General features: G+C 35.9%; 2 protein-coding genes and 1 pseudogene across 5 annotated transcripts; 1 reads left to right on the plus strand and 2 right to left on the minus strand.

Annotated features, from left to right (window-relative positions):
* The first annotated feature begins 13,450 nt into the window (after positions 1-13,450).
* On the plus strand, positions 13,451-16,621 carry LOC132061375 (histone H3.3-like; annotated as a pseudogene).
* A 4,948-nt stretch (positions 16,622-21,569) lies between these two features.
* LOC132059781 (pyruvate dehydrogenase E1 component subunit alpha, mitochondrial-like) lies at positions 21,570-32,200 on the minus strand. The gene is made up of 9 exons (XM_059452562.1): positions 31,753-32,200; positions 29,825-30,202; positions 29,159-29,238; positions 28,401-28,478; positions 24,590-24,685; positions 24,429-24,500; positions 24,277-24,330; positions 24,105-24,170; positions 21,570-21,870 (listed from the first exon to the last, which is right to left on the minus strand). Exons 1-9 carry the CDS (start codon positions 32,051-32,053, stop codon positions 21,826-21,828), a joined length of 1,170 nt encoding a protein of 389 aa, XP_059308545.1. The 5' UTR covers positions 32,054-32,200; the 3' UTR covers positions 21,570-21,825.
* Positions 32,201-36,898: 4,698 nt separating this feature from the next.
* LOC132059782 (protein COFACTOR ASSEMBLY OF COMPLEX C SUBUNIT B CCB4, chloroplastic) lies at positions 36,899-44,664 on the minus strand. 4 transcript variants are annotated; one of them, XR_009415734.1, is made up of 10 exons: positions 44,469-44,663; positions 44,202-44,374; positions 40,884-40,983; positions 40,689-40,762; positions 39,381-39,556; positions 39,123-39,193; positions 38,869-38,952; positions 37,954-38,108; positions 37,845-37,856; positions 36,899-37,762 (listed from the first exon to the last, which is right to left on the minus strand). XR_009415734.1 is itself a non-coding variant. In XM_059452563.1 (8 exons), exons 1-8 carry the CDS (start codon positions 44,601-44,603, stop codon positions 38,052-38,054), a joined length of 870 nt encoding a protein of 289 aa, XP_059308546.1. In that variant the 5' UTR covers positions 44,604-44,663; the 3' UTR covers positions 37,953-38,051. The 4 variants fall into 4 exon arrangements, 2 of the variants coding, with proteins under 2 accessions (XP_059308546.1, XP_059308547.1); XR_009415733.1 differs by having other exon boundaries at positions 36,899-37,856; XM_059452563.1 differs by lacking the exons at positions 36,899-37,762; positions 37,845-37,856 and having other exon boundaries at positions 37,953-38,108.
* Between the last annotated feature and the right edge of the window lie 27,425 nt (positions 44,665-72,089).

Here is a 72,089-nt window from a genome sequence, read left to right on the forward strand (position 1 = left end):
ATCAACTACTGAAAGAGACAGAACTTACTAATAGAAATAGACCTTGGTATATATAAACAATTGCACCAATATAAGTTTGTACAAAAGTAGTGCATCACATTCATGATGATTCAACATTCAAGTGCAGTAGCATAATGTCAGAAAACAAGCATCTAAACCACAGCTACTTTAGTTTGTTTATCAACTACAAAAACTGCCAACTACATTAACTTGTTCTAGCAACTACCAATATATTAACACTACTTCCATGGATCCTTTGTCTGTGAGTTCTGGGTTGCTGTCACTTTTTTCCTTTTCTTTACCCTCATCTCTTCAAGCTGGCTTGATGTCATTGTTGCTTTGCACTTCCACCTTACTCCAGTCCTTGCTTTGTGACCAAGGTCCCCATTAACATCAGCTGACCTTATATGCTTTCTTGGAGCAGCATCAATTATCCTACTACTTGGCAAGCCATGCTGTAGACAAAGCAAAATAGTTGTTTATAGTTAGTAAACTCACTTGCAACAAATATACCCATTCCAACAAATATTTCAGCTCTTACATTGTATGTTGTAAATCCATTTTCTGCAACAAATATACCCATTCCAACAGTCCCAGGCCTTTTATAAGGGGTAGTTCTTCTTCTTTCATTGTCAATAGCTATTACACTAAAAGCTTGAGAGGTTTTTCTTGGTCTTCCCCTCCTCACATTAGACCGAGAAGCGACGGGTAGATCGGTGCATTGGGCGCAACAAAGACTAGAAGCTTGAGAGGTTTTTCTTGGTCTTCCCCTACTCACATTAGATCGAGAAGCGACGAGTTGGATAGGTTGGACAGGTGCAAACGCGATAACTTGTTGCATTTTCAAACCATTTAGCAGTAATGGTTGTCCCTCCTTGTTCCCATACCTCTTGTTGGTGCTTGAGAAGTACTTCTTGGCATTGCACTTGCTCTTGTTGGTGCTTAAGAAGTACTTCTTGGCATTGCACTTGCTCTTGTTGGTGCTTGAGAAGTACTCCTTGGCCTTGCACTTGCTCTTGCTGGTGCTTCAGGAGTACTCCTTGGCCTTGCACTTGCTTTTGCTGGCGCTTTAGAAGTATTCCTTGGCCTTGCACTTGCTCTTACTGGTGCTTCAGAAGTTCTTGGCATTGCACTTGCTCTTGCTGGTGCATCAGAAGTTAATGAATTTTTCCTTGGCCTTCCCTTAGCTCTTGCTGGTGCTTCAGAAGTTGGAGTTGGCTTTCTTGGCCTTCCCCTAGCTCTTGCAGGTGCAACACTTGATTCAACAAAGCTTGGTTGAGATGCTGCAGCAGTATCTGGTCCATTACCAAAGCTTGTTCTACCAGAATCCTACCAAAAATAATAGTGTCAAATCAAAACCATTACTACAAAGAGTATAAAAAATAGAGTTTACTTTAAAAGTTCATACCTTCAAAGGATAACCTCTTTTATTATGGTTTTTGCCATGACAAATGCTACAAGTCATGTCAACTCCTTTTCTTGACAACTTACCATATCTTCTTGACTCAGTGGCTTCTCTTCTCCTGACCTTCTTTGGTCTGCCTGGCATAGGCTTTACAACTGGTGGTGCACATAGGGGTTATTGGACTCAGGCCACATTTTCATATTGGTGACGAGTTGAAGAAAATGACAGTAAGTCCTCAAGTAGGTCTCCTTACTGTAGCAGCCATCAATAAACTCAATGGGTTCATACTTCTTATATAATATGGCAGCAAGGGCATGTGGACATGGTATTCCCTTGAGCATCCAGGCCCTACAACTCGCAAGTTCTATTTCTCAAATCAACAAAGATGTTGATATGGCCCATCACTAATTTCAAACCCTCTCTCGCAATTGAAATCAATATTACATTCCATTGACTTCTTTATGTTGATTTCTAGTACCCTCAGTGCCATTGGAGATATATTGGTTAACCATGTTTTTGGAAATTGACTCAACTGACCTATTCTAGTCATTACCTTCACTCTAATCTCTTCAAGCATAGTGATAATGGTTTTATGCCTTGGTCCTAAAATCCAAGCATTGAAGCTCTCAGACATATTATTGTCCACACTATCACACTTAATGTCAGTTCTAAAGTACAGTTTACACCAAGTTTCAGGTGGGTAGTACAGTAAATCTGCAACAATATCCTTACCATCCTTGGCAGTACCATGTTATTTCATTTTGCCCAGATTTATCTTCATCTCTCCTTCAAAGGTGCTTTTTGCACACTTCCAGAATTGGTTCCTTCTTTGAAGACCTCTCTATCCTTTTGCCTAGTTGGCTAGGATGTGTCTTGCACACATCCTGTGCTCCACCAGTGGTAACAATTCTTTCATAGCTGATTGAAGCCCCTACAAATTTTGAGAAACAGTTATGAATGGACAGAAACTAAATGAAGAAAAATAAAAGTGATTCTCATACCTTTTGCATGTCTGATATCACTATGTAGTTGCTGCCATCTCCCAATCCCAAATCAGCTATCGACAATTTCAAAAATCATGTCCAAGTGTTCTTATTCTCATATTCCACTATAACCCAAGCAATAGGCAACATTTGATTATTAGCATCTTTAGCAATAGCAGCCAATAGTTGTCCTTTGGTTATTCCCTTTAAGAAACAACCATCCAAACCAATACATTTCCTACAGCCACCTAAAAAACATTTTTTCAAAGCATCAAATAAAATATAAAAACTTTCAAACACCAACCTACCACTTTCACCAGAGTCATCAACCTTAACAACACAAGTACTCCCAGGATTAGTCCTCAACATTTCATCCCTATAGTCAAATATTCTTCCAAACTCTAACACATGATCACCTATGATTTCTTGGAGTACTTTAGCTCTAGCTCTCTTGGCAAAAGGGTTTTTCCAATATGTATGTTAAGTTCTTCCCTAATCAATCTCGAAACTTGAAAATTCTAGTGTTTGGCGTTACGTAATTCTATTCTTGTAATGCTTAGACAAGAACTTAGCATTGCACATGTAATTTCTAGTAGTCTTGACACACCTATGTTTAGGATTGTAGGTTTTGATCATGAAGTCATTAGTCTTCTTGTCAAGACTTGCATATAGCAGCCATGGGCAGCCATCCGTACACCTCACCCTAATCTTTTTGGGCTCATTGACAAATTTCTCTAACCGCGCACCCCTTTGAAGTGCATATTTTGTAACAACATCCCTAAACTCATTCATATCCTCAAAAACCATCCCCAACTCCCACATCACTTTTCAACGAGCTTTGTTAAAAATTATCCTTCTCCTATCCTCTAGACCCGACTCATCATCCGTATCCGATTCAACACTATATGCATCGAACCGACATACATTGGCTCATCCTCAAAGAACCTTACCTTTCAAGCTTGTATCGGGAGTAGCGCTTTCATCAAAGCCCGGTATCCGGACTAACTTCACCAACATGAATTTCTCTCGGGGGTCATTTGGTATCCTTTCTCTTCTTTTCCTCTACGATATAACCTCCTTTTAGCCCTCAAATTTATTCACTCTTCATGAACATCATCACTTTCATGGTCAGCATCATGTTCATTAAATAGTTCAGCTTGGTCAGACTCAGAACTATCATCAGTGGACTGGTCAGATTCAAGAATAAGAAATGCACTACTTAATGGGTCTTTAGAAGCGGCAGCGAGCGGGTGCGGCGGTTCGATGGCCGCCGGTTCTTTATTAAAAGCAAACCCATCCCCTTCTTGGATACCCCCATCCCTTTCTTCATTAAAAGCAGCCAAAGATTTCTCATTGGGGCTAGTGTATTCCAAAAGAGCAATGGGACCATCTACATTATCTAAATTATCAGCCATGTGACAGACATAGATTTCAATAGTATCCCCATTTTCAAAACTTTGTGAAATTTCCAAAATGTCCCTATCAGTTTGGATTTCTACAACACTATCACTATTAGGTCTCCTAACTTAAAATGAACAACTTGTAGTATACCCTAATTCTTTAATATAATCCCTTAGTTCAAAAAAGGACATCCTATCCACATCAATATCCAAAAACTCTGTTATTTGTCCACCCTCATACTTTGGTTCCCCACTACTAACATCCAAAACCCCACCATGATACCATCTCAATGTTACTAATACCAACCCACTCATACCTGAAATTACAATTCAATAATAGTACAAACAATCAGTACCACACATATACAATAATAATAGATGATCAACAACAATCACAACCCCCACAAACACATCAAATAACAATAATTAAATTCAGACATGTGACAATACAAGGCCAAACGAATAATAAAATCAGATTTTAGGGTGAAAATAAATTGGACGCACTTACAACAGTAATATTACACAACATAAGATTACACATCTCTTAACCCCAATAACCCCAATTTAAACTAGGAAAAACCCATAATTTTTCAACAAACCCTAGAAATTCATACGATAATGTCACAAATCCTATATAATATAGAAAAAAAATAAACTTTATGCGTACAATAGTGACAAAGAACACGACTAACCTGGTATTTTTTAGTTCACTAAAAGTTTGACACAACCTTGAAGATAAATCGACGATTTCGGGTCAAAATCCACCGCAATGTTACAACCTAAACTTAGTTTAACTGTGATTCACACTGATTTGCCGAATAAAATGGTATTTGAGTGATTAAAATGGTAGAAATCGAGTGGAAGGTGAGAGAGAATTTTGGATTTCAAATTTTGGAAAAGAAAATAATGAAAATGACACGTCTGGTTTTAACTTTATGAGCACGTGCACACACTCAAATGATTTTGAGTGACTTTGCCATTTGAAAGCATAAATAATACACAAAAAATAAGTTCAGGGGAGGTCATAGGACCCCCGCAAAGTTGAGGTGTGTTATGGCAATTTTGGCGATAGTTTAAGTGTTTTTTGATTACTTTTCTCAAGATTATACTATATGAGTATAATAATAACATATATATGACATTTGGAGACCGTATGGTGTAAATCAGTTAATACGTTACTTAATGAATAGCCCTCGTAACCGTAAGTTAAGGCGGGGCCCACATGCCTGGGTTTTATAAAGGACATATGAAAAGTTATATGAGTAGTACATGAGAAGTTGAGCAAGTCTTAAAAAGGATCCTTAAGCCAAATATGGGCATAAGCCCTCCAAAAGAATGATTTAAGGATACGTTTTTGGACGATCTGACTTAAAGAGGCCAAAATGCCATTATAAATTTGGAATTTGGAAACACACCAAAAATTAAAGTTGTAGATAATCGAAATAGCTTTCCAACCATAGGTTTTGGGCCCTCATACGATATCGGTATCAAACGTCATGAGCATTTTAAGACAGACTGTCAGAGCAGAGAAATTTACTCTGCGCAAACGCGCCCCAAGGTGGCGCGATCGCCCTGAGCAAATTTTAAGTTGGCCCAGGAAGAACCTGCACCGTTATAAAAAGGGGCTTATCCCTTATTTTCCTCATCAAACACCCCAAATCTTCTCCAAAACTCTGAAGAATTCCCCCTATTCCCAAGACCAAATTTTGAGCCCAAATCAGGAATAATTCCCGAATTCCGGTCCAGACAGCGTATAGTTGCGATTGTAAAGTCGTATAGCGGCGCGCTTTGGCTCAAGTTCAAGAAGGAAAGTGAAGATATAGCAATAATATTGGGAGTAAGGTATCAATATCTTATCATTAATGTTAATTTCGATTTATTTACGGAGGTAAAGTCGTTAAACAATTGTATAGCGAGTTGGTTAGTTATGGAAATTAGAAAACACCGTGTGGGGTGTTTTATGGAATATTTTGGTGTTGATAATGGTGTTCTTGTCGTTGTTGTCACACTTGTTGTTGTTGGTTGCTGAATTATAATTTCGGGCTAGACATATAAACAGGGGAGATGCTGCCCGAATTTCGACAGATTTTAAGGAGATTAAATTTGAAGGCTTAGGATAGGTATATAACAATGGGCCTAACCATCGTATGAATGGTCTTATATGTAGACTGTGAGACCGGATATAGGTGGGAAAGCCGAGACGTGAATTTTCAGGTATGTAAGGCTCTTCTTTTTCTTTCAAAGGCATGATTCCTATGTTATGATCCCATAAATGTTTCCGTAACCACCTTGTTTCCAAAAGCTATAAGTTCATGACTCTTAAAGCTTCTTATGATGTTAAAGATGGGTATATTTCTATGATGATTGCGATGATGATGATTTTATGTTTAAATGTCTCAAGTTATGATTTCAATGATGATATGAGAATGTTGAGTTATTTCATGATTTCTCAATCTTATTCATTGTTGTTGATCTTATCTCATGTTATTCGTTCCTTCGAGGTGAGGTATAGCGATGATGAATAATTCATAATATAAATCGGAGGTTACTGACCCTACGTCACTCCGATAGAGTAGTAACATTTAATTGGGCTCTCGTGCATGTTATGTGTATTTATATATGAGTAATTTAGATACTATATATATTTTACCGCGCCTTAATGGCCGGACAAGACCGCGCCTTAATGGCCGGACAAGATACTATATATATTTTACCGCGCCTTAATAGCCGAACAAGATGCTATATATATTTTACCGTGCCATAATGGACGGACAAGACAATCTATATATTCCACCGTGCCTTAACAGCCGGACAAGATACTATATATGTATATATGGAAAAGTTTTAAAAAAAAAGCTATGCATGCACGACATCCGCCTTAAAAAGGCATTCAAAGTCACAAGCTGATCTCTTTTATATTACGCTATCTTCATACTTTCATTATGTTGTTATTCATGCCTTACATACTCAGTACATTGCTCGTACTGATATCCTTTCTTATGGACGCTGCGTTCATGCCCGCAGATAGACAGGTAGACAGATCTGACACGTAGGTGATTTATCAGCGGATTCTCAGGAGCACTCCACTTACTTTGGAGCTGCAGTCTATGGGTATTGGTCCTTATGGTCACTTGTATTCTATGTGAGGCTCGTAGACATGTGTGTACAAAAGAGACATTTCATAACCTTAACAGTTCATATCATTGGATAATATTTTAGTAGCCTTGTCGGCCGGTGATGATGGACATAATTGTTGAAGCTTATATAGAGATGTGTCGTTATGTTGTGATATATGTCCTTACATATTATGATATCCATGAGTTATCTTATGGTCCACCGAAAAATGATTATAAGATGTATGTTCAGAGATGCTCGGTGTGTTAGCTCCGAGTGCCCGTCATGGCCCTTTGGTTGGTCGTGACAAGGCAATATCCATCCCAAATTCATACCCGAAGGTTCACATGCTGTCTCCGACATTATAATCTAAATATGTGATTCACTATACGAAGTCTCGCCAAAGATAAGCCATAATCTACCTGGATGGCCGAACCGCAACACCAACAACTCACTCTTTTGCCTTGCCCTTCCGCTGAAGCTCATAACCAAAGTAGTCTAAGCATAATCGAATTCCATATTAAAAATTATGAAGAATGATACTAATATTTCTATGTTCAATTAGGTCAATTCTAACCCTAGAAATTGGAAAAATGGACCCTCAACGGCAAAACAGAAAATTCGGGGGCAAAATACCAAATTAAGTACTAGGTAATCATAACCCAACCACTAATTGTTGATTTAGCTCAAGGATTAGCCTAATTTCTGATGTCAAGCAAAACCCCCAAATTGGGTATAAACCCTAAGTCTTTGATTCCGAAATTCAACGCTAAAAGTGGAAGATATGTGTTTAATAACCTTAGATTAGTCAATATCTAACATGATCATCACCAATTTTATCATCAATAATCTAAGGAGAAAAATGTTCTTCCAAAACCATCTTTTAAATTCCATCTCTAAGGGATTGTTAAAGGGAAGGGGGAAATCTATGATGATTGTGATTAAGGAAGACTAAAGGATTAGGCAAGGTTTACCTCCAAGAATTTCTCCAAATTATCTCCAAGAACAGTTTCTTCAAGCTCAAATATCGAGATGGAAAATAATGAGGGTCTAGGACTTATTTAAACCACATTTAATAAAAAAATAACTGTCCGTCACGGCCACGGCTATAGAGATGCCGCTACAGCGGTGCCGCTACGGCGGCTGGGAGACTGCCACAGCGGTATGGCCAACTATATACATGGCCGCCCCAGCGGCCAACACACCGTAGCAGCGGTGCCGCCATTGTGGGCACCAGCTACCAGAATTTCCCATTTTTCTAAGTCTTCAATCGAAATTCCGGGTTATTCCCGAGGCTATCTGCTCTCAAACCAAAGACACAAACCCATACAAAAATACGCTGCGAATGCGTTCGTGATCTCAAAATTTCCAATGGGGGCCTCGTTGACCGAGTCAACCCCCGATGCCTTAATTTCAATTTTTCATCCCTAGTCCCAAAATGCATCCGAAAATGGGAGAAAACGCTGAAGAGACTATAACGACCAAACGGATCGTCACATGTTCAAAATGAAATAAATTCAACAAAATGCAAAAGCGAAAAGCAAAAATAAAGTAAAAAATTAAAAGGGGATCTAGGAGCTTCCTCGTCCCACAAATCCCTAAAGAATCCACAATCTTTGAATCTTGATTCATCTGTTGAGCTTGAGCTTCCCCCAGATGAATCGTTTCATTTATTTATCCTAACCTTATGAGCTTCGCGTAGCTTACAGTATCGTTGATGACTGCGATGAGCTGCACCTAATTTTCCATGACCGATGTTGCATAAATGAGAGTAGTCATGTTGTTCACACCACACCATGAGTGAGTAATTGTTGTATTATAACGACCCGTTTGGTCGTTATAGTGTTTTTGACCCATTTACCCTTGTTGACCCTTCCCCGAGTCCTATTAGTATGACTTATGACTTAGTAAAGTCATTGATTTGATTCCCGTAAGGTTTGAATGTGATTTGAGTCATTGGTGGGGGAACTAGTTAAGTTAAAGAGATTGAGTAGACTACGGTCAACATCGGGTTAAGATGAGCCCGTGTCAATATTTTGAAAGTCCCAACAAATTAGTATGATGATTTTGGACTTGTCCACAAGTTTTAGTGAGGTTCCAAAGAGTTTCAGATAGATTCGGGTTGTGACGCGCTCATATTTGATGTTTTCGCCGTAGTCCTTTGCAAATTAAGGGCACCTTATTGTTCAAACGATCTTTTTTTTATGTGTTTTGATTGAATCATTAGCTCCGTATCGGAATTACGAAGCCATAGCAAAAAGAATCATCGCATTTCGCCTTCGGATGAGAGAGTTATGGTCATTTTAGTGCGGGCTGTACCAGGAGGTCCATTGCAGCAAAGCTAGGGTTTGCTGCAATGAACCCGCTACAGTGAAACTCATGACCGCTGCAATGAAGCCTTCGTGATGAAGCTGGGGACCGCTGCAACAAAGATGGGGGGTCGGGCAGAAACCTACTTTTATATTGAAATTTCAAAGTCATTACCCATAAAACCCCAAACACAGTTTTCAAGATAGAAAGAGGCGAATTATATTCCATCCATTGGTGAAAGCTTTTTTGAGGGTAAGTCCCCACCTTTATTTGTTTCTTTACCCTTCTTCCTTAAGTTCCATGGCTAATTTAATCTTCTCTAATGGTGAATGAAAATCCTAGAAACCTAGAATTAGTAAATCCTTAAATAATTGATGGGTTGTTGATTTTATTGTTGTCTAATCATCTAGGAGTATAGATTATCACTTCCTAGGATGAGAATTGTGTATTGAAACTTAGGGTTCTAATAAAAATGGGAACTTTGGCCTAAAATCTGTTTTGAAAAGGTTAAATTGATTAGAAACCTATAAATTGGAGGATAATAATGGTTGGGAGTGAGATTATGATAGAATTACCATTTAATGATGGTTCCATCCATTTGAAAAGGGTAGAAGAAATTGGGTCTTCTTCCCCAATTAATGTTTTTGTTGATTAGATGGTATGTTTCTTACTTAGCATCATGGTCTGTCGTTATATACTAGACTACCATTGTTCTGAGGCGTTTCGAAAATAAAAGGCTCATGTGGAGTAGTTCATGGCTCCTGTTCTGCATTCGAGGTAGGTTACGGCTTACTTTAGTTAGACTTTGATTAGTGAAACATATATATTGTGTAGAATTGACGGGAGAAATAATGACTAGGTCTTCGGACAAGATGTGTGGTTGGATATTATCTAGGCTGGTATGACTTCTTATTATGTGGGCTTGTTGCCGTTATTTACGCATTGTGAAGGTATAGTTGTATTCATACTGTGGTGATTCGGGATAGAGTTCTATTAGGATGGTTGTTGTTGACGGTGGCTTGTTGCCCTATTATTGTGATTAGACTTGTTACCAGAATTATTGTGTTGTGATACGCGTTGTATGCCATTCTCTCTTATTATGACAAATATCATCGGAGAAAGAAAGGATAATGAGTTTAGACCTGAATCGTGATATATACTTATGGTAGTACTCAGATGGAAACCTGACGTATGACTTACTGTTGATGATGATATTGTGTATGGCATAAATTCTCATTGCTTACGTATATTGATATTGAGTTATGACTTGGTGTTGATGATGATATCCGATAAAATGGAACACCTTGGTGAAACAAGACTTAGTTGTGAGGTGTACTCATTATATGTGGAAGTAAACGGGGACATAGACTCTTTGTGTTGACTGAGATGGTTTGTATGATTCATTCCATGGTTTGGTTGATTTATATAAGTCTTGATATGGCTTATAGCGGTGTGACTTCCATAGTATATTCATTAGCATTGATTACATTGATTTAAGCATTTTGCATTCATTCACTCATACATGATGGAAATGGTTTGGAAATGATTCATGAAAGACTTGTGGCATGATGCCTTGTGTTTGACATTGATATTGTTAACTGTTCATAGTCCATACATACTAATGAACTGGATTACGTTGAGACATACATTGTGATGGATTATACTGATAACAATTAAAGATGGAACATATACATCTACGTAAGGCACATTTGACGGGGGTGACGATGTGGTCTTGGTATGAACTCATGGTCCAAGGTTCGTTCCGGAATGAGTGGTAGATAGGCACCATGGGTCCCCTGCAGGTCATGACTATTTGGGCAAACATTACCATTTAGCATGTGTGTACAGGTTTGAGGTATTTGGCCAGTACATTACATTGCACATCACTATATTTTGCATTGCAGTTCATTACTCTTTACTCTGCATTATTATATGGTTCTTTTAGCTCTGATTTTGGTATGATTTGTTGAAACGGTTGTGTGGTATAGATATGATTATTAACTGAGTTAATTTGTGGAGTAGCGACTCTACCTAGGGACGGAACTTGGACTTGTGAATATCATGTGAGAGTATTGAGTATTGAGACTCGACAGACTTGTTGTTTAGAAGCTTCATCTTAGGCTACGATTCAGTTATGGAATGTTCTGTGACCTTGATTTGAGTATTATCTGCCTATCTGTTTATCTTGTTGATTTTATGCTTATATGCGTGAACTAATCTTAGTCGGCCTATGATGCTTAATCAGTACGTGTTATTTGTACTGATGTTACTCTTGTTGTACTCTTCTTTGAGTGCAGGGTCTGTTGCTAGTTCCAGTTCCTATCATCGAGAGTGATTTGAGTCTACTTGACAGAGATTTCAGGGTGAGTTTTGGCTAGATCTGCAACCCGAAGACTCTTCCTTTGCATTTGGCTGTCTACTTTGTATTCTTGAGACAGTATTGATATTTTGAGATTTCTATTTTCTTATCAGACTTGTATCTTCTTGGTAGTAGCTCTTGTACTAGTCCAGACCAGATTTTGGGGTTGTTGTTATTTCTGAACTTGTTATCAATATGATTTGAATTTGTTAACTAAATCATTGTTTATTTCCACATAATTTTTATAAATGATTAAAATGAGTTGGGAATGGTTCGCCTACCTGGGGGAACAGTGCAGGTGCCATCACGATCCACGAATTGGATCGTGACATGTATCTATTGGTTATTTCCTTTTGATTGTTGTCTTGGGAATGTTCTTCTCCTTTCCCCAATTTCAACCCTAATTTGCAATTTACGTCACATGAATTTGTATTTGTATTTTCTCAACTGAATCTCCAGGTTCCTTTCAGTATTGTTGTGTTACAATGGTGTTTCTTTCTTGAAAAAGCTAAATAATGAAGTTCACTAATATGATTAGAAAATTTCCAGTGAGGTTTAAAGAAATCAATATATTTTACATCTCGACATTTAAGTTAGTTAAAATCGTATATCAGTTGCATTACTTTCATTTTGGGAACAAAATGCTAACCACTTTTATCAAATATTTACAAAATCAAAAAGCAATCACACTATCTGAGAAAGTACAAAAAGATAGAAATGCATAAAAGAGATTAAAAGGAGATAGACGCAACAGATCAGCCAAGCAACTCACCACAAATCAAATCCTTTCGAAGATTCTAAATGTATTCGTCCTTCAAATTGAAACAACATCACTCCAATCGAAATCAGGTCCCTGAGGACTACATCAAGTCATAACCCTGTGAATCATCACAATAAATGAGTATGGGTGTCACATTAAGCATGAATTTCATATGCAACACAACTATAACTAATTATTGTTCAGAAATACATAAAGCAACTCGATTATTACAAGTGTACGAGATTATTTGGAGTGATGTATGCACATAAACAGTCAAATAAAGAGAATGATCAATCAGCTAATACACAACATGCCTTAGCAATCCTGGATTCCATCTATCAATTACGTATCTTAATAAAGTACTTATAACATGGCATTGGTACCCATATCAGTCCCCGTCAGATCACGAATACGAGAAACTTTCATCCACTCGAAACCCTTATCATTATTTAGTTATCAAAAACATCCTCCAAATGGAGTGCAGGAAAATCTCAACTTACCTCAAAGACGAGCAAATGAACTCATAAAGCCGCCTTCCTTTTCCTGAGGGACTCTGAATTCTTCCAATCTATCAAATAAGCAAAACTTTATAGTAATAACATGAGATAAACGTGCAATACATGTTTAGAGAAAAAGTAGCTACTATACAAGAAAATATAAATGCACTTAATTGGTTAATATAAGAACGATACTAATTTAAATATTTATTACGTGAAAACTAATAGAGTCTTAACCCTATAACAGATGAATTAATAAATCGAGAAAAATGCTCTTACATTGTGAAATTCAAGAACCAAGAGAGAGAACAAGAGAGCCGTAACTTCTTACATGAACATTTAAAAGAGCTTACAATTGAGTACAATATTAAGTGGACACATATATCTTATATATATTACGCAAAAGATTTAATTCTACTCCTTAAATAAAATTCGGTATCATATTAATATCCAAAAAATAGATGGAATGAAATTAAATTTGACTGGTTGACGAAATTAACTATACACACTTCTAATTGGTAAGAAAATCTGTAATAGATTGATATTTTAAATTACCTTGACATTATATAGATGTATGAGCTTTTCACTGGCATTCAACTCCAAGAAAACTTAAGAAAATTAGATGGTTCATACAAAGCAAATAGCCTGTAAAACTACCAGAGGCAAGGCTCCAAGGAAGCAACTTATCATCAACACAGCCCATAAATCTTCCCTAACAACTGAAGAAGTTAAGAAGCCTCATAGGTATAAACCCGAAGCTATTGCTCTTAGTGAAGTCCACAAGACCCGAAGAGTGTTGAGTTGTTGATTAGAAAATTGCCATTCCAGAGGCTTGTTCATGTAATTGCACATGACCTCAAGACTGATTTGCATTTCCAGAGTCATGCTATGTTGGCCTTGAAGGAAGCAGCCGAGGCATACCTTATAGGAATGTTTAAAGACGCAAATTTGTGTGCGACTCATTGTCACAACCCATTTAGGATCGCGCTGGCACCTACCATTCCCACCTCAGTAGGTGAACCCTTAACCCAAAACAAAATCATAAACTAGTAAATAACAAGGTTCATTATTCTTCAAGATATATTATAATCAAAAGCGGAAGTCAAACCAATATATATAAATAAAATAGTTGTAGTATTTACAATAATTTAATAAATACACTAACTCCTTTTCCCATGACCTGGTCTAGACTAGTACAAGAGCGACTAAGATTGAACAATGAAGGCAATTATAAATCTAAAGATTCAACCTCCATCTCGGAATGAGAATGATGAAGGCCTCCAATATAGGCACCGTGCATCTTCCGAAAAACTACAATCAATCAATATCCTAAAAAGCTCTACACCTGAAAGAGATGTAGCAAGAGTAGTATTAGTATAAAACTAGTACTGGTAAGCATCATAGGCCGAAAATGGTTAGAATAACATAATGTTAATAGAATTTACAAATAAGCATGGTAGGCAAAACTGAGTCAAAAGTACACATCACCTACCACTCGCGTCGACAAGAGATGAGGTTTTTATCCCATTAACTCATCTTTAGGGATTCATTTGCTGACTACATTACCCTCACCTTATAGTTCATATAACAGACAATAGGAAATGATACTCAAGTATCACTAGTCACTATCATTACAAAATTCACTCGTGTTTTAAGGAAAGTTCTCTTATCGTTCTAGTGTTCATCACTCACCCAACCTAGCAAATCATACATCTTCATATTAAGGTCACTAACACTACGGTTTCCTAATCCTAGATCCCAACCTATAATTATAGCAACTAATCCCAACTATGGCTAATCTGATTCAGTATATCACAATTAAACCACAACAAGTCATCACCTAGGTTATAGCGTCTAAACCCAACTGTGCCAAGTCTTAATACATCCAATCCAAATCAGTATATCACGACTATATCACAAGAATATCACAAGAAACCAAAGGTACAAGGCAATGCAATAATGTATGAAATATGGATGCAATGCATATGCACTGATACACATGTACTCCAGTGATGAAACATCACATCTCGGCAAAGACAACCCATGGGGGACCCGCGAAGTCCATGTACCAATCCTCACGGTTCCAGCAAAGACCTCGATAATCGCTACCAGCACTCATACCTCAATTTCAAGATAAACATCGGGCATCGGTCCTCACGTCACTCTCATCCAACTGAGCCCAGCTCATAACAGTGTTTCCTTATATATCATCCATGTATCAGCAGTATATCGTGAATGATGAGAATGCGTGCAATGTATAAGTTCAGTGTCAATAATCAAATCAATCTCAAGAGTACTACAGATGGGCACACCAACTATGTCAATAAGCCACAATAGAATCACAATCCTCATCTCAAATAGCAACAAGTAAGGTGTTACAACAGCATCATCAAGATATATCACTAGTCACCAATATCTACTATCTCCACGTAGCAATGAGCCAATGACAATTAGAACAAAATATGTCACGACACAACAGGATGGCTAGCCCCAAATCACACAACAAGGCCCAACCTAAGGCAATATCCAACCCAACTTCATACCCGAGGTTTACATGCATTCTCCAACAATATCGTCTAAATATATGCTTCGCTAATCAAAGTCTCACCATAGGATAATCATGAACCAACACTATACTGGTGTTACATAATAATTGCTACCTCTTATACATTATCAATCTAAGTATCCCTCCCAATAACCAAGATCCTATACATGCATTCTCCATTTCATCTAACACTCATATATGAAAGTCTAACCGGAGTCTACCAAGAGGAGGAAGCCGTAATCTACCTCGAGGCCGAACAGGTACGCGAACATCTACTTGGATTCCATCTTCCATATTTGTAGCGAACTTGTAGATCCGAGAGGTCTAGGAATGATGGATACATTCAAGTAAGTAACAATTTAGGAATCCGGGGTCATAGGGGTAAAATCATCATTTCAATAGTAATCAATCTAGATTCTTAATTTATAGCTATTTCACCTCTTTGTGGAGAACAAGGTTTATCTAAGTCAAACTCACCTCACTAATTCACATAAGTCATTATTAGCCTCTAACAAATTAACCCATTTAGAAAATAGAATGATTTAGGCTTAGAACTTGCTATTTAGTCTAGGTTTGCAATAAAAAGAGCTATCTTGAAGTTATTAATTATTCTAGGTTAATTATAACCACATTAACCCAAAGGTCTCACAAGATTTGAGAAAGAACCCTCATTTAATGCTCTACCATAATCATAATTGGTGCAAGAAGGAAGAGGAAATTAAAAGGAGGATGAAATGAGGGGTTTAAAGAGTTTACCTTCCCAACATTTAAGTATGTAGGGCTGGAATTTTCTCTTAGTGGCGGCTGCAGATTTGGGAAAATGAATATTAGGTCAAGTCAACAAATGGGCTTTAAATAGGTATATAACTGCCCATCAACCGCTCTGGCGGTCTAGCGGTCGCTGCGGCAGCACCGCTGCAGCGACAACTGCACTGCTGGGGCGTCTTGAAGCGGAGCACACTATCGTTGCTGCGCAAGCGCTATGGCGGCGGGATTGTCGCTATAACAGTACATCTGGGCCCAAAGGGCCCAAATTCGGTATTTTACACATAATTCGCACAACTGGTCCGATCAAGTTAGGTATTTTTAAGAGCTCAACGAACTGAAGGTGTTTTAAGGGGTCAAGGTCGCGAATTTCCTGGAAGTCAAAGTAATGACGAAACGGGTCGTTACACTCATGCCAAGCATATTACAATCATGCCCAAGGATATCCAACTTGCTAGAAGAATTAGGGGAGAAAAACCTTAGAACGCTCTGCTTTGTCGTTGCTTAGATTGCTAAAGTATTATTTGCAATTTGTGTTAGTTTTTTCTTCTTAGGATATTCATATTGATAGTTGATAGATATGGATGAATATGTATTACTGGATATTTGTAACAATCCATCCTGCCATTTTGAGTATTAAACCTCTGTTCCCCTAATTGAGATTTTTCATAGGTTTATTTTGTGTTGTATGACTTGTGGTATTACAGTGGGTATGTTGTTGTTGTTGTTGTTAACTTGAGGGTATGGTCCCAAAATTTCACCTAAGCCGTGATGGCACCTAATCCTGCTAGGCGAACCAATCTAAAAATGACAACAAAAATGAGTCATCATAGCAAAACTAAAGAACTTCGAAATAACATAAATGAAATACTTTTCAAGTTAATATAATGCGGAACTAACTCTAATACCCCCACAAACTCTAGTTAATATAATGCGAAACTAACTCTAATACCCCCACAAACTGATGTTACAAGTGATGAGATACTAACAACGGAATATACAACTTGGATATAAAAGGTACAACATTTGTTAAGAAGACAAAAAAGTAAAAGACTACCTGCTACCAAGAACTAGATGGTAGATCAACTTTGGATCGCTGGGATGATCTCTGATGATCTTCGGCATACACCCACAATAAAATTCACTCAACCTGCACACACTAAGATGCAACAAGTGTAGCATGACTACAAAAATCAATGCGTACACAACAAGTATGATTGATCGACCCCAACAAGGTAGTGGCCAAGGTTGACCTTTTCAAATACCTGCCTGTCATCCTGACCAGTTTATATAATCTCAACAGATAAGGAAAATACTACATAAAAGTAGATATATCTGAACAAAGGTAATAGAACATACCGAATCAACATATATAGATGATATGCACTAATCCACCCTAATAGCATATAAAATGCACAGAACCATCATATGTAAAAGATATACACAGATCCAACCCAATAATATATAAAATGGACAGAATCAACATATATAGACGAGGCATATATTAAGACAAACCGCATATAAAATGCACAAAATCAACATATATAGAAGATATACACCGATTTTACCATAACAACATACAAAATTCATAAGCAAGAGTAATGATAAAATATATGCAAATATTTTTTACCACAACTGTCTCATCCAGTGCTTTCAACACTTTGCATACACCTAGACCGGCTAGGGGTTGCACGATAAGCGATTCATGGGAGATAATCGAGTTGTCCACATGCCAGCACAGAACAAATTCTCACTGTGCCATAATATTATCACTTCGCCCCGAACTAGATTTGATTGGGCAACAATCTCATTACTCCGCGCAAAATCAAATCCCATTGATTCGTGACCATATAAACCATCACAGATTATAACACAGAATGTCATAAACACATGAAGCTCAAAAGCACACATACAACATATAAACGGTGCATGAATTGAATCTATGCAACTCAAATATCATAAAAATTTCATGAGATATCTGGATTATTGTTCTAGTATGCTAATTAATACTACATGTATTATCGCCAAATCATTTAAGGCATGCTCAGAAATTTAATCACCAATCAAGTAGCACGGAAGAAGCACACATAACATCTAAGGTACCCCGACATGGCACCCGATACTTGCATAAGCGCTTGTCAACTCATGTATATCGTATCCTTTTACCGTTAACCCTTTTCATTAATCATTTAATCGTGAAAAAATTTCTATCGAAGTCAAAGTCTTAACTTTCCTCAAGCAAAGCTTTAATATCCCAAAATCTCTACCGCGTTTGGATTCATCAGCAGATCTATGCAAAACTTTACTCTACAAGGTTAAATAAATTCAACAATACTCATATTACAATATTAAGTGATCAAACCCGAGCCGGATCAAAATTATAACTTTATTCCAAGCACGTTACCCTGAAAGTGTTCAAAGATACGCTTAAAACGCAAATTCAACATCAAGTCGTCCTTCAAATTCTCGAAATGCATACTTTTATACCTATGACTAAGATTCCAACTTTCTCTTTCAAATCTATGAATACAAGCATTAAAATTAATAGATAATCTTGCAAAATGATCAAAATTGAGGTAGAATCACTTCTCTGGACAAGTTCATGTTGTATTTAATGTCTACAAGAAAAAATCAAATTCAACAAAATTCTGATGCCTTTATCCAAGTCGATGTGCTTCTTCGTTTAATCATCCGTAGGAATGTCCACAGAGGTTTTGGCATTTTGCACACTATTAAGTTTTTTATTTTTATTTTTTTAAATGACATAAAATTTGTTGTCATCCCATTACCCTTTCCCTCGCATTCGACAACTAGTAGGCGTTTGATACTATTTGAAAAAAGAAATAGTATTTGAAGTTAAGCTAAAAAGTATATTTAAAAAATTGAAGTTATGTTTGGACTTGCATTTTGTTTGAAGAAAATGTGAGCAAAACAAAAACTTAGAACCAATTTTTCAAACTTGAAAAGCTAACTTCAAGTTGGAGTGAGTAATACACTATCAGAAAAACTCGAATTACATGGGGATTTTACCTGGGGAATTTTTTCGCAGATAATTCCTGCGGATTTTCATGCGGAAATCTAAAAATTCCTAAACTTTATTATATTTACATGCGGATATGATTTTCCCGGGTAAATCCGCAGGTAAATTTGGCGTCATTTAGCGCCAAAATTTTACATGGGGATTTATTTGAGAAATATAATCCCCAAGTATCATTTCGTAGGTAATTCCGCAGGTAAAAGATCAAAAATATGAAAATTTTATTTCCTTTGTGAATTCACAAGAAATTTCCCATGTAGCAATACTTGGGAATTTACACGGGATTATTTCTTGGGGTTTTACCTACAGATTTTATTACCTAGGGAATTACTTGAGAATTTTGTTACTGCGATTTTAGCTGGGCATTTCTTCTTGGGGATTTATTTGGGGATTTTGTTACCTAGGGAATTCCATGAGAATTTTGTTGCTGCCAATTTACCTAGGAACTATTTCTTGGGGATTTATTTGGGAATTTTGTTACCTAGGGAATTACCTATAGATTTTGTTGCTACGGATTTAGCTAGAAATTATTTCTTGGGGATTTACTTGAGGATTTTATTACCTAGGGAATTACTTAGGGATCTGGTAGCTAAGATTTTAGTTGTGAATTATTTCTTGGGTATTTATGTGGGAATTTTATTTCCTATGAAATTACTTTTTTTTTTTTTTTTTTTTTTTTTTTTTTTAATTTGCATCGGTTTTAACTTGGATTATTTCTTGAGGATTATCTAGGGATTTTATTACCTAGGCTTTTGTTGCTGCGAACTTAGCTGAGATTACTTCCTTTGAATTTATCTAAGAGTTTTATTACCTAGGAAATTAATTGGGGATTTGTTGTTGTGATTTTGCTATGAATTATCTATTGAGGATCTATCCGGGGGTTGTATATTCCAAAATCATTTTTAATACAAATTTTATCTCTTGTTATATATTTTAAATTTATTTTATGGTAGATGTAATATTCATACCATATAAAGGTTAATGATATTATATTTGTTAATTAGATTGAATTACATTCCATTAGACATGAAGGCCGGGTACAAATCCAATATTTCATTCGTTTTAATTTTAAGTGTTTTAATTTGACTAAGCACATAAATAAGTAATAAAGAGATGCTTTTGAATTTTGTGATTTTAAATTGAAGATGTGTAATGTACCAAAATCTATTTAATTTTAATCTTGTTATCTTAAACTTTTCATGTAAGATGTTTGAATTGAAAACTTACTAAATTAAGTAAAGGAACAATTTTAATTTCAAAAGAAAAGTAAGCCCACTTAAAGCAGGAGTAACAAAAATAATAGTCATAATTATATTTAAAATTAAGAACTTAATATTGTTGATGTAAAACAATATGACAAAGCAAAGATACGATCACATCAGACATTAAGATAATCTACTTTGTACAGGAGTATATGTTATTTTTTCATAAGTATTCGAAATCTACTTTGTATAGGAGTATATGTTATTTTTTCATAAGTATTAGAAATGGTGTAATTTAACTATAGTAAGTTACTTAATGATTAGTATTAATTTGTAAATATTAGTGTTAAGATTTAAGTATCAAGTGATCAATAATTTTATTAGTATCAAACATCTTCCCGGTTAACTTCTACCATTTTGAAGTGACTTGATCAAGATAATTTAACTAATCTCTTATCGTCCACATGTATTTAAAATGAACTTATTGTACCAATGTAAATTGGAAATAACTGAGAGTTCCTCTTTTTAAATAAAAGTAGCATAGTCATAATTTAATTAACTTTCTCTCACTTAATTAGTGTTTAGTTTTATCGTGAATTGTGGAAGTCTTAATTTGATATAAAATAAGTTATTGAGTACATGCAAATAGGGAGATACGAGTGTAGCAGGAGGAAAAAAAAAAGTACCACATCGGATAGGAACATAAATGTTCAATTTATTAAACATGAGCGACCGTGGCAGCGTCAGCCGAGCAACACAATGGGGATTTGAAGTGAAGTGTAAGGTAAAGTGGACAGTTGAATCTATTTACCTAGTCTGTAGGAGAAATAGAAAACCATCGAATATTTTCAACAATTGCAGGGGAGGGTAGCTCTACTAAAATAACAAATTTGTAAAGTGTAATCCTTGGCTTAGAAAACAACTTTTGCAGGAGATATTTCCACTTTGCACACCAAGAAGTTGGAAAGCATTTAACTGAAATTCGACATTTCAAGCAAACCTGATCCAATCGTAAATCAACTTCCTTCTTACCTTCACTCCCTACCTCAAACACCAAATAGCAAGCACAGAATACTTTATGGCTCTTCCCTCAAATAAAGAACTCTAACAAACATTCAGACGCACCATGATTAAAATAAATTGAGGTAATAATGTTAAAAGAGTACAAAACAGCACAAGCTGCAAATACGTCGTTGCATGCTCAATTTTATTGCTATATGAAATTGCAATCGTGTACAAAAAAATTCATAGGCCAAGTATCTGCAGCAAGAGACAAAAAACATGAACAAAGAACCATTTCCCACAATAAAGACAAGCCATTTCAATATTTATACGCAATCAGAAGAAACTCAAGCCTTTGTCGTCAGACATATTGCTCTCTGCAGTTATCTCTCTCTCTCTCCAGCATCCAAGCAACACAATCAAAAATTGCAACCATATGCTTTGCCTCATGGAAGTGTGGCTCTGACTTCTTTCCTATCTGCTCCAAAGACCTGAAAAGCATACCCCTATCAGTCTCTGTCCATTGAAACATTCAGAAGCTAGTGATTCACTCAAAAACAGACTTGTCCTTCAAAAAGACCATCTTTTATAGAACATTCTTTATTTCTATTACTCTGTGTAATAACAATTTCCACCTCCCTGTTACAAAGCAAATCACTTTTTTCTACTGTACTATATATGTCACTTCCCAAACCTAAGTTTCGCTCTGCTACCAATTGATATAGGCCAAATTAGAAAGCCTGACTCAAATGACTAACCGATAATAAGTAGAACAAAATATGTAAATCAATGTAGGACAAATTCTCTCTCCTTTTTTTTGTCTTTTGGTGATAAGGCAAGTTTTATGTGGGACAAGTTCTCTTTCAATTTGCTCATAACGATCTCCCTTACTTGAGGACCAATAACTGTGTTTGCCACTCCAATATACCGTACAATATTATTCTCACATGCTCTTAAATTAAATATTGAGGACCAAGCTTGAGGTTGTTGGTTGCTAAAACCTCGTTGAACAATTTCATCCATAAGAAGCTACAAACCTGGCTTCACGTCCTCCATAGTTTTTGGCAGAGTAATCACAGTTAATAACAGTAATCCATCTCTTTAACTAAATAAGCTTTGTTTAATACTAATGTAACCAGTCCCCCATCTTCTCCTAATGCTTATTCCAATCCCACATCCTATCCATGACACGAACAAGCACCAAAGAGGTTCAGTCCATAACGGGCAGAATCAAAGGGAAGAGAAAATAACAGCCTCCTAATGACTATATCACAATATGGAAATAGTGATCAAGAAATAATCAAAGCCACAAACATGCTACTATGGTTAACAAGAACCTCTACCCTTGTCATTTGATGGTCAACTAGAAGGTAAAGCCAATAGCAATGGCTGATCTACTTAGTCCATTAGGCCTACTAGTTCCCAATACAGCTTAGGAAGTAATCTCTCCCTGCTTTAGTCAGAAGGAAACTATAATATTTTATCACAAAGATCCTCGTCCATATAAAATTGCCAGATAACAGTATCAGGTCTACTCTATAACTTAAACTTTGTAGGCCACTCTTAGGAAGGAGAAGATCATGTTGCTGATGCTGTGACCAAAACCACTCTGAAATTTAATAGGTACTTCAGATAGCAAACATATACAATGCATTGGATAGTCAACCAACATACCATGTATGCATTATTTAAAGTATCACTTGTCTAACACGTGTTCTAACAAATATAAACGGCACAGATAACTATTAAGCTTCTCGAGACATCTGTATCATGAAAATTTCCAAAATCATATCCGACTTCAATACTTCTTTTTTTTTTTTTTTAAAGATGAAAGTTGCCGAGATGAGAATGTTGAGATGGATGTGTGGGCACACCAGGAGTGACAGGATTGGGAATGAGGCTATCCGGGACAAGGTGGGAGTTGCCTCGGCGGAAGACAAGATGCGGGAAGCGAGACTGAGATGGTTTGAACATATGAAGAGGAGACACAGATGCCCCAGTGCAGAGGTGTGAGAGGTTGGCCATGGATGGTTTCAGAAGAGGTAGGGGTAGGCCGAAGAAGTATTGGGGAGAGGTGATTAGACAGGACATGGCGCAGTTTCAGCTTACCGAGGACATGACCTTAGGAGAGTATGGAGGACTCATATTAGGGTAGAAGGCTAGTAGATAGTATCGTTTATCCTTTCATATTAGTAGTCGCATTATCACGATATAAGTTCTTGTGCTTTGATTTCTGCTACTATCTGTTATTTTCTGTACTTTGATTATCTTATTTTATCTGTGATAGCTATTGCCGCTTTGCAAACTGCTTCATCATGGCTTAGTCGCTTTCGTTATTTTCATTTCCATATCGCTTTAAAAATTTCTTAGCCTTATCTGACCTCTTTTTATGCTTTCTATTGAGCCGAGGGTCTTTCGGAAACAGCCGTCCTACCTTGGTAGGAATAAGGTCTGCGTACACTCTACCCTTCCCAGACCCCACGTTGTGGTATTTCACTGGGTTATTGTTGTTGTTGTTTTTTTGGGGCGGGGGGATGGGGGTGGGGTGGGGGTAGCTTTAAGCTCTCTAACTTCTTTTTTTTTTAACAAACAGGCTCTCTAGCATTCTTAAACTACTTTTATTACCATTACGACAATTAAATGGCTGTAATTAGAGTCATGGAGGTATCTTCTATTAGTATAGTATAACAGAGGGGTAAAATGCTGGATGAAAACAAGTGCGCACCGCAACTCCAAACCCTTTCACATATACATTGGTGAACAGTTCAGAAGGATCAGGCATGGGGCTCTCCTGAAAATAAATATGAGCAAATCATTAATCAGCCATTATGCTTTAAGACAATTTCTACAATTCTAGAATCATGACGAATTAGAAAAAATGGCATCATTCTTATCACCTTTGCTTTAGCAATGGCTTCATCTACCACTTTCCTCTTTTCTTTCTCGATATCCTGGACAGGAGAATAAGCAGGAAAAAGATAGTTTAGCAGCATTTTATAGGTCAATAGGTTTTCCAGGTTTCAAACTCCATTATGACATTAAAACTTACCTTCAGCTCCTTCTCAGTGGCTATATCATGGGCTAATATGAGTTTCCTAATTCTCTCAATAGGATCACGTTCCTGCAAAGTTGAAAGATAACTTTATCAAGATACTTCACGAGTCATCTGCAAGTTCAGATATGTCAGAAAGTCTAAAGAATATTATTAACCTGTCGAATGCCACTAATCTCGTCACGTGTACGGTAGGTGCTTCCAGGATCAGACATGGAGTGACCATGGTACCTGTAGGTGTCCATTTCAAGAATCTGGAAAAAATAAAAAGGGCAAACATCAAATTGCCATGATATGGAAAGAATGAAATCAATAGATTGAATAAACAAATTGAATTTGCAACAACTTCAACAAACAATGACATGAACAAAAAATGAAATAAAATTTTGGCAAAAATACATGGATAGCTCTTAATGTTACCACCAACTACCAGATAGACACCTTAACTATCCTAGTGGCACAAGTATGTCGTGACACCCGAAGAACAAATCAAAAATTTGACGTGTACCACAAGATAAAATGAATTAGCACAAAATAAAAAAACTTAAAACAAAAAAAAAAAAAAAAAAAAAAGGAGAGAGAAGGTCCAAACCCCTGGTCTTCTTCATCCTATACCATCCACAAACCAAAATAACAAATTAAACCCCATCATAGAAGCAGCAACAAAGAAGATCCAAACAGGACAAACCTGAAATCATAAAACTTTAAAAGCTCTAACAGAACCTTCCACCAAAACCTCAACCCCCCCCCCCCCCCAGGCTCTCCTGCTTTCTTCATTTCTAAATCTTAAATTCATCCCTATTCACCTTCAACAAATCCATCTTCCAGCTCTTCTATAAAATCAAACCAATACTTTTCTAAAAAATATTCCCTTTTGTAATTTTGAGTTCTCAACAAAACCCACTTAATGTTTATCTTCAAATTCCCTAAATTTCTTTCGATCGGTAAAGCCGGAATCAGACAAGAACTCACTGGAACCTTCAACCAGAAACCGATTTTCCAAACAGGGATTAATCCAACTGGAATAGGTGAAGCCTGAAACACTGTGAGAACTGAGGCATCAAAGGCCATGGATGGTCTCTTGTGAATTACGTGGAAGCTTTAATACTTCGCGTTTCTAATTCACGAAAGTACTGTTGTATAGTTGTAGATCAATTAGGCACAGGTGCAGATATTGTGAAATGTTGTATCGTCACTTTGATTTATGCGCTTTTCTTGTTAACAAGAGTTCTTATATTAACCAATCTACTCAGTGTGATGTTTGGAATTAATGCTTGAATCTAGTTTTTACTTATATGTGGTTCAGTTGTAGTGTGCACTCGCTAGCTTGTTCTTGTTGCCCTTTTTTTCTGAATTATGGGGCGCTAATAAGAATTTATTGATTCGTACTCCTGATAGTTTCACTAGTTTACATGGTGGTGAATGATGTACTGTATCTGTGGACAGGAATGTGTCCTAGAGGATATTTATTTAGCCAAGGGAGGAGGTGGGTCAGTGTTAATGGAATGGATAGATTGTGTAATTTAAGGGTAAATAAGTAAATTCCTGTATTTTTCCTGTATTTTTTAACGGTTGAGATGAGTACAACCCAGCGTGCTAAATGGAAATCGTATTTCACGTGTGTAAGGTTTGCGTACGCTCTACCCTCCCCAGACCCCACTTGTGGGATTACACTGGGTATGTTGCTGTTGTTGTTGTCGTCAGGCCAGATCAGGGTGAGCACAAGGCACACTTCGGGGTCGTTTGGTAGGAGGATAAGTTATCCCATGTAGATGGGATTGGGTGGGATTACTAATCCCACCCTTTATGTGGGATTACTAATCCCACCTTATCCCACCTTTTATCCCATCTACATGGGATTGGATTGGGATATCAAAAAGGTTATCCCACCAACCAAACATAGAATTAATTCCAATCCCATTGGATTAATAATCCAGCCCCTCCTATATCTCCTACCAAACGACCCCTTAAGCCAATAAAAAGTATCTATAGGGTTACCTTTAGGGGCCTGGGTCTTTGACCTCGGGTGTGGCACGGTTGTGTCAAGGATTTGGCATGATGACCTTGTCATTGGCCTATGTGCGGGTAAAATCAACATGTGGAACAACGGGGGTGGCATTCTTAACAACAAGTTGTATGGAAAAGTCGGGTGCGGCGGGCATACGACATGGCATGTCATTGGTGCCGAGCGGCATTGACATGGGCACTATAGCGTGTGCCGGGTTCCAAGGTCGGGCAAAGTTGTGGCAAATCAAGGCAGGTTAATGGCAAAGGCAAGGTAAAGAAAAAGTTAAGGAATGGCACGGCTAAAACAAGAGTTGGCACAAGAAGGTTGAAACTCGGTCAAAGCATGCACAAGGGACACGATACTCGCATTGGCAGTGGCCATGCGGCAAATTCATGGGCTGCAAGTGCCATGGCATATGCGGGAGGCAGTGTCAAGGCGCGAAGGCTTGGCGCCAAGCAAGCCTTGGGCGCACAGCAGGCAGTCAGGCAGCAAGCACATGCAACGCAGTTGGCGGCTTCTTTTGTTTGTAACTGCCTGTAGCCATGTGACATTATCCTTGTAGCCTTTGAATTTGAAATTTAAATGTCCTAAGCAGTTGGCGGTGTCAACTGTTCATTAGGATCAGATTTCTCCTTTTAGCTTTGGACTTGGACAGATTTTGGGTGTGGGAATTTCGTAAGAGAATTTCAGAAGGCGAACTACAAAGAAACGTGAGAGTTTCTAAAAGTGTTCCAAGTAGAAAAGGGGCTAAAGCTTAGGGAAGTCTTAGAGCAGCATTGCTTAACTTGTGATCTTGTAGAAGTGGCCTGTGGTCAAAATGTGATCATACCGAGTTTCCTTTTTGTATTGTGTGATTAATACAAAGGTTGGGAATTTTCCGCATTGTTTTTTGTTCTTTACTTTTGTTGCAAATTTGGTAGTGCGGAACTCGACTGCCGCACAGGGACAAACCTCAGGCACAAAAAATTTACCCCCGTGACAGTTGTGATAGTAAAGGTGTCCATCGGTGGAAACTTTAAGGGGCTATATATGCATTTCACCTAAATTTTTTGAAAGAACTGATGGAACTAATTTAGCATTCAACAAACAATGACATGATTCTACCATAAAACCACACTATTACCGGAAAAAGATGGATATGCATCATAATACAAACTGGTAATGGAAGGATTAGTTATCAGTAATGTCAGTTCTTTTTGTGAATCACAAAATTCAAAATTTCTCTTGAAGAAAAAAGGAGCAGAGAAAAGAAAATAATTATCTCTAACAAGGCGATGAACTTTCTTATGCTCCTAAAAACTATGAAATGCACAGCCATAAAACACGGAAAAGCACCATGTCAAAACAATAGAATGTTTTATGGAAATGAAGAAAATACAATGACTGTTAAGCACAATGACTGTTAAGCCATCTGATTTGAAAGGTCTAGCATCTCATCCGTATCTTTCCAGCCACTTTCCTCCTTTCAACATTAAAAGAAGTACTAGCATAAATATAGTGGAACACATCTTTTCAAAACTTCTCTTAAAGAAGAAAGGAGAGCAGAGAAGAAAAGAATTATCTCTGGCAAGCCGATGGACTTTTTTGTGCTCCTAAAGGGGGCCTCTATGACCATGAAACACATAGGTCAAACAAAGAATCAGAAAATACGGAATAGTATCACGTCAAGAAACTAGAATTATGTAAAAGAAGACTATATCGCGACTGTTAAGCCATGTGATTTGAAATGTCTAGCATCTCACATTCAGTTCTTCTCATGCCATGCCACTTTTCTCCATATTACTTGTCTCAACCGAGCCAATCATTTAAATTTGTGGAAATATCTATGAAGCCCCAAGAGTATCTAATATCTAGCGTTTAAAACATCTTTCGCCATACGTACACATGACCTTTTATCACAAAAGAAAGTGTGAAATGAAACTGCATATCAATCCTGGAATTTAGGCATGCTATGTTCTTACAATTGGTCCATTCTTGAGGACATGTTCCTTGCCAAATTTGCATGCTTGTTTTACAGCAAGGGCATCCATACCATCCACCTGTTTTGAAACATAAAATGAACAACATTGTTAGCATACTCTTAAATCCTTTCTGAATCTTTTTATCAATTCTCACTTAGGATGATCACATTGGGTCTTTATCTTGGCAATAGGAGAAAGTTTTTTCCTTTCTTTTTTTTTTTTTTTCCCTACTTTTTTCCTTCTATGTTGGAGATGTGGGTGGCAAAGAATACCAATGTTTATGATACAAACAAGAAACTGTGTGAGAGGTTACAAGTACCGAGTGGATTAGTTGAGGTGTAAGAAAACTGCATAATTTTTCTATGGAGTTCTAAAGCATCTTGCTGAACCAATAACCTAATAATGATGGAGTACATAAATGTCTTATGAATATATTCACAATAAAACAACTACAGGGTTAAAGAATTTCTATTCTAACGTTGACACTAATGGTAAAAAATGAGGAGAATGCTGCTACTCTTTCTATGCTATATTATCTTTAAGTTACGATAAAAAATTACAGTTGCAAAAGCAACATTTTAATTCTCATCTAACAGCATATATTCCAGGCTTCAAATTGAAGAGAAGTTGGTCATTCTAGACATCTTATGTCAAATGTTGTCTTTGGTACCTACTTAACACATAAAGTAAAAAAGGGGACATCTAAATTATGTCTACAAATCATAACAATGGATTTGCAAGATGAGACTGAGTGTCACCTTTAAACCAGGAACATAATCCCCTCTTTTGTAATAGGCTGAACTCTTTGCAGCCCTCCATTCCGCTGTCCCCATTCCATCTGCATCAACAAAAGCAATCACGCATAATACTAGGCGCTTAGCCACAATTTTTTTTGTAACAACTTATATAAGGAACCAATAAGTTTCTTCTTTTCATGAACATCAAATGCTATTGTAGTACTAAACTTGCACTACAAAATATCAACAAATCTACTACTCCACTTCATTAGAATATAAAGCACACATACATTTATACTATTCCTTGTTGTAGTATTGTTAAATCCATCGTTATGTAACGATGAAAAGCCCCATGTTGTGTAACGATGGATTTGGTGCGATCGCATTGTTATCTTTTTTGCTTCTCATTTTGTCTTTGCTTATTATTTAAAATCTTATTTTATCCTTTACCTTACCTTTTTTATAATAGCTTTACCCTGTACCCTACTTTTCTTGTAGGTTTATCCTTCAAATTGTTGATGTGTGGCATTACGTAACAATGGAAAACGATACAATCTATCCAAACGCTATATTCATCAAAACAATACATTACAACACAACGCAAAACAATACAATACATTATGAAACGATATATAACAACCATCCAAACAAATACAAAACCAGGAAAAACAGTAGTATAGTTCTTACAATGATTATTCTCGCAGACTAGAATGGCAGGCAGATCCCATAAAGCAGCCATATTCAAAGCTTCAAACAATTGTCCTTGATTAGCAGCACCATCACCATACATCGCAAAAGTAACATGCTCCTCTTTCGAATATTTCTGCGCAAATGAAAGTCCAATACCTAAAGGAACTTGAGCACCTACAATTCCATGACCTCCATAAAATCCACTCTCCTTTTTATAAAAATGCATCGAACCTCCTTTCCCTTTAGAACAACCATCTTTCCTCCCCATTAACTCCGCAAATGACTCATGTAACCCTCCACCACGTGCAAGGAATATACAATGATCTCTATAAGCCGTAATTATACAGTCCTTTTTCGTAATTGCAGCTTCCATACCTGACAAGTAGGGTGGCAAAATCAGCCCATGAAAACATGACCCGCCCAATTATTAGCTCAGCCCATAAAAAGTTGGGTTGATATGCCGCCCAAATTGACCCATGAGAAATCTTGTAAAAATTGTTTCAAAAAGACATTTTTCTTATTTAATATGTTATATATAGCCATAATAAAGAAAGAAAATAGTTTATTCGGTACTAAAAAATTATTAAAGAACAAATAAAGGAACTAAAACTTAGTAAAAATTGAGTGTTTGGGTTATGATCCGCATTTTAACCCATTTCAGCCCAAGTAACTTTTGGGCAGGTCAATAACACATTCATTTGTGAACTCAGCTCATTTTGACCCGCCCAATTTGACATCTCTAATGACAAGTGAGGGTTTTTCAATAGGTGAAGCACCTCCACGAAGTGTGGAAACGCTAGAGATCCTCCAAAATATACACCTTTTGAAAATATTTACGCCACGTAGCTCAATATACAACATTATACAATATTATACCTGGTTGGGAAAGCATTATACATAATGTATCAACCTTGTACAAAGTGTATAATAGCGTATAAAGGGTGTTTACACACAAATATGGCTAAATCGGGCGTTTATAAACAAAGTATGGGCTACGTGGCATAAATATTTTCAAAAATAGATGGGCTACGTGGCATAAATATTTTCAAAAATAGACATAGGGCGTAATTTCCCTCTATGTCTAATGGGAAAGAATATTTACACGGTTTAGCTCAGTTTTTGGTTTAACTCAGTTTTTCCTTAATTACCCGATTTAGCCCAGTTTTTCCTTAAACACCTCTTATACACTATTATACACTTTTATACAAGGTGGACACATTGTTTAACGTAAGTGTATATGTTGTATAATGTTGTAAACCGTGTATATAAGCACCAAAAAGTTGGTTATGCGAATGTAAACTGAAAATATGAATATGTAGGTGTAATATATTACTCCCTCTGTCCCAATTTATGTGGCACACTTTACTTTTTAGTCTGTCCCAAAAAGAATGTCAATTTTCTATACTTTTAGCTTTATGAGATTGATTTACAGACACACAAATATCTAAAGCTTGTTTTGGACCACAAATGTCAAAAGTCTTTTCTTTCTTTCTTAAACTCCATGCCAAGTCAAATGGTGTTACATAAATTGGGATGGACGGAGTATGTTGGGTTGTATAATATTATTTGCTGGCACCCATGCTACAAGAAGGCTAAATGATGCACTTGGTTAAAAGGTGAGTTATTTACCTAGAGGACTAGGAAACATTTCCCACCTAATGTGTTTTTTCCTTTTTTTAGCGGTGCACCCATTTGTTTTGTATGTTGATATTTTGTTGTCTTATCTTCTCTTGCATTTCTGCATTGAGTCTATTGGAAACAGCCTCTCTAGCCCCCATGATGGTAGAAATAAGGTCTGCGTACATCCTACCCTCCCCAGACTCCACTTGTGGGATCACACTAGGTATGTTGTTGTTGTTGCCTCTGGGCGTAAATATTTTCAAAAATAGACAGCAAAATTTTCACTTAAAAAAAGGGTTGCATACCTATAGCAACGGCTTCTTGTCCATCGTAAAGGTGGCAGAAACCACGGATGAGTTTGGCTTTGTAAAGCGAATCTGCTGCTATTTCCATACGCCGCATTAACGCCATGTCGTTGAAGAATTTCATGAGTTCCTTAGGGTTTGTTTCGACGGCGCGTGAAGGAGGATCGATTTTGTGTGGGGTGAATGGGAGGCTTGTTTCTATGGTTATGGTTGCCGTGGAGGACGAGGAGAGGTGGCGCGTGGCGGCGGTTAAAGGTTTTAGGAGGTGATTAATCGCCGTTCGATTTGTGGATAAAGCCATCTTGATCGTTCAATTGAGACACTCTGATTTTGTAGTTGAAGAGGCAATGGAGAGGGAAACGGAAAATGTAGTAAAGTGGAGAATCTCACACCGGCCTACTGAACCGGGAAAGAATTCTACTTTTTCCTTTACCAACTTGTTTTTTCATTTCCATCAATTAATTAAATTAGTTATCCATAATAACAGCATAAAACATTAAACAAATCCGATAAAAGACAATTGCATTGACATTATTATTAAGCAGTGTGCGTTTTACATATGTCTCGACGGGGCGTAAGCCTCGAGCTACGGGGCGTAAGCCCATGGGTATTTAATTTTGGAAAAATGTACGTGGCATAATTAATACTAGTACATATTTATGTTTAATAGCTATAATTTAGATAAATTACATCCTATATCTAAGAGTAATATGTTAAATACAATTAATAGCTACATATATATATTTAAAGTAGAATACCTTATTATTATTATTTATAAAAAAAAATTGACTGCTTCTGCTCTCAGCCAGACTGCCGCCTTAGCTCCGGCCACCCTCCTCTCTCTCTATCGTCTACTTTCTCTCTCTAACGTTTGGTGTCTCTATGAGAAGTTTTAGGATCTCCTGACGATTGAAATATTCTTTCGATCATGCCAACAAATTTTTAAGTAGAACAGTTTGTTGTATTACTTTTCTGAAGCAGCATCCACCGTGATTGGCGGACGGAGTCGGATTCAGTGGTGGTAGTCGGGGTCGGATCTGGCAGTTGGCGGGGATTCAGTGGAAGCAGTTGGCGAACGATGATTTTCGGCCAGATCTGCCGAAAACAATGGAGGAGTCGGGCAGATCTGAGTCACCGCCGTCTCTCTAATCTCTGGCGACAAAAAAATACACTGTATTTTTCAGATCTGACCGGAAAATACAATACAAAGGTATTTTATTTCTTTTTGTATTCAGCATTTGAGTGTATTTGAATGAGATCTTTTTGTATACAAACGAATACAGTGAATTTGAAGTGTATTTTATTTCTTATATCTCAAATTCGAGTATATTTTATTTCTTTTTGGGGTGTCTTTTGTTTCCTGTATTCAGTATTTGAGTGTATTCGTTAATTTTTAGTGCAAAATTCGGTGTTTGAGAGTGTATTTTGAAGGATTTTTTTTTGTATAAATCCGATTTAAATATAATAAAGTGAATACAATGTAAAAGTAGCTATAAATGAATACAGTTGAGTTGAATACATTTGACTTGAAATACAACTTACTTGAATACATCTGACTTGAATACGACTAAATCTGACTCAACCGAATTTTGAATACAATCTACTGTAACGCGTGAATACAATCTACTGTAGCTATGAAATGTAATTAGCTAAAATGTAACTATGCCTAAAAAAAAAAACCCTAAAAATGTAGTCATTTATGTAAGTTGCCCTTTAATTTTTAATATTTTATAAATTAATAAAATAAACATATAAGTAAAGAATACATTAAAATTGTAAAAAAAAAAAAAATGTATATATGTATTATTAACATGCTAACATCTGCACGAATCATTAAAAAAAAAAATCATGAAAAAGTGAATGACGTAAAGATGCATTACACTAATAACATGACTATGATGAAATATAATTAGAGTTGTAAAAAATGATAATCTATCCTAATAATTCAAAGATAAAAATGACAATAATATAAAGTTATTGTTTTAAAACGTAAAACTAGATAACAAATTAATACACATTATAATACAATAGCCAGAATAGAGTCTTCAAAACATTATCTAAAGTAGAGCGATACCAAAAGAAATTCTAAAATGAAAACTATTTTGAAAAAAATAAATTGAAAAATGCTATAAAAAATTTGAAGAAAATGCAAGCATGGAAGCATAGTAAGAATTAGAGGACAAAACTCTTTGCTTTGTAATTTGCACTTTGCATATAAAGGTCTAACGTGTACCTGTTACTCCGCAAACAACAAAGAAACGATTATGAAATTAGGATAAACAATTAGATTTTTTTTTACTTTTTGAGATTTTTAGTTTTAGAATTTACTATGAGTTAACTTTTGGATATTTGACTTGGATATTTGACTTTTTTTTAAAAAGATTTATTAAGCAATTTTGGCTCAAATTTGAAAAAGTTCTCGGGGCTTACGCCCCAAATGAACGCCCAGACTGTTGGGGCTTACGCCTAGGCAAATGCTTGCAAGGTTGGGGCGTACACCCAGCACGTACTCCTCGGGGCATTTTTGGTATGCCTCGCCCCAAAAACGCCTTTTAAAACACAGCTATTAAGTTGTCCAAAAATGATTTTGAGGATTTCCATTTTTTTTTAACTCAAATGGTCCCTTAAGTTAAAGGATATGTATGTTCTAGTCCTTATTGTGAAAACTAGACATATTTGGTTCAATTGACAGAACGTCCAAACTGATCATAAAAAGGAAACTACTTATAACAATAACGCCTTCTTCTTTTTTTCCCACCCGGTGTCCGCTACTTACATTGGAGCCCGTCTAAATACGAATTCGAGCCGCGTAGGGCTTATTGGGGAAATTACTCCCTACCAAGGATTTATTCATATCCAGGGCTCGAACCCGAGAACTTGATTAAGAGCGGAGCAGCCTCATCCACTGCACTACCTCCTTGAGTGGTTATAGCAATAATGTCACTGGTCTAATAACAATCCCAGATATTTTCCCGATTTTGTTTTTCCTCTAATTTCAACACTAGTCACACAAAAACAAAAATGTCCAGATAAGAGAATCATTGTGAAATTAGAAAAAAGGATCCGTTAATAATGAAAAAAGTAGGCGAAATACATAAGTAGCCTCTTATACTTATTTTATATTTGCATTTGACAATTGAATCAAGACTGGTATTTATTAAACACTTCTACTAGTCAAAATTGGTTTATTCTCGTGGAATGCTATAAACGTTTGCCCTGGTCCTGGAGTGCCTCTTGTGGAGCAGCTCCATCGTGCGAGAATTTGGACTGATAGTCCATATTCTTTAACAAAGTGGTGCACTTATAGTCCAAGCCTAAAGTTCGTAAGATTTTTAGCAGAAAAAAACCCCTCGATCACATGAATTTTCTTTCCCTCCAAACATAATGCAACAAAAACAATATCCCTCAAAGTTCATCCTCTTGTATTGCAGCTTATTAAATCATGATAAGGACAAGGAAACTTAACATCACAAATTAAACCTTGAGCAATAACAAAAGAAAGTCGTACAGAACTTTAAGTTAATAGGTTTGAAAATCTACCGATACAAGAAAAATCATAGATGCGAGCTTCCTTCATTAATGCATCTGTTGTATGTCTCAACTTTCATCGGGGCTTGGACGTAAGATCGTGAAGATCATTCTCCAAATCTATTATTTATGTGACGTTCTCCTTTTCATCTCTTTTTTTTTTTATTGCCAGCTTGTGAGAAGAAAAAGGGAAAGAGGAGAGGATTGTACAAGTGAAAAGACCACTGTCACTTTTACGAAACATAATGTACTTGTATTCTTTTGTGAGCAGTTGACATTTTATAAGAATACTTCATTAAGCGTAAAACTAGAAATATGAAATTAAAGAGTTGTCATGAATAGCGAAAATGTCAATCTTTTTTAAACAATTTTTTTAAAACATGACATGACATAAAATAAAAGGGAAGATTCTTTTTCTTCATTCTAATTGGGAGTCGAAGGGACGTTGGAGACGGAGCTAGCAAAAAGATTTTTATGGAGTAATTTCACTAGAGAAAAGAAAAAGTGCTTACTGCCAAGGTATGTGCCTCTTGCTACCAATAGTTCATGTATATGGGACACGGGATCTTAGTTGACATTTGCTTGAATAGATCCCCACACACACAAAAAACAAAAAAAAAAAGAAGTTTGCATAACTTTTTCATTGAGTTTTTTCAAACTATTTTTATTTGGGTTGTTTTACCAAGAAAAACTTTTCTTTTTAAGATTTCTAAACTCACACATAAACCAAAATTTTGAACTCCGTGAAATACTCCCATATAAGATGGAATGGGAGGAGTACATTGTTTTTTTTTTAAAAAAAAAAAAAACCCTCCAAAAATTGAAAATAATTTTCTTTCAAAGATATAGTGGTTGTTGTAAAACAAAAGTGAGTTTTGAAAGTGGAGTCTCTCCGTATGATAACAACAACAGTGTATGGTTAGTACCAAAATAATGATCCTAACTCTATCAGAGTGCGGCGAATGCCTATGATACAATAGGGCAAAAAGTATTGAGGTTATTAATAACAAAGAACGAACTACTAAGAAAGCTGATATAAATTAGGATGAGTCATCTTCAGTTAATTTAGGCTTTAAGTTTGTATATTTTATCATTTAGTTAGGATTGATCACGACATTTATCTGCTCCGATTTTCTAGGAGTTACGTTAGCACAATCTATCTTTTTTGCTTTGTATATAAACCCCAATGGAGACTCATTAATACACACACAATTTCATTCTACTTCTCTACAATTATATAGTATCAGAGCCAAAATACTTTAACGAGTATGCCGTCCAAGATCCAATTTTTTTTCTCCGCACAAGTGACCCCTTCCACACCCATTGTTAATGCTGACGCAACCCCTGCCTCAAACACTTAATTCAATTCAACCCATCATCATAGCTTCCCATTAAACTATCTGGCAGCCACAATTTCACCATCGGGAAGGCCCAGATTGCCACCTGTTTCATGGCCATGACCTCTATGGTCATCTTGACAGCACTAATTTGTATCACTCCTCACTGAGGCTGAGTATCGAGCGTTTGCTTCTTCCTTGTCTGAGACAAACTGGATCACCCACTTGCTCAAGGATCTTCATGTGCCGCTCTCTACTGCTCCTATAATACTTTTTGACAACCTTGGGGTCACATACATTGTTGAAAACCCGATACATCATGCGAAAATGAAGCAACTTGAGGTTGATCTTCACTTTGTTCGCAACCAAGTCCGCAATGTCCTAGTTCGAGTATCACACGTTCACTTCCCTGATCAAATTGCAGATCCGCTCACCATGCGGATGCTTCCCAAGTTAGGTGTTATCTCTTTACACCTAACTTGAGGGGGCGTAACATAGCACGTACAACTCAGAAAGCAGCTGAAAATTAGGATGAGTCATCTTCAGTTAATTTACGCTTTAAGTCTGTATATTTATCATTCAGTTTGGATAGGTCATGTACGTTTATCTGCCCAGGTTAGCACAACCTGTTTTGTTTGCTTTGTATATAAACTCCATTGGAGGCTCATTAATACACACACAATTTCGTTCTACTTCTCTCCAATTGTAATTAAATCATTTAGTTGAACTGTAAACAACACATCAGGCAAGCATACTTCTGTTAAGTGGGGCAGGGCGGGCGGGTTAAAACTTGTGCGGATGAAGGATTCACCCCCTCCATCGCGTCGCCTTGGTCATCTTCATCATCATATAAAGAGATGACATCTTTTCATTAGAACGCTTAATTTGATTCGGCATAGCAGAAGTTTGAGCTTCAAAACTGTAGACTCTTAGTGTTAGTTGCTGCTTTTGCTAGACAGCCCAAAAGAAGGGGGGAAAAAAGAAAAGAGAAGGAAGCTTTGTTGCCTCTTGGATAACTATTACAAACTATGCCTTAGGAGATGGGAGGTCCAGGAAGGAAATCTCAGTTATAGCTTTCTCTGTATTATAATCTTCCTCATTTTCTCACAAGAAATATGAAAAAGTTACCTCCTTGGTATCTCATCCTATCACCAATCAACATGAAAGCGGAGCTTAAACTCGCAGGGAAAATCATTTCAAAGCAAACAATCATGGAAAGAATATTACCACTCTTTGTTCCTGCAAATGATGAAATGAACCAATAAATGATAAGTATAGCTATATTCTAGAATCAATGGGCCACCTGTGTAACATAAACTAAACAAAGGAAAATCACCTTGAATGAAGACATGATGATTATAGGCAAATGCTTGAACTTAAGATACTGCAGTTTAAATGTCTTGAAACATCAATCTCGCACTGCCACTAGGAATGTCAAATAACTTTTGTCAGTGTAGCATCTAACTTCTCTCCAATCAATGTGATCCATGCCTGTCAAATAAAGGAGAAAAACACAAGGCTAAGATGTGTTTGAAAGATGGAAAACAGGAATACCAATATAAAGGGTGAACTTCAGAGATATTTGAACAAGTAGTTAGATAACAAATAGAGCTCATACACGGTATAAAGACAACCACAGTAAATAGAGTTCATACACGCTATAACTACAATCATCCTAAGTAATGCACCTAGGGTGTGTTTGGTATGACGAAAAATGTTTTTCACCAAAATATTTCTTGGAAAGTAAGTGATTTTCCTACTCATTTTCTTGTGTTTGGTACGCAAGTTGGAATATGTCATTTTAAGAGCATTTGCATATATTCAAAGCAAAACACCATAAGGTTTTTGAATTCGGAGTGCAACTTTTGGTGTGTGTGTGGGTGGGGGGATTAGAAGGAGTGGAGGTAGGTGGGGGGAGGGGGTAGGGGGTAGGCAGGGGTGGGTGGATAGGGCAGGAGTGCGTTGGAGATGAGTCGGTGTGGTTTTATTGATCCGGAAAATGTTTTACCTCAAATCTTTAAGGAACACATTTTCCAAGATATTTAAAACAACCAAACAAGGGAAAATAGGAAAATATTTTCTGTCATACCAAACTCCCCCTTAAGGTTACCCAAAAGTTATTTTAGATAGTATGAATGATATAGGCCTCAAGGAAAAACATCTTTCATCAACCACTTTCCAAAATCAAAGGTAGGGAAATATCCCTAACTATATAAGGCATTATAAGCACAACATGAATGGTGATCCATACCTGGTCAGAAGATGTGAATCCTCTGATCATATCACCACCAATTATGGCAATTCCTTTGTCTCCTAGAGGTTGCAAGATTACTGCCTAGTAAAGTATTATGGTTATTAATAACCTTTTCCTGAAGTTTGAACCTCTAACAAAACATAATAATAACAACTGATAGTGGACTTGGGTGAAGCAAGGCAAAGTGTCGAACCACAGAGGAAAAGTGGGGTGGTGGGGAGAAAAAATAAAAGTGCAGGAATTAGTACGACCTGTGTATTTGAAGGAAGAAATGGTAGCTCGGACTTCCCAGGATAAAGAGATAAGTTGGCCAAGTAGCTCTCTGAAAATACCGACAATCAAGGTCATGTAATTTAAACTTCTGGTCTAATGATAAATTTAAACGACATCTTCATCTTTCAAAACCTGCTCTCAGGCTTGTAGTTTCTTTTGCCCACTTGCTTAAAGGAATAAGAAGATAACTATATCTTAAAAGCTAGAATGAAAGAAAAGTAAGTGATATCACTTACGTGATGCAGATTTTAAAACTCCTTGGTAAAGTGATCCTTCTATCAATTTATTAGTGTCCACAACTACTGCATCACTTCCATTAAAGAAAGCAAACCCAATTTGAAGTATAAATTTTCCATCATAAACAATGACCAGAGACCTGCAGCATGTGACATCTGATAGAGAATTCCATGCCCTGAGGATAGACAAAAAAGCAAGAGTAACATATTAAATCATCAAGAAGTCACACTTTCATGATGACCAAAGTTTTCTCGTCTAAAAACGTCAGGAAATGTGTATAACAGTGCTTTCTTGGTTACATATCATTTGCATACTGGAAGAGCATGTTTAAGGATTTATTAATGCATTCTCTTGCAGGACGAGTTGTCTATTACTCCATCAGTCCCAATTTGTGTGAAGGTGTTGGACTGGGCACGAAGTTTAAGAATGAAAGAAGACTTTTAAAACTTGTGGTCCAAAACAAGTCCTAGATTGTGCGGCTATAAAAAAATCTCACTAAGGGTAAAATGGAAAGTTTAAAGTCAAATTATTACTTAACTTAGAAAGGTGCCGTTCTTTCTGGGAATGACTAAAAAGGAAAGAATGTCACCATAACTTGGGAGGGAGGGAGAATATCAGTGCTGTAAAGCTCACAGCTGCAACCGCATTGGTGAACGGAAAATTCACTCGCTATTGACTATTTAGAAATGATGCCGTCTTTTCATTTATAAAACCAACTATATTTCAAAGCATCAAAGATGCTCTTTCCCACTAGCATTACACGAAAACAGAAAAACAGCATATTTAAATGGGAAATCCACCCCCTACAAACCCCTTTCCTCAGAGGCCAAAAGTAGCTTTTCCCACTTTCTCACCCCTTGGTGACTCAAATCCCCAGATTCATGGTTAGGTGGAGGGTCCCACTAAATTAACGTAAGCCTCTCTTGTCGACAAGAAACAACTTCTCTAAATACTCAAAAGACGTAAGCACAGAATACTTATAAGTTCAACGACTAATTGATAAAGTATTTTCAGTTTATATCAACAAATATTTGACTGTAGAACCTAGCTCTCTTCCCTATGACTTGACGAGGAGTATCATGGAACTTTCAAATATAGGTGACGTTCAATCTGAATTTTCTTCGCTAAGAAAAAAAATGACCAGCTTCATATTTTCAAGTACAATGTACATTCATAACATAAATTATGTAATATGTATATATATGAACAAGCAGACAAAATTAATATTATACGAGATATCCAAGTATGAATATGAGCAAGTTATAAGGACCACTTTCATAATAAGTTCCAACTCTTAGATACAATACCATAGCAGCTCAGAAATAACAAAATTTGGTAGGTGAGAAGCTATTCTTTGGCACTCCACGCCGTTAGGATTTACCTGAGAACAAAAAACTTAAATAGTTCAGTTACTATAATGGTGTAAGAAATGAGCTGAGGAGAGACAGTGGGATACAAAGAAAGCATGTATGTGTGCGTGAGTGTGTGCATACAGCCCTCACCACAGATATGGATTTTGGTCGAATGGAAAGCCAAACAAGACCATTCAAGATGTTCGTCACTGCCAAGCCAAGTGTTAGTAAATCTGCTCTGGATTGAGAACTGCATAAGTTGAAAGCAAATAGTTAAAATAGTGGTCCAAGAACATGCAAAAAATTAAACTAAATGAGAGATAAAAGGAAAGTGCTGCTCCTAAAAGAAACATACTTGTTTCAGTTACATATGAATATGATTGTGAATAAACTTAGCCACTTAGGTATTCAACTCAAAATCTATGGGTAATAGGTGGAGTAATTTAAGAACATTATAAACTAATTTGGAAAAACTTGTTTAACCAACATGGGACTTTTTTTTAAACTATATTTTTAACACCATCCCTCGTGTTTAACTCATTTGATCTCAAGATAACACAAACGAGCTTACTGAAGTTGGGCTATGATACCATGTAAAAGAACCAAAACATCTAGTTTAAAACCTAAGGCGAACAGCCAAGATCTTTACAAACTAATCAGGAAACCTATATTTAACAAATGTGAGACTTTGTTCAGACTATGTCTTTAATAATGACAAAGAAAATTACTGAAAAAGCTTTGAGATGGCTTAACATTTGAGGACACATTCTCAGCATAATATCATAGGTTTTACTGGTAATTGGAGTGATTAGGGGAGTTCAGCATTTTCTTCCAATTATCAGCAACTATACACACACACACACTCTGTCCCAAAAAGAGTGCCTCTTCTATATTTAGTAAGTTGACAATTCAAACATCCTACATGGCGAATTTAAAACCACAAGATTCGATGATATTTTAGTGCTTTAAGCACATCTTTAATTTATAGGACCACGAGATTCAAAAGTCTCATTTTATTCCTTAAATTTTGTGCCCAGTCAAACTAAGACACTTATATTGGGACGGAGGGAGTATATGTTTTTTTTTTTTTTTTTTTTTTAATAATTATTATCAGCAACTATATACCCCTATGGGATGGTCAATACCAAAAAACATCTACTACAATCGGACCCAACTTTTATAACAATATATTGTTATAAATGACATAATTTTTTGGAGCCGATTTTTCATGGCCTTTTATATGAAATGTTTTCTATAACATTTCACTATAACAGCCAAAAAAAGTATCATAACAGACAATGCCGTTATAGATAGGTTTGACTGTATAATCATTTCAAGATGTAAAGATGGGGCAATTAAGAAACATTACTAACTATTTTCAAAAGGAAAAGACCTCAGCTTTCTTTGTTTCTAAAATGAAAAGAAGGCATTCCTGTTAAAAGATGTCTCTCTATTCTATTCGTCCAAAATCTCATTTTGTTAGAGGATTCATTAAATAGGTATAAACTTATAAGGCAAAACTTGCATCAAGTCATCTACATTATGTCAGATACAAATCTTATTTCATACTTTAGTAACACTCTTCGTTTCCTCTTAATATGACTTGCAAGTATATAGATCAGGAGGAGTGTGTCTCTGTGTTTTTCTCTTCTTCATTCCCTTTTAAACCAAACTTTAGCTAAAACACTTTGTAGACATCAAAATTTTACTGGATTTGAAGTAGGACTCTACAAGATGAGTTTAATCCATCTTCAAACTCTAAACTCGGTTAGGGTTTCTTGGAGGCTACTCTACCATAAATCCTAAATCATGCCTATAAAAGGGGGACACACTTTCCTTTGAAAGGCATCTCAGATATCCCATAAACTCATGAGTATTCAAAAAGAGGTCAATATGTGGTCGGATATTTCTTGACAACCAAATACTTCAAAAAAATTCACACATATTCAAATCCAAATCATCCTACATTCGAGAAATACTCTACTATCGGCCCTCGAATTACAGAGTATATTTAGGAGAGAAGAATTAAGGGAATATACAGATTTGTACTCACAATCTTGATAAATGAAATCACTCTTTTTATTTATTTTGTGATTGCAGTTTATTTTCCGTATTTGAGATTTTTTATTTATTTTTTGATTGAGAAAATTTGTTACAAACACACTTATGATAACAGATACTTCGAAATTCTACCAGAATACTTACCTTCTTCTTAAATTACTAATTACCTATAGTGGGTTTTTGTAAGTAGCCTTATAGTGCGAGCATATAAAAATTAAACTCTTCATATTACCAGCATTCTCGAATTACTTGAAAAAAAATTGGTCTACTCATTGTTTGACACCAATTTCAGCCCCAAATTCTGTCTCGTTAAAATTTTACAGCCATTTGTATCAAGCTTCTAAGAGTAACAACTTCGTGTTGAATCAAATTAAAACACATAAAATGAAACGGATGATATATAAATATATACCCCCTGTTTGGATGGTGGTTTTCCGTGGTTCATTAATGTATGGTTTTCTATGAAACCATGTTTGTTTCCATTATTCTTAAAATTATGTGGTATGGTATTGTAAACCCGTGGTTCATTCCATGGTTATATAACCATGAAAATTCCTAATTTTTTAAACCACCGATTTGGTGGTTTTTCCGTGGTTATGTATTTTATTTCTCCATTATACCCCACCCTCCACCATCCTCCCCACCCCACCCCCACCATACCACTCACCCCCACCCCATCCCTGCCCCACCCTACCACTCACCCTCACCCCCACCCCACCCCACCACTCACCCCCGCCCGACCACCCACCCTTACCCCAACTACCCCACTCTTCTGCCACCCACCCCCACCACCCCAACCACCAACCACTACCCCTCACCACCGCCCAACCCCACCCCACAACAACTCACCCCCACATTACACCACCCACCCCTCCACTAACCCTCACCACCACCCAACCCCACTCCCACAGCCACTCACCCCCACCCTACCACCAACTACCCCCACTCTCAACCCACAACCACCCACATCACACGATCCACCCCTCCACCACCCCCACCCACTACCTAATTATTTTTTAAAGTTCCTATTTTATTTTTTACCTGAGTTTTATTAATAGATATAAATTAATTTCTAATTAAGAGTTAAGGGTATTTTAGTAAACTTACAAATTATTATACAGTCAAACCACACAATACAAATGTTATTAAACCACAACAAACGATACAGTCTATCCAAACATTGTATTCATTAATACAGTACAACACAATACAACACCATACTGTACCATACCATACCATACTGTACATTAATAAACCATGGGAAACAACCATCCAAACAGAGGGTAAGGCTTGTATTGAAGTGTAGTTTTAGGCCACTAATTTTATTGAGCCGCCCTTGATAACAACCAACACATTGATTTGATAAGCGGCGTAGCTATGAAAAGGAAGAAAAATAATGTAGTTAACCTGCTAGCATCAGCGACGGGAGCAATACCAGAGACGGTGCGATTGAAGAGAACAGCCAATAAAGACAATCCACCAACGTATATTGGCATACTGCGAACCAAATCATCATTATTGGATACCCAATCAGCTATCCATTCCCTCCTTGGCTTCGGCCCTCTATACCCACTTTCTCCCTTCAAATGACAACACAAAGGCATTTATAGAAGCAGAATTTTGCCAGTTCTGTTCAATTATTCGTGATGTGGAATATAATAGAGAGTACAGTACCTGGGAACTTAGAGAAGCCTTAGCGGTAACAGTAAGAGTGCGAGGGAAAGAAGAGAGACGAGGAGGAGAATGGACAAGTCGTTTTTGTAGCTGTTGCTTTAACGGAATGTAACCAACAACATTTCCCGCTTCCATTTTCTCTCTGATTCTGATGTTCCTTAAACGGATAATAGCAGCTTACTTCCAGTCACAAATAAACGAAAAAAATAAATAAAACGTTGTTAGACTAATGGGCTGGACTAGGATTTTGGGCATAACGAAGGAAATTAAAACCCAATACTTTTGCAATTTTTTGCGCGGAGTAACCCTTCTTTTGGGCTGGTCTTTATATTTTGCCCATCATTTATGCCTTCTTTAATTTTTGCCTCTGCCGCTTGTTTAATGAAAGTATTTTGACGAAATTACTCTTAGCCCATTAAAAACCTTTCTATTTCATTATTTTCCCCCTTTTTTTTTTTGCTTCTTCGTTCCTCCTCTGTTTGTGTCTCTCTTATCTATTCAAAATTTTAGGTACGAATTTGGATCTTTTGCTCGTTTCAACATTTGTTTTTATGTTAAATTGTTGTTTGTTGAATTGATATCTTCGTCTTCGTCATTTTTTATATTTAATTGATCCTTTTTTATTTAAAACTATTTTTTAACGTGTTTTGTTAAAGTTTTTGTATGATTTTTGAATGTTAGTTTCGTTTCCCATGTTATATCTTGGTTTTTTGAATGTCGTATTATGTTGTTGCTATGTTTTTATTGATTTTGATATGCGTGCTGATTTTCTTTGTGTTGAATCTTTGAAGTTTTGCCTGTAAACAGCTGTTTTAGGTTATTGGTGTTGTTATTGTTTAATAATCTGGTTTTTATGAAGAATGTGTTTGTGTGAGGCAACATATGCCTGTTCCGGCAGAATTTTTGTTTTTTAAAGCTGAAGTTATGCCTATTCCAAAGATAATTTCATGACTTAAGTTAGTTTGTCTGTGTTTTGGTTTTTTGGTATTTTTTTTGTTAATAATGTTGGTTTTTATGAAAGTTTATATGTTTTCCTGATTATAGGTTTTTGTGTGTTGTACATGTTAGGCTAATTTCATGAATGAAGTTATTTTGTATGTTTTTTGGTTTTCAATGTGTTGAATCTGTTTATTTTTGCCTGTGAACACTAGTTTAAGATTTTTGGTGTTGTTTTTGTTTAGTAATCTGATTTTCATGAAGACTATGTTTGTTTGAGGCAACATATGCCTGGTTCAGCAGAGTTCTTATTTTTTGAAACTGAAGTTATACCTGTTCCCGCATAACTTCATGAATTAAGTTAATTTGTGTGTGTCTTGGTTTTTTGGTGTTGTTTTGTTAATAATGTTGGTTTCTTATGCAATCTTATGTGGCTTTGGTGTTGTTTTGTTAATAATGTTGGCTTTTTATGCAATCTTATGTGTTTTGGTTCTTTCTTCTATGATGCAGGTATTTGTGCACTAGTCTAGGAACTGATTTTGTATTATGGTATATGTTAAGTATTTTCATCCTCATTTTTGGTTTATTCTTATGTAAATTCTTGGTTTCTGTTGACATTAATTTTTCTTTTATAGGAAGAACATCCCTTGGTTAAGTTTGAACACTGGGTTGAAGGATGTGGTATGTGGAGTGGTGATTTTCATTTTCAGGGTTTGATTATGTCCTTTTTGAGTGCCTCTCAATTGGACTTGTTGAAAAAGAGTGTTTTTGGACAGTTTATGGATTTGGGTGATGTCTACCTGAGTGATAGTATTTTTCATTGCTTGATCTTATCCCAACTTTCATTTAGTACTGATAGTGCGTTAAAGTTTAAGATATTTGATCGCGTGTGTGTATTTGATTCCGAGTCTTTTCGTCTTATTACTGGTTTGGATTCTTGTGTTGGCGATTTTAATGTTGTGTCTAGCAGGCCAAATAGATTGTTGAGACTTTATTTTCCAAATCAGGATAGAATAAGATTGTGTGATCTCAAGAGTTTCTTACAGATTAAGTCAAGTAATTGTACTGGTGGTTTTTGGGAAAGATCTAGTGATCCGGTTAGACTTGCTGAGGTCTATATAATGGAGAGGGTTTTGTTGGGCCGTAACAAGAAATATGTTGTTAAAGGTCATCTAATGAAGATAATTGATGATGACAGTCTTCGAGTGTCTTATCCTTGGGGTTCTCTTAGTTTTAATTGGTTGGTACGATACGGTCGATTCGTGGTTGTGTGAAGACTTTCAAGACCACGCCATCTATATGTTATATGATTAGTGGTTTCGCTTACGCTTTAAATGTGTGGCTGTTGGAGGTTTTCCCTATCTTTCGAGGGTTTTCAAGTTTTCATGGTTCGAAGTTTCCTCGTATGTTGTCTTGGGGGTCCTTTAAAGCAAGTTGATTATAAAGTTATTACTGAGAATTTCTTCGATGCTGAAAAAGTATGTGTTTCCTTTTTGTTGGTGCTTCATTTTCTTGGGTTTTTTTTCCTTGTTGTTATTTTTTGTGTTTTTGTATATTTCATGTGTTTATATTGTGTTATAGAGATTCAAGAAATTTATTGTCCATGCTGTTGTTGTTGGTACAGAACAAGAGATGCTGGATTATCCAGTTGCACTTAAATTTCCTGATGATTCAGGCTCTTGTTCTTGCAGTGTGGTTTTGCCATCTCAACTTAGTTATCAAATAGTTGATGTAAGTGGTACTTTCCCATTTGTGTTTTTGGTTGTTTAACTGAATACTGAGTTAGAGCCCTTCCGGTAGACTATTTTAGTAGTTAACACATTTTGCAGTCTTTTCTGTTTCGGTTATGGAAATGAAAGTTTATGCCCCTTGAGGCATATTTTTTGGTTTTGCAAACTTAAAATCTGCCCCATCCGGCATACATTTCTCCTTTCATATTTCAATTCTGCCCCTTCTAGCATACTGTTCTCATTTTCAGACTTCAGTTTTGCCTATCCCGGCATACTTGTTTAATAGTAATTTAATAGCATCAAAAGTAATATGTTGTTTTATTTATCTGTTATACAGGGTGTTTTGTCTAGTGTGAAGAAGCAACTTGATGATGAACGATCTACAATTGTTAATCAAGTAAAGGTATGGCTTTTTTTTTTTTTTTGAGTTTGTTAATATGATATGTATATTTTGCATGTTGCATTTCTTGTTTTTGTTTATTCTCATTTTCTTTTTCTTTTTTTTTGAATTTCTGATTTTGTAGTCTTTGGATAACCGTTTCGAAGAATTGGATAAAAAATTGTTGGTGCGATTAATGTTGTTGAAAGCTTAGTTCGTGTACACGATGAAACGAAGTCATGTGTAGCAGCCTCTGAAAGTGCTAAAAGGACTTGTTTAGAAAGTAGACTTGACAGCTTGGAAAGTAAATTTTATTATGTGATCCACTGTGTGGAAAGTTTAGTTCGACTGCATAGTGAAAACAAATGTTCCGTGTTGAAATAGAACCTTAATTTATTACTTATTATTAGAATTAGATTTTAGATTGTTAGATTAGTTAGTGATTAGATATTAGTATTAGATGAGATTTTACGAAAAAAATTCTTTTTTGATTTCTTTATAGGAGAGGACAAATCTCTTTTTTTCGATGCGAATTTGATACGACATAGAGAAAGTCGCCTTTTATCAAAAATTATATTATTATATTATTTTTAATAATAAAAGGGGGTTCCAACATATTAATATATAATGAAGTGTTCCCCCAGATTCAGAATTTTTTTTCAATACTCACAATCCTTATTAGTTAATAATCCTAGTGATTGGATTTCTATGCTTAGTCTGATAGGAAATAAGATATAGTTCGACTGCATAGTGAAAAAAAATCATGTAAAGCTTGTGCATCTGATAAAAGACAACCTGATTTAGGTTATGCAGTGAATGATGAGATGAAGTTAGATGCACATCTTCGAAAAGATTTGCAGGAATGTCTGGAGAATATGCTTTGTAAAGCAAGGTCTATGAAAAATGAGACCTCTCTCATGCTCGATATGCTTTGTGATGCTGTTGTTTCTTCATCAAGTCAATTGTCTGATAAAACTCAAACTCTTTCTCAGTTTGAAAAGGAATTTGTGAAAGAAAATGAAGACAACGCAAAAAAAGAAGTACTTAAAGAAATTGCTGCAATTAATGATGCTTTTGGACGCGGAGATTATGTGTTTTCTTCTAATGAAGCATCACAAAATGTAAATGAAGCATCAACTGCTGTTGAAGATTGTAGGAAACGTCCGAGATGAGAAGATGGAAACAAAGAAGATAGTGGTTATCCTAATTGGAATTTGCTTACACCGAGCGGTACTCCAATTGAGAAACGGTTGAGTTCTGGGACTCATATATATTGTACTGCAGAAGAGTTAGGAAAGTGAATTGATTTTTTTGTTGTTTTTTAGTGGTGACAATACTGTAAACATATTTGTGTTTTTATTTAAGGCAAGTGTTATGTTATTATGTTTCTTCCTTTTCCGAATGATGGTTATTATGTTTCCTCCTTTTTCGAATGATGTATATGTAAATTGGTTTTTCATTTCTGTACATATAATGAAGTTTCACTTTTTCAAACTTTACTCTATTGTAGTCTGCCTTAATCGGCAGAGTTTGGGTTTTGAGTTTTATCCAAAGTAATTTGGCCTCCTCCGGTATACTTTTGCCATTTGTGAATAGAAGTTTTGCCCCTTCCGGCATACTTCTAAAATGGGAGTAATTGTTTTTCCTAAAAATAAAAAAGATAATGAAAAAGTGACTCTTGTTCCAAATCTCTCGAATAAGTGCTACAGTTACTTCCAATACAAAATGTATTAATTGTTTTGTTTAAAAAAAAAAAAGGGAAGAAAAACTGAAAAACTCTTTGTATTTTTGTCAATAATTGCAACAGTTACTTCAATTAAAATTTCACTAACTGTTTTTGGTTTAAAAAAAAAAAAAAAGAAGCAAAACTCCCTGTATCCTTATCCAATTGAAACCCAAACGTTTCAACAGTTATTCCAATTTAAAATCGACTAATTTGAACTTCTATATAAAATCCACACAGTGATGCCCACAACGACAAACTTTTATTCTTAGCACACTTACATTATATCTCCTTCGGCATAAGTTTTGTCACGTGGTTAGCACGTGGGCAGTTTTAAAATTTTTTTGTTCAATATATATTTGCCCACTCTTCGTTTATTTTATTTTTTATTTTCATTGTTCATTTTAAAACTGAAGAAGGCAGTTCGTTTGTGACGTTTCCTATATCATCTTTATCAGTTTTTGGATTGATTTCTCTTAGTGAGGTTCAAATTACATCTGTAAGTTATCAGTTACTATCTTATTACTTGTGGCTAAGTTATTTCCTTCAATTGTTTGTGTCTGTATTTTATTTTAATAGGATTTTCTGGTTTTTTTTTTTTCCTTCTTTTACCTTTTTCGTAATGCATTGTGTTAATGTAGTTTTTGGTAATGTTTTTTATGTGTTTTTTTTCCTGATTGAATTTTATGTTTTGTTCATGTCAGTGTGCTAAATCATGAGACGTCAATTTGGACAAGTTGTTGACTATTATATTCTTCTGGAAGAGTGGACAGACACACGCATTGGTGCTGCATGGAGAGGGGACAAAAAGTTTGTTAGATTTGTTGAGAAATTTCTTACAAAAGAACAGTTGATAATTTTGAAGAATCGTCCTTTTGGGAAATTTATGGAATTGCGTAATTTAAAAATGTCGGGTATCTTGGTAAATTTTATGTTGTTGTCGAAAGTTCGCTGTTCTGGAACTAACGAAATGAATTTTAATATACAAGGTAAACTTGTGAAATTTACAGACCAATTATTTAAGGGAGTCACTGGGTTATCAATTACGGAACCTCCTAGGTCTTTCTGTGCTAAATATAACAAAACCAATGGCAGTCGTCTTTTGTGAAGATATTTTGATGGTAAAAAGAATTTGAAACGAGGATTTGAAGAATGTGATGAGTGCTTGAAAATGTAGATTTTGAAGATGACCTTGATGCGGTGATGCTAGAAGAGAGGTATATATTCTCGGTCGTGTCCTATCGGGGTAGGCTTGATAAGATGGTATTGTGGAGCATATTGTATACATAGAGGACAAGAATTGTTTGAGCAATTTAATTGGGGGTCTTTGTGTTTTGTCAACTCCCGAGGTGTTTCAAATCAATATATAAGCAAGGGATAAGCAGACATACCATTGATTATGGTGTTGTTGGTTTTGTTCATGGCTTTATCGTTTGGGTTTGGTCTAGGTTCAATGATTATTGCAGATAATATGTTGATGTTGTTGGCATTGTCGTGAACCTCTGATGTTGTCGTATGTCAGTAGTAAATCTCCACAATTCAATGACAAGAAATTGCTTGTATCTGAAGAGTACATGAGAAAGGTAATGGTGTTTATTGCCCTTTACTTTTCGTGTCAACTTTTAATGTGGTTTTCTTTTTCTGTTGCTTTTATGTTTTGATGTAGTTATTATTTATTGTTGTGTGGATTTTATTTCAATAGCAATAGCAAGGTAAAGGGGTGGTTGATGAATCTCCGGACAATTCAAGTGTTGATGGAAGTGAATCTGAAGATGCCAATGTTGATGGCAAAACCACTGAAAGCTCTTCTCTAGAGCATCGCATTGAGGTATTTCTCATGGTTCCTCTCTATTTTCCTCTAAAAGTTTTTTTTTCTTGAGTTTAACACTTTTGCTGTATTTGTTTTTTTTTTTCACAGTTCCTGAAAAATGTTTGTGATGTTAAATTAGATAGGATTTTGAATAATCAACAGCAGGAGAAGGACCGGATGAATCGGCTGATTTCTGCTCTGCAAAAAGCAGGGTTAAATTTTGAATCCCACTGGTGCTGATGCTGAAAATGTTCGTCGACATGTTGATTCTCCTCGTCATGTTGAAAAGGGTAGACGCAAGAGCACAAGATTTGTTCGTAAAAGTGCTGTTGCTAAAAGGAAAACTAAACAAGCCAGGTCTCATAAAAATGTTGATGCAACGAAGAAGATTGTTGTGGTCTAATGTTGGTGAAGATATTGCTGATATTGAACAAGCATTTTTGGGATGCCTAAAGCGCACGAAGACGGCGAGCGGGAAACTCGTTTGGTGTTGATGTGTCTAATGTTGAGGATGAAAGTAATCAAAAAATTCAGACGGAAGATGTGCAAGACATTTCTACTGAAAGAACCGTTGATGATACAGAGTTGGGAGGCAAAATCCGATTTTACAAGAGAAGAAAATTACGCAAAACATTAGAAGATGCAGATGCTTCTCCTAATCCATGGCTTCCGGATGGTCCTAAATCTACAAATGTGGCAGCTGATAGGGACATGACATTTGAACATATTTTTGGAGAGCCCAAGCCAATGTGACACATCCTATGGAGACGGATGTTGAACAAGTTCAATCTCCAATTAGAGATGCAACGGCAAAAGATGATGCTGCGGTGGTGTCTGATCATCTCAAACGAGATTTATCTCCTACCAGAGATGATAGGATAGAAGAGGGTGATAGATTGGCATCGGAAGATGCACCGGAATAAAGTTATGTGCCAGCTCCTAACGAAAAGGCTTTTGAATAAACTGAATCTCATTCCAGAGATGATACAATAGAAGAGGGTGCTTCAATGGTGTCGCCTCATCATGATGAATCCATTATATCTCAAGCTGAAGGAAATGCAACTTAAAATGTTGAGGTTGAATTGCCTTCAGTAAACTTACAGTATACTTTGTTGTTTTCTAAACCTAAGTTGCACGGTATACTTTTCTGGTAGTTAACACTTTGTCTGCTTTTTTTTTTTTGCTGATGCAAATGATGGTTATGCCTCTCCTGGCATACTTTCCCCTTTTATTGCAAACTCATGTTCCGCCTCCTCCAAAGATACCTCCTCCTTTTGCAAAGTTATATTTCTGCCTACTCCGGTATACTTTTACTTTTTGAAACTTAACTCTTGCCCCTTCTAGCATACTTTCCCTTTTTATTGCAAAGTCTTGTTCTGCCTCCTCCTATGATACTCCTCCCTTTTGCAAAGTTATTTTTCTACCCACTCCGGCATAATTTTACTTTTTGAAACTTAACTCTTGCCTCTTTTAAGATACTTTTCCCTTTTTCAAACATAAGGTTTGCCCCTTCCGGCATATTGTTCAAAACTTGTTGATGACTTTTCCTTTTTGTAAACCTAACTTCTGCCTCTTTTGACATAATTTTCAATATTTTACTACTTGCAGAATTTGTTAATTTTTTATTGTATTGTTTTGCTTCGATGATGGATGTTATGTTTCTTAATTTTTTACTTTATGTAGGTTGTTGTGGAGGAACAGTTGGGCGATGAACAATTTTCTAACGTCAATCGCGAAGAAACTAATGTATCTCCACCTAAAGGAGATATGCCTAAAAATCTTGAGCAAACAACACTTGAAAATCTTGAGCATACAACACCTGAAGCTCAAGTTTCTAACGAGGGTGATGTACGTGCTGTTGTTCCTCATATTGGTGCTATGCCCGAGCCTATTAAAACGAAGTGAGCCATCGAGGAGCGAACCCGCCAACGTGCAGACCGATTCAAGCCGGCATCCGAGGAGGCCGTTTTTTATGGAAAGGCTGATAACTCTCAAGGAATAGAGGAGAATTTTCGTTATGTGTCCTTTAAAGATATTGTAAATGTGCTTCTTCCACTGTCAAAGAGAGTACTGTTATTCAAACCCCCGCTCGTCGAAGAAGAACCTCGTTGTCAAGCATGGAAATGTTATCTTCCACGAAGACAGGCGCCAGAGGAAAAAAAGCAAAAGGTACTCCCTACATCTCTACTGACGCTATATTCTAGACGTAATGATCTTCCTTTTGGATCATGGAAGGATGAAAGTGACTGGAATGAACAGTACACAAAGATGTGTCCATTCCATTACTTCAAAAGCAAAATTTCTGTGGGCTTTTGGAAAAAATTTATCAATCTCCTAAATCTTCGACCAAGTAGATTTTGACCTACTTGGTAAGTTTTTATTTATGTATGTGCTTTCTTGCATTTTTCTTGCACATTTTGGGTTTATGTTTTTTTTTTCCAGTCTTTTAAGTACTATCTCTGTGTTTTTGTAATTTTTATTCCCTTTCGTTTTTAATCAGGGCAAAAGACGAAGTAATGTATCCTAGAAAGTTGAACCAACTCAGTGAAGTTTATGAGTTGGGTTGTCATGCTCTATTTTCAATGGATTAAAACTAGTTCACAACTTATAGGCTATGTTTCCTCTGGTTTTAAAAAATTCTCAGAGTCGCCACCTAATTTTAAGAAATATTAGGAAACCATTTATAAAAAAGTAAACTCCATTTTTTAGTCTTTGAAACCTGTGAGATTCTAGGTAAGGGTTTTATTTACCCCGAGGGGAAGGTGTTAAGCATCCCTCAGAGCCTATCCGAAGATAGTCTTTAAACTTAGCTTAATTAACACTAGAGGGGGATTATTTAATTATTTCTTATTTATTATTACCTATTTAAAGAATTACGGAAAAGAAACTACTCTCTCGAAACTATTTGTATATAAAAAAAAGGGGGGATTTTAAAGTTATTATAACTATGTGAGTAAATGCATATTTATAAAGGAAGTAATTAATGCAAATGTATGCATGAGAAAAATATGTATGACATTTATTTTATGTAAGAATAGTATGTATAATATAGAATAAGAAGATATATTTTTTAATAAGAAAATAACGTATATATGTGATATGTATATCACGGGTAACTAAAAATAGTTATTGATGACATAATAGTACTATATAGATGCATACAATGTAAAGACGACCAAGGGAATTAATGGAAATAAGGTAATATATGTATGGTACGTGTTTAGAAAAATAATAGTATGTGGATATACTCATCGTAAAGGAAAGTGATTAATACAAGTTGTGAAATTATATGTACTGGGGATGTATATTGTTTACAAAAAGAGTACATGTGCATTTTTTGAAGATTTGGGTATAAATATGGTTATTGTATATAAGGACAAAATATATAATGTAGAGTATGAAAATACATATTTTTATGAGAAAATAACATATACATGGAGTATGTTTATCATATGTAAAAATAGTATAAAGAGGTATTCTTTTAGAAATAGCCATGGAAAATATAATAATATGTATAAGTACAGTGATAGATATAAGTACACGCATAGTGTTTGGATGATTTAATAATAATAAAAAAAAAGATAGTATATATATATGTGTATAAAAAATAGAGTATGTACCTTGTAGCTCTCGTAAAATAACTTGGGCCACTATACTTGAGCCCTAATATAAAGTTCTTAATTAAACTTAAAGAATCTGACCTGTTCCATATGTTAGCATTAAATAGAAAATGATTGCCCATGAAATATGCATCTTACCCTTTTTGAAACCCCTAGTTAAATCTCTCATTTTTGTTAAAATGGATTTAAAAAGGAACGTTAATTAACTTTAAAGAAGAGAAAAAGAAAAGAAAAAACCAGCCTTATCTATTAGTTAGAAAATGTTTACAATCTGTGAAATACGCAAAGTTAAAGGGACGTTTGTCACTTCTTTATCCTAAGCTATCCTTAAACCAAGATTTATAGCTTAAGGAAAAGTGGCCAATGACAAAGCTAGACCATTCACGAGTTCACAAACAAGCAAGAAACAAAATCCTACAAATACAAACCCATAAAAAATGTTAGTCAAAGGGTCCAAATAACATATAGTAATACAAAAGATATAAAATTTTAAGAGCGGAAGAGGGACGTGGATTCTTTTGACACGAAAGTAGGGGATGGCTAGACACGAGCAAATAAATCTTCTGCTGACTGCTCTCTAGTATGGGCAGAATCCGGAGTTGCCATAACTCCAAATGCTCCCAAGGTGTTCATGTAAAATGAAAGAAAAGAAAAGGATTAGGAACATATAGGAAATAACAATCAAGATGAATAAGAAAAATGTTCATATAGGTTCATAATCAAGCAAACAAGAGAACAATATTTTCAAAAGACTTAATCTTTCGTTGGCTACTCGTGAAACACAAAGTGAGAATGGGTAATTAAGCTTACGTACAGTAGAATCCTTTGTATCAACAAGTGACAACAAACTATTTTAAAACAAGGACTTGAAAGGGACACATTAATGACGGTCTTCTATGAGTTTAACCCTCAACCAATTCAGCCAGGAAGACACCCAATGAAAATAGAACACAACCAAACTAACACCATAAACTGGTGTTCTAAAAGTATGCTTCCGTGGTTAAAGTGCAGGTCTCGTAACCAATTTTTCTCGAACAACTTGACAGAACATTTTGAAAGAACTTCTTAACATAAATAATAGATAAAACAATCCAGATGCTTCTCACAAAAAAATAAAGAAGTTTAGCGACTCAACGTGCTTTACAATTTTATGCTATCAACAACTTCCAAGCACGCAAGAGAAACAAACAGCTGTTAGATCCCTACATATGTCCATGATTCATTTCTTCAAATAACCAAACAAACAAGAGAGGAACTGTTTAAAGGACACATAAGAGAAACAAAGTAGTTATCGAGCTTCGAATAATATTTTCCATGATTTGTTTTTTTTTTTTTTTAATTTTTTATAAATAAATACAAAGCAACCTACTGCCCTATAGTCATTTTCAGTTCTGAATATTCTTAAACTCCAAAAAATTAAGCCATCCAAATACCAAAGAAAGGAACAGATTTTATGATTAGCAGAATGTTTTAAATAGCTCTAGCAACATCAGTTTAGATTAAACAGCCCAAAGGTATTACAAGACCTTAACAATTTTCACATGTTTTTCACAAATTTATAACCAACTACAAACCCATCAGGACTACCCCTGAAATTTTCCACCGTATCAAACAAAACTGACAGCACACCTCTATCCGTAATTTGACTAGAGACAATGATAATCAGCGCAGCTTATCCACCTCGTGTTACATGTCTATTAATTTCAAGAAAACTGTTATCCATATTTTGAGGAAAAGAGGAGGTTCAAGTTTTCCCAAATGAAACATAACAACCTTCAATAAGCTGAACTCATTAAGTGGGATAATATGAATTACAATACACTAGTCTTGGCCATTCCAACTAAGCCTCAAATCAAAATGGGAAAAAGATTTTATTAAGAGGAATAGAATTAGTAGCACATGCTTAACAAGGAGTTCAATGTTCCAAAGACAGTAGACTGTTCACCCATCAGTCAAAATATTATTTAGATAATATGAATAAGAATATCCCAATAATTTTTTTTTTTAAAATAGGGACTGATGTAATCCTGATGTTCTTCAAGAGGCTTAAAAGAAAGAGTACTCCATGCTTGCAAAATATTTAACAGACAAGGCATCAGCTAGGAGAACTTGTGCTTGAGTTTCTTAAGTTCGTGTAACAATATAGCTTATACTTTCACAAGTATGATATCCAACTGTCCAAACATATTCATACTTGCTTTTAAAGAATATATGGAGCAACCACAAGAAATGTTGATCTGGATGAGACTGACTTAAGTAAATGTCACAACCAAATACTTATTTCAAAGGAGATTCAAGCCTTAAACATTAACAGTCCCCTGCTCCCCAGTTTTAATCAGCTTACTAGTGTCATAAGAAATCCAAAAGTTCTGACATCCTAGTATAAAGAAGACAAAGGAAGACACTAGATATTCCCACAAGCAAATAAACAAACATACCATTTAGTCATGCCTAGAGTTTTAACAAGTTGTCACAACTCTACTCTGAAGAAAAAGAGACAAAGCCTTACTAATATTATGTCAACACCTTCCTATCCATATGAATATATTAATCAAACTCATATCTCTTTCATCATGGACATATATCATATTATACCTTATAAAAGAAGCACACAATAAAGGGGTTAAACTAAAACGTCAAACATAATTCCCCTTTTGAAGCAACATTTTACTACTCCAGATTTTTGGCCTTAATATCCAAACAGAAGTAGTTTTTCCTAAAGCTAGAATTTATAGTATTCTTCTAAGTGATATAAATGATATCATAGATACACTGTCAAAATACCACAATCAGTGGGGAAAGGGAAGGGACAATACATTTGGGAGAAGAATCTAAACAAAAGAAAACTTGGTCATATATTCAATCATGTTGGAATTTGAAGAACTGTTCAAAATAGAAATAAACTTCTCCACATATGCATAAGTCATTAAACCAAGTTCTCGAGATTCCAGATCTCCTTCATACATGCTAGGCCAATGTATTCTCAGGAACAAAAACCAAAAACAAATAAAAAAAAATACACCCTCACTCATGTTTAAATAGTACAAGGGGACATATCAATTTGTGTACATAAGTATACCCAAGCAGTGAATTACATAGTCGCAAAGCTCAATCAAGTATTCTCTATTCTTTTTAACAGATCAATGTTTTTCGTCAAATTGAAACTATAATTCATGTTAATTCTTTACACGCTGATTCTCAATAAAAGACAACAACTACAGCTTCTAATAAATATCCATAGCAAAGATTTATGCGAGTGACATATTTGTTCGCAGGTTCTGCCCATTAGTGAATAGTTTCTTTAAACACCCTTAATCATTATTTCATAGATTCAGAGAGAATAATAACAAGCAAGTCCAAGCAGGCATAAATCAAAATAAACAACAAAGCTATGTAAGCAATTACAATTTCATTTTTTTTAAAGATAACTGAAAACGAAGTGAAGGCGAAGATGATTTACTGACCTTCTCCGAGACAGCGAACTGAGGCTAGTGTCGTCGTCGAGTCTCCGAATCCGCTTAAAGCAATCCTTGCTTAGCTGAGAACAACCAAAATTATACAGCCAAAAGAACTTAGAGTTAAAATAGGATTTTCTGAGAACGTAGAAAGAAACTATGGATTTTTTTATTTTTTTTTAGTTACGAAGGCTTATGAAAATAAAAGGGTTTGCAATTCAACTTTAAAGCAAATCAAAGTTTTCTCTCAAGTTCTCTGCCTCCCTCAACAGCCTAAAATGATCTCTATTTATAACCAAAGGATGAGGTTAACGGCTCCCTCAAAAAGCTGAATTTGAATTTTGAAAGAGAGATAAAAAAAAAAGGAAAATCTCTAATGACTGGAAAAAGATAAAATTATGGTCGGAAGGAAAAGAATCACCTTTTTAGATAAGATTTGATGGCTGTGCATTCGTTGGGACTTCGAATCTAGTGGATTCGCGGGTCTGATAGTTGACGAGCCTTTACCCACCGGGTCGAATAAGAGTCGACCTTGAAACCAACGGTTCATTGCACTCCTCTTCCACAGAGGTTGATATGATCTCCTATTGTCTCCTTTCGGTTCTGCCACCACGTCAATCAAAGGGAAAAGAGACGTGGTAGCAGTGGAGGCGGTGAAAGCTTCAAACCAACAGATTTCAGTATTTTTCGATTTAAGAGAGAGAAGGTTGCTTGATTTTGCAGTCCGATGGGCGCGGTGGTAAGGCGACGTGACGGAAGTGAAGGGGTGGCGGCGATGGTTGAAGAGAAAGAGGAGAGGAGCGTGCGTTTAGGGCTGTTTGGTTTCCATTGAACTTAATAAGGGGTTTGGGGGATTTTACTCTAGGTGTTGGGCCGGGTTGGGTCGGTAGGGAATTGGGATAGGGATATTTTGGGCTACTGATTTTGTTAAGAGAAAAAGGGAGATGGCCCAATAACTTTAGGTGGATGAATTATTTGCTAATCCCTTTTTACTTCAATCTATTAATTAAAATATGCTTCTTTGTCCTAATTAATTACCAAAAATATACACCTATATAAATTACACTACAAGTAATTTAATATACGTATTTAGTTTTAAAATGTAGTGAAAGATGATTAATACGGTAATCAGTAGGATTAAAGGAAAGATGTCAACGCCAATATTGATATAGGAATACCAACACTATTTTTGAGTGATTTAATTGTAAAGAATGATGTTTAGTAATTTTTAATTATAAGAATATGACGTTTGGTATTTTTTACGAAACAATAAAAATGTTCTTAACTTTAGAGAAATATATTCTGAAAAATAGCGTAATAATTAGTGAAAATATTATATTTTCAGGACTAAGAAGCATAGTGAAATTAATTAAACGAAAAAAGAGGGCCAAAATTGGGTGTCAACAGGGTGATGTTGAGCGAAAATATAGGATGTTTTTCTGGAGCTGTACCATGATGTCTATGCGCTTAATGATGAGGTTCGTGATTGTCTTTTACTTTTTCTTTTCTTGTTTTTCTGTTAGTTATTGCTTCTTTTTTTCTTTACCGCTGAATCGCTATTTTTTTTTTGTTTAACACAACAAATTGATGTGATGCTATATTATTTGAGGAAGAAAATGATATATCATCCTCCAGCAGCCAATGCTGTTAAGTACACAACCATAGATACGATGTTTGATCAGCTCGTGCAATCTGACATCGATAGATACTACGAAGACCCGATTAATTACCACTGGTTTGGTGGCGGAAGCGATGATGCATTTTTGCTTAGTAATATTATCTATTGGAAAAGAGGCAAATGTGGTGTATCATGGGAGAATGTCGACAGCGTATTAATCCCTATTCGCCCAGGTGATGATGATCCTGAAGCAATTTCTCACTATGCACTTGTTGTTTTCATCATTGATGAGCATAAATTGGAAGTTTATAACTCACTCAATCATAATGATGATCGTTTGGTTCGCATTGTCGAGACTTACTGTGGTATGATTCCTAAATTGTTCGCGATCAATGATTTTCAATTATTCAGGCTATCATACAATAAATTCAGTAATCTAACATATACCTGGGCTGACTGTCCAAAGCAAGGATCGTACGTTTCATTCTTATATTTTTTTAGCTTTTTCCATTGTTTTTTGTTGATTTTTTATTTTTTATTTTTATTTTTCTGTTGTTCTAAAACAACTCTCTTTTATGACTTTTAGAGATTATAATTGTCGTCGTTTTGTGATCAAGTATACTGATATGCTGATCAATGGTGAAAATCCTGCTGATTGGGATGGATCTGGTTTAATGGACTACATGAAAGAGTGGTCAATTAATTTGGTTTGTCATGGAAAAGATAAGCTGAAAAAGGGTTATGACACGCGACCAGATACATCAGGAAGTGATTATCATGAGCATAATGATATGGAGTGTGAGTACGAGAAGAAAAAGAGAGCAAGACCTGTGAAGAAAGGAAAAAAAATAGTTTGTTTTAGTTATTTTTGCACCATGTAATCTTTTTTTCGCGCCCCTTGTGTTTTTGTAAATGTTATAAGATTGTATAGTTTGTTTTTGTTATAAATTTTAACTTTAAGCCCCTTGTAATTTGATGGTGTTCATTTTTAAACTCAACTTCTCTGTTCATAAAAGTTGGTTATTAAAATTACATTTTGCCTATTACAACATACTTTGTTCTTTAAACTTAATTTCTTCCCTCTCCAGCAGACCTTCTGCAATTTGTATTTTTTTGTTTGGTAATGAATATCAAAAAGCTGTTATTTTGTTGAAAACCCAGGTTATGCCCTTTCCATCACAACTTTATGATGGTTTTGTAATAGAAGTTTGCCGGGGTCGGCATAGTTTGTCATTTTGTAAACGAGTCCCGCCCATTTACGGCGAATTTAAGTTCAGAAAACTTGCCACAACCAAAGAACAAAGACAAACCCTTTCAAGTTTTTTGACCAGTCAAAATGCATTTATTGGGGATTATTTGTGACGGAAAGCTATTATTTTGTTGAAAACCCAAGTTATGCCCTTTCCATAACAAATTTATGGTGGTTTTGTAATAGAAGTTTGTCGGGGTCGGCATAGTTTCTCATTTTGTAAACAGAAGATCTGCCCATTCCGGCAGAATTTAAGTTCAGAGAACTTGCCACAACCAGCAACAAAGACAAAACCTTTCAATTTTTTTGACCAGTCAGAATGCATTTATTGGGGATTAGTTGAGACGCCAACTTTTTGGGCAGTCAAACGCATTTATTAACATTAATTAAATGTATTTGACTATACTTATGATTTTACACTATAAATTAGACCATTTTTACATTCACTCACATTCACTCTCATTCACTCACATTCTATCTCTGTGTTATACAACTTTTGCTGCATAACAATGGATGTGAATTTCGAGAAAAGGTTGAGCAGGTCATATGTCCGTAATGATGACTTTGCATGTGTAAATGTTACCATGAAACTTTTTTGTTTTCATCTGTTTTTTATTCCATTCATCCTTAATTTTAGTAATAATTTGTGTGTTTATTTCGTTGCAGATCCTTCCGAATGACATCTCACACAGTCTTCCGGACTCTGAATGCGAAGCCTATGTGCTTTATGGTCAGCATGCCTACAAGATGACTTACAAAATTGGTGCATATCGGCGCCTTTGTCAGGGGTGGAAAGACTTTGTTGATTCCAATAGGCTAGGGAAGGAGATACTCTATGTTTTAGGGTTGTTGAGTGCAACACTAGCATAGGGATTATTGTTGAGAAGAAGGAGGAGATTATAGTTATAGATTAGATCTCCTCATAATTGTTGTTTTTACTAGGGATGAATTTTTATTTTTACTCTATGTTTCCTTTTTTCTTTCTCCAATTTTTGTATGAATGAATTTTTTCTATGAATGAATGTTATTTGTTACTTTAATGTTTTCTATGAATGAATGTTATTTGTTACTTTGTATAATTGTGTTGTGTTGAATGTTTTTTCCAATTTTCCAGCATTTTTTTTTATAAACAACAAAGCACATAAGTCTGCCCCTTACGACATATTTATTTATTTTGTAAACGGAAGTCATGCCGGTTCAGGCATAAATGTAAAACCTGAAAACAACAGAGAGAAATAATATTGTTATTCCCCAAGGCATAAATTTATTAAACTTACCAGGATGTAGTCTTTGAGATACCAATTTTGTTTTGCCCTTTTTCCCGGCAAAAACTGTTATACCTGCCACAGGAGGCACAAATTATAAAACTGGATAATTAAAGTTGATGATTTTTTTTTCTTTTTTCTCAATGTTTTATGGTAAAGAAGTATTTTTGTAGATTTCATGTAGGCCATTTCTCTCTTGCTATTATATAGTGTTTTATTATCAAGAACAAGAAGATAACAACTTAATAAAAGAAAATAATAAAAGAAAGAATGGACGAAAGAATAAATGTATGATAAGATTCTTGAAGTCTCAGTCTTAGTAATACCAAAGTTTTGCCATTTCTTTCAGGCATAGTGTGCATTATGCGTCAAGAATCATAAGATAAATTCATAAAAACCATGTATAATAGTGTGATGTTATGATGACAATTTCCTCTTCCTGTATCTTCTTGCATATGGAATGAGAGATGGACTGTGGTTACAGGTTGCCCTAGTGTGTCCAAAGAACTTGCATCTACCACATCTGTATGTGTACTTTGTCGATTCTCTTCTTGGACGATATCTTTTTGTTGGTTTTCTTCCAGGTCTTATTTTAACATCAGACGGCGTTATTTTAATATCCATGATGTTTTGTGGAATAATCCATGCGTCTTCATTTCCAACTGATATATCACCTTTGTATGTCTCTTGCCAGGCTTGTTTCTTGAACCAGTTCATACAGTATGTAGATTTTGGCAAACTTCTTTTGTCTATAACTGCCATGGCATGTGTGTACGGTAACTCGTCAGTTTAGAACTCCAAGCAGTTACAAGTCATATTCTTCAGGTCTACATTGTATTGATATCCTTCATCTTTCACAACAAATTTGACGAGAGTTATGTTTTCTACCTGTGGAAATTGACAATATAAATGAGTGATATTTTTGTGGCAATTTTCAGATTATGTGAGAGTTTTTCAAAGTATTGCCTTGTCCGGCATACTATCAGTGTAGTAAAAAAGTAATCTTTGCCCTTTCCGGCAGAAGTAAGCATAAAAACAGTGTCATAATTATGCCCTTTCCGGCATACTTCCAGTCTAGTGAAAATAAAACTCTGCCCCTTCCGGCAGAACTAAGTATAAAAATAGGGTCATAGTTGTTCTTTTGTCCAGCATAACTTTTGTGTTTGGTTAAATTTAAACTGTGCATTTCTCACAAAACTAAGATTGAAGTGTGTGTTGGTAAAATGTACTTACTTTCATTGTGAGCATAAAAACAGTGTCATAGTTTTGCCCTTTCCAAAGATACTTCCAGTCTAGTGAAAATAAGAGTCTGCCCCTTCCAGCAGAACTAAGTATAAAAATAGGGTCATAGTTGTTCCTTTGTCCAGTATAACTTTTGTGTTTGGTTAAATTTAAACTATGCATTGCTCACAAAACTAAGATTGAAGTGTGTGTTGGTAAAATGTACTTACTTTCATTGTGAAGCCTCTACTTATCTTTTCAAGCAGAATCTTTTTAGCCCAACATGTCAGGTCATGGGACGGTTCATTGCGTCATCCAAATTTTCTCGGTAAAACCAATTTTACATCTTGTTTTGGATGTAATCAATACATGCCATTATTGGCAACTCCCTTGCTTTCCTCAATATAGAATTTATTGTCTCTACATTATTTGTTATGAGCATGTTGTAACGCCTGTTGGTGTGAAATGAACGGGCCCATCTTTCCTGGGTTCTTCTTCTATGTATTCTGCAGCCTTTGGGTCGATTTGTTGTATCTATGACATATAGGTACGAAACTCGCCCGTTTTAGGTAGTCGTCGCATTGTAGAATAGTGATAGGATCGCTTCAGACGAGAAATATTTCTGCAAGTTCTTCTCCATATGGTAGATACATATTCCATGTTGGGTATCTGGATACAGTTCTTTGATTGCAGTTGCAATTGATGCGTGGCGATCAAAAAGAATTGATAGGTCTTTGCGCGTGCCAAACACTTTTTTCACGTGTCTGAAGAACCACCTGTAGGATTCATTATTCTTAGAGTCTGCAATTGCAAATGCGAGAGGAAATATGTTGTTGTTGCCATCTTTTGCTACTGCTATCATGAGGACACCGCGATATTTTGATTTCAAGAAGGTTGCATCCACCATCATTACTAGTCTGCAATGTTTCCAACCCTCAATTGATGCTCCATAAGTGAAAAAAAAACATACTTAAACTTATTGTCAGGGGTCTATTTGATGTTAGCAACTGTTCCAGGATTTCTTAATTTCATCATGTGAAGATATTGCGGCAGAAATGTGTAGTTATTTTCTGGGCTTCCTCTTATGACATTATAAGCGTGTTGGAGGGAATGTCATGCTTTGTGGTAACCAATGTGCAACCCATATCTGCTTCTCATTTGTTCAATAAAAAATTTGGGTGTTATCTCTTGTAGTGTATGGCTTACTAGGTCTGTAATGTATTCCGCTATGACTTTTGAAGTTGCATTCCTCATGTCAGAGGTGATGAAATTTATTGAACAACTGTGTCTCTTTTCAAAGTTAATTACTTTGAAAAGTTCTGATCCTTTGAACCTTAAACTGTGGAAACGCCAAATGCAGTTTGAGTCAACGCATCTGATGTAATACCATTATGTGGATGACTTTTCTAACTTGTACTGTTGATGACGAGTAATCGCAATGTTATTCATGCACTTTTTCACGGCATCTTTGTCTTTGAATAAAATACCAACTTCTATTTGATCAATGGATGCACTAGGTGTCAAAATTTGTGTTTCATTTTGTATCCTCTTCCTCTTTAGTATCTTTCTTTTTTTGGATGGCTGTATTTGTGTTTCTTCAATTGTCATGCTCGGAGTAAGTGATACAATATTCATTGAAGTTAGATGCTGAGAAAGGTCATTGTGTACAAGTTGTTCAATGTTTGGTAGTTGCCATTGTGGTTGCTCAGGTGTCTGGTTGGGAGTTGCTATCTCAATCTGCTCATGTGGAATCCCAAGGTTCAGTCCAATAGGGCTATGTTGTTTATCATCCAAGCCAACTTCAGGCATGTCTTCTTCATAAGCAATGCAGAGTTGTCTGTCAATTTCCTCTATGGTTAGCACTTCTGTTATTTGGACAGAGTCATTATGATGTTCTTGTAATGGGTTTTGCTCCGCATCAGTTGAATTGAACTCTATATGAAACGGGAATTTTTGAAGTTATCATTGTTGTTGAGTAGGTACAAGCAAGTGTGAAGATCAATATCGTTTGTCACACGCATCCCTTTGGATGTTTTCTCACTGGTGTCAAACCATATGTTGGCCTCTTTTTGCTAAGTATCTTGTGTATGCCCCACAATTATCTGTTGAGTGAATTGTTGAAAATTTACACCATCGTTGACAAGTATTAGCTTGGTTTCATGATTGACATAATTGTAGGCGGCGTCCCATTTGGCGTTGAAGGCTATGTAGATGCATCTTGGTGCTATTTTTTGTTAAACTTCCTGCATAAAGAGAGATTCATTTGAGAAAAAATCAAAATGTAATGTATTTAAGTTGTTCCTTTTGAAATTTAAGTTCTATCCTTCCCAGCAGACTTTGTATGTAAAGTCATGAAGTATGCCTCAAACGACATACTCTACCATTTTGTAAACAGAAGTTTTGCCCCCACCGACATACTTCAAAAAACGGAAAGTAACTGCTTTCGCTAAAAACAAAATGATAACTAAAAACTAACTCTTGTTCCAAATAATTCCAATATGTGCAACAGTTATTTCCAATTTAAAATGGAAAACCTCCTCTATCTTCATCTAATTTAAATCAAATCCCTGCAACAGTTATTCCAATTGAAAATGGACTAATTTATACTTCTATATAAATCAGAACTTTTTCTCCGCATACTTGTTCTGAAGTTTGTTCAGAACTTTACCGATAACGGCATACTCTATTCTTTTGTAAATTGAACTTTTGCCTCCTCCGGCATAAGTAATTTTTGTTTTGCTTATGATAATGCAGTTGCCACACCCCTACCAGAAGTATGACGGGCTCCGACCTGTAGGCCGGGAACCACCTGACTTATCCGTTACTTTGAACATAATAAACCATAACTCAAAGAACACCTGCACGCAGAAAAGGCCCAACATAGGAATATCCGATCATTCAGCACATATGTACATATGCGGACCGACAAGGTCACCACAACACAGCGTATATCATAAAGCCGGTAAGGCTAACAGTAAAGTATCAAGAGCTCAAAATAAGGTCGACAAGGCCACCAATATATTATACCATAATATGAACCGGTGGAGCTACAAAACATCTAGCTGTACACACACGTCTAGGAGCCTCTACATGGAATACAAATGATCATAAGGACAACACCAAATAGACTGTAACTCCGAAGAAAGTGGAGTGCTCCTGAGAATCCGCTGATAGAAGACCTACGGGTCTGATCCGTCTCCCTGCCTCCCTGCGGGCACGAGCGCAACGTCCACAAGAAGGGACGTCAGTACGAATAATGTACTGAGTATGTAAGGCATGAATAACAACATAATATAGATATGAAAGGTAACATGGAATATGAGAGATAACCTGTACATCTTGATGCCTTATAAGGCGGATGCCATGCATGCTTAGCCTTAAAAAAAAGCATTTTATACATATACATAGTACCATGCCCGGCCATTAAAGCTCGGTGTCATATTTATAGTATCATGCCCGGCCATTAAGGCTCGGTGTCATATATATAGTATCATGCCCGACCATTGAGGCTCGGTGTTATCATCATTAGCCCGCGTCCGGGTCAACATCATAACATGCCCACTGCAGTGGTGTGCACATCTACGTGCCATGCCCGACCGACTATAGCGCGGCGCGGTGTGAGAAGATACATACATATATATAAAGCATGCATGAGAGCCAAATAAAAGCTACAACTCTATCGGATTGACGTAAGGTCGGTAACCTCCGATTTATGTTATGGAGCAATCATCATCGCTATATCTCAACTTGAAGGAACTATTATTATAAGGCGTGATCAACAACAATGAATAAAACTCAAGAAAATCACAAAAATAACTCAACATTATCATATTCACATTGAAATCATAAGCTTGGGACTTTTAAACATGAAATCATCATCATCGTCGTAACCATCATAGAAACATTCTCATCTTTAGCATCGTCATTAACATTATAAAAACATGTCCGTTGTTGTTGTCATAAAAGCTTAGAGAATCATAATTCTTTGACTCGAAAAATAAGGACATTTTGAAAAACATTTATGGATTATCAAGAAAAAAGTCATGCCTTTGAATCATGACCTCTAACTTTTGGAAGTAAGGAGGTTATGAAACATATGTAAGGAATTATAACATAGGAGTTTCTAGAAATAGGATCATCGTCATCACAAAACACGTTTATCTTTAGCATCATAAGAACTCCATGAATCATGAATCTCTAGCTTTTGAGAATAAGAATATTCTTGGAAAACATTTATGGATTCACATGAGGGATCATGGGACATTTGGAAAACACCTATGGGTTCATAAGAAAGGAATCATGCCTTTAGAAGAAAGGACTAGCCTTAACATACTCGGAAGATAATTTCTCGACTTCCAACTTACTTCCGACTCGCAATCTACATATAAAACCATTCATACTATTGTTAGGCTCGTCATCACGCACTTGTCTCGGACCCTTTAATTAAAATCCTTTTAGATTTCGTCAAAATTAGGCAACATCTCCCCTGTTTATATGCCAAGCCCGAAATCATAATATCAACAACCAGTCAACAACAACAATACCAACATCATCAACACCATTATCCATACCAATATATTTCCTAAAACATCCCACACGATGTTTTCTAAATTTCTCAACTAACCAACTTGTGATACGACTATTTAATAACTTTATTTCCGTACAGAAGCCGAAATTAATACCAATAAGGAGATATTCATACCTTTTCCTTGTTAGAACAATAATATCTCAAATATCCATCTTGATTCCAAGCCAAAATCCACCACAAAACGATACTATAAGCGCGACTATACGTTGTCCGGACCTCGATTAATAATCCGTAACTTGAAATTACTCAAAATTCTCACTTTTATATGATATGTAGGCTCTCATATGTTTGATGAACTCTCTAGAGAATTTGAGAAATTTTTTTGTGAAGAAAAAATGGGTTTTGCCCCTTATATAGTGTGCCAAAGTCGGCATCACTGTAGCAGCACTGTAGCAGCGCGACCTACTCTGTCCGCTTAACTTGTAACGTCCATAATTCTCTACTCCGATGTCGTATCGTTAAGGGGTTTGTTGCGTTAGAAACTAGACTCGACGAACTTCATCTTAGGCTTTTGAAACACCTAAAAACTCCTAATATACTAGGAGATATACCCCTCCAAAATTGACTAAAAATCTGCCCAAAATCCTGCCAACTTTTTCCAAATTTTTGTCAAACTTATTTTCTTCGATTTGCTTGATCCCGAAATCTTCCGAAACTCTCCATACATGATATTTATCACTAATCATACTTGACAATGGTCATGTCCTTTGGTTCCAAGGTTGTCCTTCCCGGTTACGACTTATAAGATCATAATTCATCCTTTACTTAAACAATATACTTAATAATATTTCGTTCCTCACACTTCAAAGTTGTTTTACCTAGCCATAGCTCGACATACTTACATTCAAATTTAACCAGTGCTTGTCCGAGGTACGGGGTGTAACACTGAAAGTGCGGGGTGTAACAGCAGTAACTGTTTTTGGTTACAAAAAAAAAAAACTAAAAAACCTCCTCTATCTTCATCCAATTTAAATCAAATCCCCGCAATAGTTATTCCAATTTAAAATGGACTAATTTATACTTCTATATAAACTAGAACTTTTGCCTTCTCCGGCATACTTGTTCAGAAGATTGTTCAAAACTTTGCCGGTAACGGCATACTTAACTCTTTTGTAAATTGAACTTTTGCCTCCTCCGGCATAAGTACTTTTTGTTTTGCTTATGATAATGCAAAGAAAGGTTCTTGGTTAAAAAAAAAAAAAAAACTTAAAAAACTCCTCTATCTTTATCTAATTTAAATCAAATCCCTGCAACAGTTATTTCAATTGAAAATGGACTAATTTATACTTCTATATAAACTTAACTTTTGCCTTCTCCGCATACTTGTTACAAGTTTGTTCGAACTTTGCCGATAAGAATTCATACTACTCTTTTTGTAAATTGAACTTTTACCTCCTCCGGCATAAGTAATTTTTGTTTTGCTTATGATAATGAATTTTGCCTCCAACGACATAATGTACTCCTAAATAAATTAAACTTTTGCCTCATCCGGCATACTTGTTCAAAAGTTGTACACAATTGGCCTTAATTCAAGTTTAAATCGATAAGCATTGCCTGATTTAAATTGAATTTAGGGAAAATACATAAACCCCTCCCCCCCCCCCCCAACGTATACTTGGATTAATTATGACGCACCCAACCTTTGCGGGCGACCTATTACCCCCCGGCCTTATTTTTCTGTATTTTTGTACCTTTTTTGGCTGACGTGGCAAAAAAAAAAAATTAATAGCCAGTGAAAGCAGTAAAAATAGTTTTTATATTTTAATAAAAATTAATTTTTAAAAATTTATTAATATTTTATCCTCTCACCCACCCCCACCCTCCCTTTCTTCCACATTTCAATTATTAAAGGTACTAATTGCAATTTATTTTTCTCTTTCTTCTTCTTTCTTCTTCTTTCTCCTTTTTCTCTTTCTTCTTCTTTCTCCTCAACCACTCCCACCGCCATCACCGCTGCCACCACCGCCGCCGCCACCGCCGCCACACCGACGCCACCGACGCTGCCATGATTGAATATAGCCTAGAAAGGAAGAAATTGCACAGTTTGTCCTTCAAATGGCAATTTCTTCAAATGGGTGGGGCAAGAGGAGCGGGTTGGGGGGGGGGGGGGGGGGGGGCAACAACAACAGCAGAAAACACTGGTCTGACCCATTAAAACATAATGCCATTTCGGTGGAGGAGATATTTTTGTGTTTGATTTGCCTTCAAATGAATGTGTGTGTTAATGGAGGAAGAAAATGGGTTGAATGTGTGTGTTAATGGAGGAAGAAAATGGTTTGAATGTGCGTTGTTAATGGAGGAAGAAAATGAGTTGAATGTGTGTGTTAATGGAGGAAGAAAATGGTTTGAATGTGTTTGTGTTAATGGAGGAAGAAAATGGGTTGAATGTGTATTGTTAATGGAAGAAGAAAATGGGTTGAATGTGTGTGTGTGTGTGTGTTAATGGAGGAAGAAAATGGGTTGAATGTGTATTGTTAATGGAGGAAGAAAATGGGTTGAATGTGTGTGTGTGTTAATGGAGAAAGAAAATGGGTTGAATGTGTGTGTGTGTGTTAATAGAGGAAGAAAATGGGTTGATGGATTTCTTGAAATGAAGAACAAGAAGAAGGGTTTAGTGATGAAGAAGACAAAATTAATGGTTAATTAGTGTAAATATAATTAATAAAAGAAAAATCAAATGAAAAAAAGAAAGGAAAAGTGGCAGTGACGTGGCAATGATGTGGCAATACGCGGCACCAATGTGGCGAGAGTGTGCAACACTCTCCATCGTGCAATCATATCAATTTTTTTTTTTTTTTATGTCGATCAAAAAGGGTACAAAAATACGGAAAAAAATAAGACCAGGGGGGTAATAGGTCACCCGCAAAGGTTGGATGCATCATAATTAATCGAGTATACGTTGGGGGGGGGGGTTTATGTATTTTCCCTTGAATTTACTATAGTTACAATTTCAAGTTAATGAGCATTGTATACTAATTTAAGGAAAGTATAAACTAATTAAAATCAGAACAAAGCAATAAATCCAATCAATTCCATTTTGTTGAGTAATTTTATCATGCGCAATGTTCAAGTCAATCAGATATACCAAGTTTCCTAATAAACAGGTCGTAGAAGATGATTTTTTTTCCTTTCAAATATTAATAAATCTAAACTCAATAAAATCGTTAAATTGAGTTGAATTAAGATTTATACCTTTTACTGATGTTGTAGCAACAGAATCAATGGAGAAATACGCTTGAAACAATGATTTGAATAATGTGAAAAATTGGGAAAGAAGGTTGGGTTAATGATATGAAAGAAGGATTTGAACAATGGTAGGTTTCTCTTAGGCTTTTATATGTAACGGTTAGGGGTAGTAAGGTCTTTTTACTATGTTGCTTTTGCTCGGAAGGGCAATACTTAAAGACCACCATTTTGAGGGGCAAAATCTAAAGACCAGCCCAAAAGAGGGGCACTCGCACCAATTGCCCATACTTTTGGGTGATGTAGTTTACAAAAGGCAACTTACACAAATAATAAGCTTTTAAGACCCACTAACAATCTGTAACTTTTATGTATTTACATTTCGTAGAAAGTTTTTAGGAGTAGGAGCATGTATTTGAATATATTTGAATACACAGTTCAGTCATATACATATGTAAATAAAGGAAACAAACAACACATAAAATCAGCCAAAATATGTCTTCAACCATATATATGTGTATATGATACACATATATGTATTAAACCATTGCAAAGATGTTGCCCAAAACAATGATTCAAATACAACTGCATATAACTCATTCAAAGTAAATATACATAATTTTTTTTTTGATGTATTTGATTGTATCGTAAATTTGATACTAATGAATTATATTAGATTAAATACAAAAATTTCAATACAATATAGCTATTTTACTCAATATACACAGTGTTTAACAAAAATTACATCATTTAAGGATCCAAGGCACTCCAAAATACAACTACATATAACTCATTCAAAACCAAATACATATATACAACCTATATAGCTACCAAATGAAAATGT

This window comes from Lycium ferocissimum, chromosome 6, assembly GCF_029784015.1.
Source record: "Lycium ferocissimum isolate CSIRO_LF1 chromosome 6, AGI_CSIRO_Lferr_CH_V1, whole genome shotgun sequence".
Lineage (NCBI taxonomy): Eukaryota > Viridiplantae > Streptophyta > Magnoliopsida > Solanales > Solanaceae > Lycium > Lycium ferocissimum.

What these genes read in the sequence shown, in the direction of transcription:
- LOC132059781 (XM_059452562.1), bottom strand. Translation starts at nt 32,053, where the DNA reads ATGGCTTTATCCACAAATCGAACGGCGATTAATCACCTCCTAAAACCT. An exon ending in TCCTCAAGAATGGACCAATT is followed by an intron (nt 24,686 to 28,400) that starts GTAAGAACATAG and finishes TATTTTTTCCAG; the next exon opens with ATTCTTGAAATGGACACCTA. An exon ending in AAGCCATTGCTAAAGCAAAG is followed by an intron (nt 24,171 to 24,276) that starts GTGATAAGAATG and finishes ATTTATTTTCAG; the next exon opens with GAGAGCCCCATGCCTGATCC.
- LOC132059782 (XM_059452563.1), bottom strand. Translation starts at nt 44,603, where the DNA reads ATGGAAGCGGGAAATGTTGTTGGTTACATTCCGTTAAAGCAACAGCTA. An exon ending in GACCAAAATCCATATCTGTG is followed by an intron (nt 40,763 to 40,883) that starts GTGAGGGCTGTA and finishes TTTTGTTCTCAG; the next exon opens with GTAAATCCTAACGGCGTGGA. An exon ending in TTCTTCCTTCAAATACACAG is followed by an intron (nt 38,953 to 39,122) that starts GTCGTACTAATT and finishes ATACTTTACTAG; the next exon opens with GCAGTAATCTTGCAACCTCT.